General features: G+C 46.4%; 2 protein-coding genes across 4 annotated transcripts; one reads left to right on the top strand and one right to left on the bottom strand.

Annotated features, from left to right (window-relative positions):
* The first annotated feature begins 7,050 nt into the window (after window positions 1-7,050).
* Window positions 7,051-20,096, top strand: LOC101840410 (proteasome maturation protein). Its single transcript, XM_005083179.4, has 6 exons — window positions 7,051-7,176; window positions 9,231-9,328; window positions 12,558-12,618; window positions 13,198-13,299; window positions 16,620-16,713; window positions 19,939-20,096. The coding sequence occupies exons 1-6, from the start codon at window positions 7,174-7,176 to the stop codon at window positions 20,004-20,006; spliced, it is 426 nt and encodes a 141-aa protein (XP_005083236.1). The 5' UTR covers window positions 7,051-7,173; the 3' UTR covers window positions 20,007-20,096.
* A 5,108-nt stretch (window positions 20,097-25,204) lies between these two features.
* Slc46a3 (solute carrier family 46 member 3) lies at window positions 25,205-40,242 on the bottom strand. Of its 3 annotated transcripts, none has more exons than XM_040751384.1 (6): window positions 40,085-40,242; window positions 39,236-39,448; window positions 32,233-33,103; window positions 30,434-30,517; window positions 26,914-27,070; window positions 25,205-25,939 (listed from the first exon to the last, which is right to left on the bottom strand). In XM_040751384.1, the coding sequence occupies exons 2-6, from the start codon at window positions 39,422-39,424 to the stop codon at window positions 25,858-25,860; spliced, it is 1,383 nt and encodes a 460-aa protein (XP_040607318.1). In that variant the 5' UTR covers window positions 39,425-39,448; window positions 40,085-40,242; the 3' UTR covers window positions 25,205-25,857. The 3 variants fall into 3 exon arrangements, with proteins under 3 accessions (XP_040607318.1, XP_040607320.1, XP_040607321.1); XM_040751386.1 differs by lacking the exon at window positions 40,085-40,242 and adding an exon at window positions 39,860-40,078; XM_040751387.1 differs by lacking the exon at window positions 40,085-40,242 and having other exon boundaries at window positions 39,316-39,450.
* Window positions 40,243-70,793: the final 30,551 nt, after the last annotated feature.

Below are 70,793 nucleotides of genomic sequence, written 5' to 3' on the forward strand. Positions count from 1 at the left end.
AATCTCACCCCATGTATGCAGCTGTAGGTGCATAAATACTGTCACAGTGGTGTGGCACAGACAGGAAACGTGAACCTTTCAAAGTTTGTAAAGCAAAATACTGATATGTTTGGTTTTACCCAACTTCATAGCATTTATCACTGAGGGGGCTGCGGATATAGCTCAGGTTCAGGGCCTGTTTAGCATGCTTCAGATCATGGGTTCAAATCCAGGACAAAACCCAAATCCACACAAAAACTATCTCTGACTTAATGGTAACAAAGACCAGTCAATAAACACAGGCTATAAATAAGTAACAAGGGGAACAAGATACCAGCCTATAATGGGAAAATATACTCTATGACAATAATAATTTTAAAGAATAAAAATGAAGTCACAATGACACAATTCAATATTGAACAAATGAACAAAAATGTAAAGATTTAATGAGATCAACTGACACAAACATGGAGACACAGACCTAAGTCAGTGGAAGCATGAAGTTGCTTTAAGTTTAGTTAACATTTTGAGATTAAAAAACAACTGTTTAGCTGGAACCTCTAGTTCACTCCTGCTTGATCTAGAAAGCCCCGTTCCTCTCTCTCCAAACCTCACCCTCTCAGAAAATCTCCAGCAAAGAAAAGGCACCAAAAAGCTCAATTCTACATTCTTGGTGGCCGTGGCAGCTCCTCCCTTGAAGTTGCCGGTAGCCCAGGATCCTGCCTAAAGCTGTCAGCTTTTGACCATACTTGGGCAGATGCAGCTAGTGGAGGACACGTCATCACTCCTTATCGACAGGGTATATAATAAGCTCCCTGCTTTAGTTCAGACACATGACTTCTCCTGCCTCTATCTCTGGGGCTGGAGAACTCACCCAGGAGTTGTTTTGTTCAAATATACCTGTTCTTTTACTTTTTCTATTCAGCTTGATCTAGTGTACTGCATCAGCAGAGAAACCTATTATTGTGTTACAGAGAAAACCCATTAAAAACAATAAAAAAACTATAGAATCCACATAGAGGATTCTAAATGACTGCTGAACAATTTTTAAAGGTTCAAAATCACTAGCACCAGGGAAATGCACATTTAAACTACTTGAGAGTTTATCCCACCTAAGTTAGAACAGCTAAGCTCAGAAAAACAAATGATAGGCAGGGTATGGTGGTGCACCCGTTTAAAGTCAGCACTCAGGAGGCAGAGGTAGATAGATCTGTGTGGGTCTGAGGTTAACCTGGTCTCCATATTGAGTTCCAGGACAACCAGGGCTACATGGTGAGTCCCTGTCTCAAACAAACAAACAAACAAGCAAATGATGGCAAGGATGTGGGAATGCAGTAGGTGAGTGCAAACTGGTGCAGCCACTGTGGAAATCAGTGTGGTGATGCCTCAAAAATCTAGGAATAAGGGTTGGAGAGATGGCTTGGTGGTTAAGAGCATTTGTTCTTGCCGGGTGGTGGTGGCGCATGCCTTTAATCCCAGCACTCGGGAGGCAGAGGCAGGCGGATCTCTGTGAGTTCGAGGCCAGGCTGGACCGATAGCCTCCAAAACAATACAGAGAAACCCTGTCTCGTAAAAACAACAACAACAACAAAAAAGAGCATTTGTTCTTGTAGATGTTCCAGGTTCAATTCCCAGAACCCACATGGTAGCTTACAACCATCTGTAACTCCAGTTCCAGGGGTCCAGAGCCCTCTTCTGGCCTCTGTGGGTATCAGGCACACACATGGTATACAGACATACATGTGAGTAAAACGCTCATAAATATAAAATGAAATAAATAGATCTAAAGACGAAATGAAAAGCCCTTCATCTAGAAATAGAACTACCAAAATATCCAGCCATACCACTACTGGAGAATCACCCAAAGGACTCTGTACCTTACAGAGATACTTCTCACCCTAGGCAGTTGCTGCAGTAGCTAGGAAATGCAACCAGTCTACATGTCTGTCAACTGATGAATGGATAACGAAAACAAGATACACATGCACAATGGAACTTTATCTAGCTGAAAAGAAAAATGATGTCATGAAATCTGCATTTTAAATATATGGAGCTAAAAAATATTATGCTGAGTGAGATAACCCAGGCCCAGAAACTCAGTGGATCCTAGTTTTGAATTTTCAGATTTATGTATTTAACTTAGAATAGTGGTAGTAGAATCACAGAAGCCAGAAAGAAAAGCACCATTGGTGTAGGGGATGCCTAAAAGAGGAGGGAGGGTAGAACACAGGGAATATGAAAACAGAGAAGAGATACTGAGGTAGAAATGTTTGGGTAGTATGAGGTATGAGGGTGGGGGAGACAAGAGGATGGCGTTGGGGTTAACCAAAACAAAGGCTGTATGAAAAAAAAAACATATGGAAACCTATTATCTTGTAGGTCAATTAAAAAGTATAAATCTTAAAAAACGAACAAACCAGAGTTTGGGGATATCCTGTATGGCTGGATAAGGCTGTTCTTAGAAACCATGGGCCATTAAAAAAAAAAAACAAAAACCCACTGCCAGGTACAGGTATAGGATACCTTTTCTGCATTGTTCAAAAAGGAGGCTCCAGATTTACCCCACAAATAATACATGTCCTTGTCATTCCTCTTGGTTGTCCCCCGAAACAAGACAATGAGAGCCTGTTGCTTGAAGACACCACACATTCCGGTGAGTAACCAAACTGAAGGCTTCCTTCCTGCAGGCTAGCTTTCACAGTGCTGGATGTATTGTGCAGGCTGCTCTCCAGGCCCCCAATCGCTGTTTGAGATAGATGCTGACATTGTCTGTCTCATGGTAGAGGTGAGGAAGCAGACATGTTAAATAACCCCAAGAACCCTGCCTGAGTTCACAGCTGAGTTACAAAAGCCACAATGTATTGCTTCCCAAATACAACATGACAAAACTGTCCTGTGTTCTGCCACCATGTAATAGGAAAGACTTAAGGAAATACTGAGTTGATAGGCAAAGGATAAGTGCTGGCTCATTTGGTAGTAAGGTTGTAAAAGACAAGTATTAGACCTGCAAACAATGAATTGAAAAAAGAGTTATGTCCAGCCAAGGTCAGGAAGTAAGGTATGAGGACACTATGGCATGAAGGATCTGGAGGTAAGAGTTTATGCAGGTCCTTGTGGGCTAGCATGGGCATGATACAAGCCATGGCTTATCAAGCTGCCGTAAGACCAGGCACCTCCCCCTGTATTCAGGGTGGGCAAGGCACTACAGCATGAGGAATAGGTTCCCAAGAGCCAGCCTGCCATGCTTTGCTGATGCTTATGGGAGGTCTGCTCCTTTCTGAGCAAATACAGGGGTTGGGGGTGGGGAGTAGGTCAGAGGGGAGGAAAGGGAGGGAGTTGTAGAAGAGGAGAAAGGGCAGGTTTCAATTAGGATGTAAAACAAATTAATAAAAAATAAAAAAAAGCATCAAAAGCCATAGAGGCCTGGGGGAAGGGGAAGAAGCACAGACAAGAACAGAGTGTAACCATATACTATGAAACCTAGTACTTTGTGTGCTAACTCAAATTTATTAAGAATGAAAGACAGGGCTGGAGAGATGGCTCAGAGGTTAAGAGCTGGCTACTCTTCTAGAGGACCTGAGTTCAATTCCCAGCAACTACCTGGTGGCTCACAACCATCTAGAATGAGATCTGGTGCCCTCTTCTGGCCTGCAGGCAGAACAGTATACATAATAAACAAATACCTATATATATGGAATGGAAGACAGGGAATTGAAAAATATATTAGCCACAGCCATGGCTGTACAGTTTCTGAAATTGTGGAATAATTTGGGTGACAAGTATACTGTACCTCTGTCCTTATTTATCCTATGGTGGTCTCTTCCCAATACTCAGGTTTACTTTGAGTTGTGAGTGTGAGGTTTTCATTAATATCTTTTCCTTCCCAATCAATCCAATCTAGTAAAACAATGCTTAAAACTGCAACTTTCAAGTAATTTTAACAGTTTTGAAAATTTTGTGTTCTATTGTTTGGCCTGCAGTACCTGTAGTGGTCAAAAGAGGGCATCAGATTCCCCTGGAACTGGATTTACAGATGTTTGTGAGCCACCATGTGGGTGCTAAAAAGTGAACACAGATCTTTGGGAAGAGTAGCCAGTGCTCTTAACTTCAGAGTCACTCTGCCAAAGACCTGCTTTTCAGGGGTTCAGGTCCCAAAGAGGATGTGTGGAGTCAGTGGGTGGGGGCTGAGGAGAAGGAACAGAGGGACACAATCTGAGGGTGAATCAGATGGCTGCCAGCAGCCTTTAATTGAAAAAATTCTCCACCTTTATTGCACATAGAATTAAATGGGAGAAAGGGGGCATGCAAACTGGGGTGTGACTTGAGATCAGGGATCCTGGAAGCTAGCTTTGACCTTCACAGTAGACACCAATCACAAGTTCCTCTTGCTAGAGACAAGAATGGCAGCTTTACAAGCAGGAACTTTCCTCAAGTCCCTGGGGAATGGAGACCCTTATCCAAATGCCTGACCTTGGGAAAGGACTTCTTCTGGGGAGCAGACACCATACTACAGTTTCCTAGTCTTACTATATGGGTCTTTTCTCCTCATGCACTCCCAAAAGGGCAGGCCCTGACGTCATACTCCTTTCTGTTATTCCATACCATTTTGGTTTCTCTGTATTTATTAACTGAACTCTTGTCCTTAATGGCCCCAGGCTCTGGATCTGAATTGTAGGACCAGGTGTGTCTAGTAAATCTCTAACTTTCCTGTTCTTTGTGTAATTAGGAAGACACTATAGGACTCCTGGTTCTACAGTGGTGGGGACTTATTTCCAAACAAATATTTTGTTTAGAGTGGCTACCATTGTACACATTTTTACCCTTTACCAAAGCCTTCACAAAATTTCCCAGAGGGAACGGCATTGAGAATCATTAGAAACGAAGGTAAAAAGGTGTTGCAGACGTGTGGTCTGCAATGTTGAAATGCTGAACGACATCAAGCAGCAACGGTCGCCATGTGGTTCATGACATCATTCATTTCTCCCGCCCTGGAACTGTAGCTTAAGAAAAAATTGAGGGCACCATGAGCCATGACTGCAACCCCAGATTCAGGCGACAGAGACAGCAGGACTAAGAGTGCACACTCATGCTCAGATACATAGTGAGCTTGTGGGCAGCTGAAACCCTGTTTCAAAAACATAGTCATTTAATGTTTGTCGACCACACACACTGAGTGATATAAATTCAGTCTTGGTATTTGCTGAGCATTTTTTAAAATTTTAGTACTGGACAATGAAGCTACAAGGATAAAAGGAATTTCCTAATACATAAGATGCTAGAATTTTCCTGGGGGCACAGACATGTAAATATAGATCTTTTTTAAAAAAAAGGTTTATTATGTATACAGTATTCTGCCAGCATGTATTCCTACATGCCAGAAGAAGACACCAGATCTCTGTATAGATGGTTGTGAGTCCCCATACAGTTGCTGGGAATTGAACTCAATACCTCTGGAAGAGCATCCAGTGTTCTTAATCTCTGAGCCATCTCTCCAGTTCCCTGAACAGATGTCTAAAATGCAGTGTAGAGAATACTTAACAAATAGTTCATAGGATTAAAGCAACATTGGCATTATGGTGGTCAGCCTGTTTAAAATTGATTTTTAATCATGCATGTGTCTGTGTACATGAGTGCAGTGCCTGCCAAGGCCAGAAGAGGGCATGAAATCCCGGGGAACTGGTATTACAGGTGGCTGTAAGCCACTGACCTGGGTGATGGGAATCGAACCTGGGTCTTCTGTAAGTACAAGTGCTCTTAACTACAAGGCCTACAATGGTTAATCTTGGTTGCCAACTTGAGAGGGTTTAATCAACTAACAGTGGCTCTCAACCCCACTGGGGAAGTCACATATCAGATACCTACACTACAATTCATAACAGTAGCAAAAATGCAGTTATGAAGAAGTAACAAACTAATTTTATGATGGGGAGGGTCACCACAACACGAGGAACTGTATTAAAGGGTCGACACATTAGGAAGGTTGAGAACCACTGACCAGGAGACATAGCTGGGCGTATCTGTGAGGTCAAAGCCACAGTTTTAATTAAAAATTATGTACCCCGAATTGGGGAGCCACCATCTCACGGGCTCCAGTCCCAGACGAAAGACCAAGGTGAAAGCAAGAGGAGCGACGGCGTTCCTCTCTCTGTGCTCCTGCCTGCAGAACCAAAGTGACCAGCTGTCTCATTGTTTCCCAAAAGAGGCCTACTCGAGCCTTGTCCTCCACGCTGTACTGTACTCTCAAGATGTGAGCCCAGGGGAATGGAAGGATGACTCAGTGGTTAAGAGCACCTGCTGCTCTCACAGAGGGCTGGCTTCCGTTTCCAGCACCCCCAGGGTGACTCACAACCATCTAACCAGATCCAGGAGATTCCCAGACTTGTGTTGGCAAATACTTCTAACCCTCGTAAAGGAGTGTGGGTACCGGGCACACATGCAGTCAAACAAAACACATTTCAAGAAATTACTAAGTTTAATGGAAAGATTTAGGGAAATGACTCACGTGCAGCATCACTGACTTAAATTGCTACACACTTACACCCATTTTATTGAAAATAGGATTTAGTCCCCGGGAGCCCCCAAATCTTTGTCATCTTCTCTGTGCGGCCACACTGACTAAATATCTCTTTTCTGCCTTCCGCTTTCAGTTGGCTTATTGAGGGTAGATGGCTGGACCCGACTTGGGACAAAGGTTATGACCTCCCTCAAATTCGATAACACCCACACCGCCCAATCCCGGGAGTCCGCCTTCCGCTGTAGTTCAGTGACCAAGCCAGCTCGCTCCTTCCTTTGGGTTCTACACACACCATGTCTTGGATCTTTGACTTACAAAGATGTAAAAGCCTCTTGTACGAGTTTTGCTTCGTCAGCAGAACTTTATGCAAATCACGCCCTAGACGGCCTGGCAAGGCCTGTGGGAAGTCTAAGCATCTGCACACTCCTATCTGAAACTGTCCACGCGAGTCCAGGCCCGCTGCACACCCTGGCGGCGCCCTTAGCCCTCGCTCCCCCGGGATCGCAAGCGTGGGAGCCCAGGCACAGAGAGACTCCCTACCTCTCCCACGCCCTCTTTCCTTCCTGGCCGGACGGACGCACTTCCGGCGGATACGGGTGGGTCGGTCCCGGAAACGGAAGTGAGCAGCTTGGCCGGCCGACTAGAGCGGGCTGAGAGGCTTTCGCAGAGCGGTTTCCAAGATGGTGAGTTGAACGCGAACGACCGTAATCGCGGCGGGTGTCCGTGGCGCGGGCACGTCCACGGCTGCGCGGTCCCGGCGGGTATCTGGTTCGAGGATGCGCCTGGCGGCGCGCTCCCGAAGGGTGTCCGGCGTGGGCATGACGCCGGCTGCGCGCTCTCGGGTAGTGCTGGTTCCCGCAGGACCGCGCGCTTCGGTTCCCGGGGCAACCCAGGCCTGCGTGTCCCCTCCCGGGGACGCTCGGACACCTCTGAAAGCCGAGCCTTGTGTGGGTGTTGGGATACCGCCACTCTCCCGCTCCCTCGGGTGACTGGAGCCTGCAACCCCCAAGCTGTGGCCACGACCGCGGCTTGCATTTATGCAACTCAGCCTCGTTTACAAACATCTCTCTCCCTGCGCCATGTGTTGCTCAGTAACCCTGAGGTTGCTCCCGGTTTGTCTGCATTGGTTAGTGCTGGCATTCCCTCTCTCCCCCTTCTGGCCTCTCTTCCTTTCCCACTTTCTGTTTCTCTTTGAGCAGAACTCCTGAGTCACCATGGCACGGACCTGATACAAGCACTCCTTGCAGCCCGTCTGCCCACATCCAGAAAGCTTGTGTTGGCAAATACCGCAACCATTGTAAAGGAGTATGAGAATGGTTTTAGGTCTTTGTGGACTTTGATCTCACACTGGACTAGAACGTTAAGGAGCCCTGATATTATACAGAAGGACATTGGAGTGCACAAAGAAACTTTCCTTTGTCACTTTTCAGTAAAGCAGCCCACAGGAAGAGAATGTAGGGTGGTGATGTCAGTTAGCACGGGGAAAGCTATAGTCCTATGGGGCTAGTTCTGAAAGTCACAGAGTAGGTGACAGTCTATGCCAGATTGTAGATTCTCTTCCTGACCCACCATGGCATCCTGTGAGAAGGAATAGGAAAAGTGTAGGCTCTTGATTTGCGGACTCAGGAACCTGAACTTTATTTCTCAGATGTTAACAAAACATAGAAGGGGTCTTTAGAAGCTTTGGTTGTGAGGTTGTGTTTTTTAGGGAACCCTTGCCTGCATAATTGGGAAGTTGGTAAGGCTCAAGCAAGACCCAGGGGGTGCTTATGACAGACAGACAGACACACACACACCTACAAGCTGCCAAGTAAAATACACAGATGAACTAAATTTATCAAAAAAGCTGCTTTCTTGGAATAGGTAGTTCTAGACCAGTATTAAATACTAGACTACCCACGGGCTTGCATTTTTCTGTACCTGAGGAGATGGGGTGTTACATCTAGGGTGACAGTATCAGTTCCAGAGGCTGCTTTTAACTTTTTACAGGGGGGTCAGTCTCTGTCTCTCTGTCTCTCTCTTTTTCAAGACAGGGTTTTTCTGTGTAGCTTTGGAGTCTGTAGACCAGGCTGGCCTTGAACTCACAAGATCTGCCTGCCTCTGCCTCCTGAGTGCTGGGATTAAAGGCATGTGCCACCACTGTCCAGCTTTTTATGGCATTTCAATTAGTTGCATTTATTTTTACTTATAGTAACCAACTCTTCCCCCCTTTTCTTAGTTCCTATGACCTCATTTTCCTAGGTGTTATGACTTAATTCCATGTCTTTTATTTTTCATAGATTGGTGTTCCATCCTCATCCTCAGCCTTTTCGTTGTGTTAAATCTTGCATTTCTTTGCATAAAACCTAAGGGAGGTCTCTTTCCAGTGAAGTGAATCTTATTGATCTTACCATAAACCTTCCAAGACTTGTCAATTTTAGGGCAAATTTATATATATATATATATATATATATATATATGTCCATCTTTGAATTTTGCCACTTCATTAATATGTTAGTCGGTCTCAGACTGGTTGTAGTTTGCTTTTATATATCTTCTTTTTTTTTTAATAAAATGCTTTCTCTGCAGACACATTCAGAAGTCAAGAGGCATCCAGTCCTTCTTCCCCAGTGTGGTATCACTCACTAAACTTTGTGTGCTGGCTGCCACAGTACTTGGGCTCTGTAGATCAGGGCTCCTTGAGGGCACAGCCCCTGTCTTCTGTCTCCTTAACTGCCTTGCTGACTTTGTGTTGTAGAATGCCAGAGGCCTTGGGTCGCAGCTGAAGGACAGTATTCCAGTGACAGAGCTCTCAGCGAGCGGGCCCTTCGAGAGTCAGGACCTTCTCCGGAAAGGGTATGTGGGGAGTTGTGGCTGTGCCTTGCTCTAATGTGGCTTCTTTTCAAGGTCCTCTTTTTGAAAGGCTGTAAATGTGCGTTGGATTTGGTCTCTAGTGAGTTATGCACTCAGATGGAGCGTGGCAAGGAAGAGGACCACATGTTCCCTGCATTGGGATAAGCGTCTCAGCAGAGTAAGAGCGGGGCGGCCTCCTAGTGCATGCACCTTGTAAGGTGATTGGAGGACTCTGTGGGGTTTTCTGGTGAGGGGGCTAGCACTGGGTCTGAACCTAAGATGTCACATACTCAGAGGCGAGCCGGCTACCACTGAGATAAGTAGCCCTAGGCCTTGGTTTAGTGGGATTCTTAACTGCTCATAACTCAGAGAGCCATTGACTTCCTTGCACTACTAACTGCTGGAATAATTAACTTTTCTTTGGGAGACACTAGAGTGTAGCAGTTAGGATGATCAACACTGGACCTGGCAAGTATGACTTGAGTTTGGATCCCCAGCGCCCATGTGGAAGCAAGATTAGCCTGGCCACTTGGTGATGTCTTGTCCACTGAGAGACTCTGCCTCAGAATATAAGGTGGAGAGCAACAAAGGAAACACTGAATGCCAACTTCTGGCCTGCATGTACACTACCTGTGTGCACGTGCAGACACATGCACACACAAGTTTCTCTTAAGAACGTATGGTGTACACCAAGGAAACAAGCCTCCTATACACAGCAGGCCTGATGCACATAAAACTCCCGAGACTGGCAGTATGCACAGAAGCTGCATGGGCCATGCTGAGACAAGTAGACAAACCCCACCCCTAACCCGGAAGCTATCTCCAGTTGATAACCTCTCAAAAGGAAAAAGGAGTTTTCTTCAGTGGAGTAGGAGTGTGCATGCAAACCACACTTAAGGGCAGGCCTCATGCCCAGCCATAGCCAGAAAGTACAAAACAGACTCATAACTTCGGAGGGATTTTGTTTGTTTGCCTCTTAGTACTTTGGGCTTCCCCCCTCCCTCCCTTACAGGCCTTTTGTTCATATGTTATGGTTTCTGGTTTTTATGGGATTTCTGTGTGTGCAGATGTGTGTGTGTCTGAGTATGCAGATGTGTGAGTCTGTGTGTGCAGATGTGTGTGTCTGTGTGTGCAGGTGTGTGTGTTACGTTTTTTCTGTGGCTCCTTTTTTTCTGTTTGTTTTTCTGTCCAATTCTGGTTTGTTTGTTTTAATGTATTTATTATTATTAAGTTACCTGTTTGTTTCCTTATATTTTTCCTTGTGAGCCTAGCCTTTACCGGCTGAGCCATCTCTCCAGCCCTGCCTGTTTGTTTTCTAATGAGAACAAAAGAAGAGGTGTGGATTTGGGTGGGCTTGGAGGAGTTAGGGATGGGGAAATGGTGATCAGAATATATCGTATGAAATAAGTCTATAGTCAGCAAAAGATAAGAAAGGAGGGGAGAGAGAGGAAGGATGCTGTGCTGTGCTGCCTAGCTTTGGTTCCAGCTCTGCTGTCCCCGGAAGAATGTCTGGTGACAGGTTATTTAATGCTGTCTCTGTTCTCGTGTATGACAGGACTTGCAGGCATCTCTTACTGTGAGGAGTAAGGGGTTATCTCTGAGAACACCTAAGTGGTACCCGCTGTTATTGAGCACTAAGCGTTGGCTGCTGCTGTTGCTCTCTTCCAGCTCCCTGGCTTGCCTGCTTCTACAATTTCCTCTGTGTTTAGACTCGTTTCCAGTAGTCTGCCCTTGGCACATCGCTTTTCTGCTCGGTCATACAAGCTCAGTACGGCTTTCAATAAATACCCATAAGTTCTAAAGAGTTTACATCTTAATGTGAGTGCTGACGATTCCTGCAGTGAAATGCCCTTCCAATGCTGGGTCTGGGCACATACTTAATCCTCTTTGGATTTGCAGTAAAAGACACAGGGCACCTCTTGAATTGAAGGTGTGATTTGATTTGTAGTAAAATTAATAGGAGAGGGCTGGAGAGATGGCTCAGCAGTTGCAAGTGCTTGTTCTTACAGAGGGCAACTTCCAGCACCTCATGGAGGCTCATATCCACCTGTAACTCCATTTCCAAGAGAACAGGTGCCCTCTTCTGGCCTCTGTGGGAACCAGGCACGCACAAGGCTCACATACAAACAAACGTGCAGGCAAACACTCACAGACAAAATGAAAATAAGTAAAGAAAATTAATAGGCTAGCCGCCAACCAAGGCCTGGTGAGTTTTCTTCCGCATGAAATGTCATTTCTTTTCTTCCCAGTCTACCAGTAAGACTGCATTCGAAGGGCTGTTTTCATGGTCCTTCTCTCTGATGACTTTCTGTCCACAGACAGTACCTGGCAAGCGGCTGTTGCAGGGTCTCAAGGGTTCCTTCCAGTCCCCAGCCCCTGGCTTAGACAGTACTTACATGACAGTGACTGTTGGCCTGCTTCTAGCTGTGGTCCCTTAAGCATGTGGTTTGACAAATCTTTAGAAAAGGAACTATATATTGAAGAGCCTTAGCTATTCTGTCCTAAGAAAAGTATCCCATTGGAGTGGCAGTGATAATAAACACATGCTTAGTAGTTCTTTTAAAACAATTTTAAAATCTTTATTAGAAGATTGCCATGAGAACCCATGAAAGGCATTAAGATAAAAATGAAACTCAGTGGAAATAGTTCAATGGTAAAAATGTGTACTACTGTTTATGTTTTTTGAGATGGGGTGTCTCTGTAACTTTGGAGGTTGTCCTAGAACTCACTCAGTAGACCAGGCTGGCCTTGAACTCTCAGAGATCGCCTGCCTCTGCCTGCTGAGTGCTGGGATTAAAGGCATGTACCACCAACACCTGGACAGTTCTTTATTATAGTCTGAGGACATGAGTTAGCATCCATTTCTGGAAAGCCCCCACTAGTAATTGAAATCTTGAGTACCACTGTCTGTAACAGATGCTTTTTAGTTTTTCAAGACAGGGTTTCTCTGTGTATGCCTGGCTTTACTGGAACTCACTCTGTAGACCAGGCTGGCCTTGAACTCAAAGACATCTGCCTGCATTTGCAATAAAAACAAGGTTCTCACCTCCAGAAAACTCTCCTGCACACTACTGTTATCTAATGACAGTCTTGGGGTGTTGGTAGGGATCGTGCCCCAGGCCTCATGCTTGCTAATGCTCACCTGGTACTCTACAGTTACATGTGCAACTTTGACCTGTGATTGAGAGGCACGTGTGATCTCCTGGTAAATGTTTTGGATTTCCTCCTTTAGGTTTTCTTGTGTGAAAAATGAACTGTTGCCCAGTCACCCTCTTGAATTATCAGAAAAAAATGTGAGTATGTTGCCTTTGTCTTTCGTTTATCCTCTGCTAGAAAAACAGAAGTAGGTGTGGGCAATTTTTTGAGTTGATGTTAGAAGACCTTTGGGAACCATTGCTGGGTGTGGAGTGGAGACAGGCAGATCCCTGGTGCCCACTGGCTGAACTAGATGAATCTGGGCTCCAGCCGGGTTCAGTGAGAGACCATGTCTTAAACAAGATGGGAGCCGGGCGGTGGTGGCGCACGCCTTTAATCCCAGCACTCGGGAGGCAGAGGCAGGCGGATCTCTGTGAGTTCGAGGCCGGGCTGTACCGATAGCCTCCAAAACAATACAGAGAAACCCTGTCTCGTAAAAATCAAAAAAACAAAAACAAAAACAAAAAAAAAAACAAGATGGGAGACCTGGTGTTGACCTCTGGCCCCATTGTGCAGACACGTACATGAACACACATGTACACCACACATGCACACACCACACACATTGATGTACAGTTGTTAGCACGGCCTTGGCGATGCCAGTGTCGCACTTGTTAAGGACAGCACTGGTGTGTTTTTAACAAGCCCTTGGGATAGACTTGCTCTGTCCTCTCTAGTTCCAGCTTAACCAGGACAAGATGAACTTCTCCACCCTGAGGAACATCCAGGGTCTGTTTGCTCCCCTGAAGTTACAGATGGAGTTCAAGGCTGTGCAGCAGGTGGGTCTGCTCTATCCCAACGTGTGCCACCGTTTTTATGGTGGCTGTTTAGACGTTACGTCCCTTGTTCCCTCTGCTCTGCTTGCCTCTGTGGAGTGACCCTGCTTCCTACTTCATAGAGGAAAGGTTGTTGAAGGAGGGTGGCTTCGTGTTAGAGACACAGTGTCTAAAAATGTGGCTGTCTGCCTTTGTGTCTCTCTGCCCTCAGTGAGTTACTATGGATATACGGCTGGGTGAATGTACTGCTTAAGGAGTAGTTGTGTGCAGATGTCCTTCGGCCTGGGAGAACTGTCCCCTGCCCGTGTTCGGGGTTCATTTCATCACACTGCTTCTGGGAACCACTCTCTGTTGTCAGCAGCACTCTCTGTAGCAGACACCTTTATTCTCTCTTCTTGCTTTGGCTCATCAATGGCAGTTACATATATTCAAATCCTGTCCTAAAAATTGTATCAATCCCCAGTTAATTAATTAGTTTTGAGATAGGGTCTCACTCTGTAACTCTTAACTGGCCTGGAACTTGCTTTGTAGACCTCGCTGGCCTTGAACTCCCAGAGATCTGCCTGCCTGTGCTTGCTGTGTGCTGTGGTTAGAGGAATGTGCCCCCAGCTTCACCCAGGTGTCTTCTCTCTTGTCGGCTTCTGTAGGTTCATCTGCTGGAAGCCCCTGTTTCCTTCATCCTATGCAAAGCTCTTTCCTTTTCCCCGTGATTTCAAGACCGCAAACCCGTGTCCCCTTCTTCTCTGAAACCCGTTTGCAGTTGTGTGGTTCCTTTGGTCTGTTAACTGAAATGGTAGCTTTGTTAGTGCCCTTCTTGGCTCTTGCCTCACTGTTTCCTGCCTGTCTCTTTGTCATTCGTATGCTGTTGACTTACAGTAGTTCTCCTGACCTGTGATCCTATAGGCTTTTCTGGTTGGAAGGCCCACAGGCTCCTGGGATTTCACATGGGTCATGTAGAATAACTCATTATTGCTCACGTCTTTGTGGGTGACAGACATTGGAACATTAGCCTCGGTTGCCTCACTCGGTGCCTTGTTCCTCAGATGTCTTTACTAGAGCTGCCTGACTGTTGTACTACAGGGATTCTCCCCCTGCTCCTCTCAGCCCTCTGCCCTGCACTAGAGTGCCGGTAAAACAGACCTCACTGTATACGCTCTTCCGGATAAAACCCAGCTGCCTGATGCATTGGCTTCTTGCTGCCTACTTTAGGCTTCCATGCATTTATTTCCTGCTACCGTGGATTCCTTTCTCTAGCCTAGATAAACTTGAGTCTTGTGCTCAGTGCTATGAATGACTATATAGGCTTGTGGTTCTGCAAGCTACTTTAAGTACTTTGCAAGAAAAAGGCTCAAAAATGGCTTTAAATGTGAATGACTTGAGTCAGTGTGGGCTGTACCAACTAATATAAAAAGAGTAACATTCTGAAGCATATCTGTTGTTTAAGGTTCATTTAGTCTTGTTTTATGTGTGTGTGTTTGCATATGTGTCTGTACACCTCGTGTGAAGTCGTCACAGGGCAGATTCCCTGGGAACTGAGTTACAAGCTGTCCTTAGCCTCCGTACAGGTGCTGGGAACCTGATTTCCCTGGAGGAGCAGCCAATGCTCTTCCTTCACTGCTGAGCCATCTCTCAGTTCTTTGGTGTGGCATGGAAGAGCATAGCGCCCTGTATTTCCTGTCTGCTTTGTTAAGTTACATATTGCTAGCAGAGTGGATGGCCTGAGTTTTTAATACCATTTTGTCGAAGAGCTTTGCTAGGTGTCTGACCCCTGTTTCCCTGCCCCGTTCCTTGTATTTTGCAAGCCCCACTTTTCGTGCTCTTTCACGGTTGTCCCTGACTTAACTGCCTCCCAGACCCTTTGCCCCCTTCTCCATTCATAGGCTCCTGTTTCTAGTTCTGTTTCTTCTCTTTCTTCTCTCCTCTCCATGCTTCCTCTTTTTTGGTTTTGAATGACAACTGGAGAAATTTTTTCACATTGTAAAGACCAAATAACACTGGGGCTGTTGGCAATTGAGAACAGTATCTTCTCTGAGTGGAGAGGGTGGGTCTCCCTATAACCACCTCTGGGTTTTCAGTTCATTCGTTGCTGACCACTTCAGACTCTTGGTAAAGTATAAATGATCTGCAGCAGGACTGAAAGCTGAGGCTGGCCACGTTTTGCTGAGCACTGACTGCGGCACTGGTTGCTGCGTGCAGACTGCAGCACACCCTGTCTGCCCACTCTTTGAGACGGCGACTGGCGCAGAGCTGTGTGTGGGTCGTGGTAGTCAGAATGTGAATCCAGGTGCTTCTGCCTGCACAGCCTGTGCTTTCGATTGCTTACCAGTCTGCACCTGCCCTCAGTGCATGGCAGAGAGGTCACAGTGGCTGAAGTGACACTCACTTAAAAGCCTCATTAAGTGAGTTTGGTTTGTATTGCTGGTTACCACTGCATATGAAAAGTTTACATTTCACCTTTATTTTAAGCAGTGCAGATGACATAGAAATGGGGTGCCTGTTGCTTGGTAGAGTGATGCTTACTCGCCTGGGATTGCTCATGAACCTGGTCTCTCAGTGCTGGAGTTAGGTGTGCTCTTAGGCTCTGGGAGTTTGCTTTTCATCACGTGTAACAAGTCTTTCTCTGTCCTGCCAGCCAGCTCCCAAATAACCACACAGAGACTTGTTAATTATGAAAGCTCGACCTTCACTTAGCTTGTTTCTAACTAGCTCTTCTAACTTAAATTAACCCATTTCTATTCATCTATGTGCTGCCATGTGGTTCATAACTTTTACCTCTCCTATGTGTGCTGCTGTCTCTGCGTCAGTTAGCGCCTCCTCCTTTCTTCCTCCTGGAGCTCTCTGTCGGGAAGTTCTGCCCATACCTCCTGCCTAGCTATTGGCCATCTTATAACAATACATCTTCACAGTGTACAAATATCCCTGTGTGCTATAGTTTTTCTGAACAGAAACAATGCCCCAAAACACAGGTAGACATGGTGAGTTATTTAGTGGTAGTAAACACAGATGTGGTGAGTTAGTTAGTGATAGTAAACATAGGTAGACATGGTGAGTTAGTGGTAGTAAACACAGATAGACATGGTGAGTTAGTTAGTGGTTAGGCAGACATGGCAGGTTATTAAGTTAGTAAGTTGCTGTTCCAATGCCAACACACTTTAAAACTTGGTCTGCTTCTAAAGTGTAAAAAAAATTTTTCCAATAGCTAGATTGCAGTTTTACTTAGTTTTGTCCAGTTTTCAAATAGCAAGTAGAGGAGCATGGGATTATGGTACACAGTCTGGTTTCCCTTTGATTTTTCTAAAGCTACTGTTTTCTTTTTCCCCCAGGCCCAGCGTCTTCCATTCCTTCCAAGCTCAAACCTGTCCCTGGATATTTTGAGGGGCAATGATGAGTCCATTGGTTTTGAGGATATTCTTAATGGTGAGTGACACTAACACTTATGAAACCCTGTGCTGTTAAAGGTGATAGCAGCCAACAGTCATTGTCCCCAGGGACACCAAGACTGGCTGGAGTCATTTGTGTTTATTCACAGCCCTGAGGTAAGATTTAATGGTAATGACTCAGGTGACTTATTGTTTTGAGATTATGCATTTCAGTCACTTAGCATTCACTTGTTCCTTGTCCTGAGTAAGGCTGATGTCGGTGCTGTCCCGGGCCCTCCATCAGTGCATCTGTGGGACTGGTTTTCAGATAACAGAAGGAGTTGGATAAAAACGTCATTTACAACTTAAAACACCCCGTCTGGTGATCTGTGTGCTGAGGTGGGAAGTGAGGGGGATGGAGGAGCCTGCCATTGTTCACCAAGTTCTCCTAGGAATGATGCTGTGACTGAGTAAGAGCCGTGCACACAGCATCCTATGCTCCTTCCAGACCCGCCCTGTGCGTGGGCTCTTCCTGGTCCACCCCAGCAGTGCAGGGGATGGGGAAACCAGCAAAACCACACTGTGTTTGTTTTGCTGATACCTGGTGGTGGACACAGCAGAAGTCCAGTGAGTCACTGTTCCCTGGGGGGACTTTATGAATGCTGGAAAACCTAGTGTTCCAAAGCACACTCAGACTCCTGAGACTACAGTTTGGTCCATTTATTCTTAGCTTTAAATAAAAGTTACTAAGTTATAAAAATGACTCATAAAAATCTTCTGTAAAAAAAGAGAAGGGAGTTTTGAGCATTAATTTGGTCAATATTAAGGCACTGGGCAAAACAGTGAGTTTTTGCTCTGAATATAAAACAGTGAACCTTGGTTTCAGACAGAGGAGCCGGAGCCGCATGTTAAGCTAAAGCAGGAAATGATGGCCTATGATGAATTTTGGGAATTTAAGTAATACTGGATTGGGAAGGACAAGTACCTCTAGGATATAATGCATAAGTTGATCCCTCGGTTAAAATCAGAGGGAAGGCTGAGGTCCGAGAAACAGTAGTTTGGGGTCTGACAGTTAAGGCTTGTGAGGGATTGGGTAGGTGCCCGAGAGCAAGTCAGCCTGCTGTGGGTTTCTGGATGATTGAAGAGCCTGGAGACTTCCACAGCAGATGTCTAGATGTCAGCACTCTGTTAGTCCCTGAGCTGCACCTCTGCAGTGAAGAAAGGGTCGGATGATGCTTGTATATTTGGTGTTTGGTTCCAGAAGGGACTCCATATCCAGGGCTCCTCAGTCTTCAGTCAGGTGTTAGGGCTGCTTATTGTGGGACACTTGAAGCTCTGAGGTGTGGTTGTCAGGTCAGAGCAGTGTTGTGTTCCATGTGTGGAGCACAGAGGCCATTGCCGGCCTGGAGGTTGGTGTAGACGAGGTGTGCAGTCGCTAGTGGTGCTTGTTTCAAGGCTCTTAGAGTGATGGGAGCCAAGAGGGCACAACATGGAGTAAGGTGAGGTTGAAAAGCCAGCCCGGCCAGATTAAGCAGCAGACATTGGATGCTTACCTAGAATGCACTCAAAGCCAGGTAGTCCTCTTGGGCAGAGCTCTGACGTGACATCATTTTGTGTCTCAGAAGGACATGAAATGAGCTTGTGCACGTCTTTTTTTGTGTTCATTGTTTGCATCTCTGTGAGGTAGAAGTTAGCTGCAGTCCCGTGAGGGAGCTCGTGTCCGCCATGGCAAGACTGCATGGTGCGCTTGGGGTGGCATTCCTCGGTTGGGAACTGTGTGTGCTTAGACAGGGTAGCTGATTGCATAGCCCTTCTCTGATGTCATTCTTGTTCATCAGTGAATGACCTCCCGTACACTCACCGCTTGTCTGCACCTGCCCAGACTGCAACTTGGTCTCCTCAGGGAGTGCTGGCTAACTTGGTTCTGCACATTTTATGAGAGCACTAGGAAAGTTAAAACTGGGCTTTTTGAGGTACCCTCACCTCCTTATATATGGTGCGTGAGCTTCGGTTCCAGCAGAGGCTTCTCCTGTCTTCTGGAAGCTCAGGGCACATCTCCTAACTTGCAGGCTAATGCCTTGCTGCTGGGTGCTTCCTGTTTTGGTGAGAGTGATGATGTATTCTTAGAGAGTCAGAGCTTAAAGAGTTACTAGTGGCATACTCTGTGTTTAAAACCTGAAACAGCACTCGAGCAGATACTCCATGCACCAGATTCTCCACGCACCAGCAAGCCTCCTATGCTCCCGTACCCTGAGTTTCTTGTCATCCACACTGTGCTGGTTTGGTGTGCTGGACTCGGTCAGAGTTGAGAGGGCAGAGCTTTCCATGGAGCCCCTGTTGATGGGACTTGTCTTACCACAGTCTCTACTTCAGGGGTGGGGTTTAGCATGTTCTTGCTTTGGAATTCTGATTTCTGTTTGTGTGTCTTCGATGGGGCAGAAGATAGAAAAGATAAAATGTTTTTTGCAGAGTCTAGAGAAAGGCTCATAAGAGCACTGGCTGCTTCCTCTTCCAGAGGACCCAAGTTCAATTCCCAGCACCTTCATGGGTGTCAGCTCCTGTGGAACTGGAGTTACAGACAGTTCCACAGGATCTGACACCCTCAAATGACATTCATACAGGCATAATACCAATGCTCATGAGTAAAAATAAATCATTAAAAACCAGAAAAATGGCCAGGTGGTGGCGGCGCATGCCTTTAATCCTAGCATTCCAGAAACAGAGGCAGGAGAATCTCTGAGTTCAAGGCCAACCTGGTCTACAGAACTAGTTCCAGGACAGCCAGGAGTACACAGAGAAATCCTATCTGGAAAAAAGATTTTTTTTAACACACATTGGTGTTTTGCTTGCATGCATATGTCTGTGTGAGGAGGGTGCTTGGTAGCACAGACAGGTGTGAGCGTCCATGTAGGTGTGTTGGGAATTGAACCTGGGTTCTCTGCAAGGGCAGCTAATACTCTTAACTGCTGAGCCATCTCTCCAACCCCCTGTTCGTTTTCTTTAAGTCACCTATATTGTGATATGCTTTGTATGCTGTTGGATGCATCTGTTTTTAGGTGGGCAATTCTGTCCTTTACAGATATGTGTAGATACAGAGTGGTTTTACTGCCCACCCCAAGTTCGCTTGGCCCCTGTGCAGTCATTTCTCTGCTCCAGCCTCAGATAGGCTGCTTATTGTCACATTGGGTTGGTTCTAGCTGTCACAGATTCTGATAGGATGAGCCCTGAACTTACCCTCTGTGCCAGAAGAGTCCATTACAGTGTCTGATTTTGTTTCTTTCAGATCCATCACAAAGTGAGCTGATGGGCGAGCCACACTTGATGGTGGAGTACAAGCTGGGCTTGCTGTGATGCAGGGTGCCGCTGTGCGGACACAGAAGTGAATCGTGATTGCCTTTGCTACAGTCTGATGTACACGACATTAAAGAACTGACAACATCACTTGGTCATTTGGAAGTGTTTGGGTCTTTAGTTTTGGATTGTTGAGTCAGTTGAAAACCTAGAGGTGGTTTCTGATCTCTGAGGTTACAGCAAAGCCCAGGTTCCTGGGTTCTGAAAATTTTTCCCCTAAATGTTACAAACTCCACTGCTTTCTCCTCTTCTGTAAACTTAGTTTTAGATAACTATCATTAAGGATTTTTTTTTATAGGTTCTTTTGTTGTTTTGAGACAGTCTTTTTCTGTTACCGAACTCAGGCTGTCCTGGAACTCTGTAGACTAGGCTGGCCTCAAGCTCCCAGAGATCCTCCTGCCTCTGCCTCCCGAGGGCTGGGATTAAAGTGCTGGTTTGTCATTGATATTTGAGCCTGTGGAATCCCCAGGTGCCTCCTTCATGACCACATTCATGATGGGGTTTGGTGGCAGTACCTAGGCCTGAGTGCAAAGACCCGGCTGTGCTCTGTAGGATAGCACTTGCATCTTACAGTTATAACTAAGTATTCTTTCATGTTGAAAAGTGTAAAAGTTGGAGATTTTCGTCTTTTTTATGTGAGAAATTAGTTACAGCAACCAAGGCGTGTAGATTGAACTCTTGTGTTTCATAGATTTAGTTTATATTTTAGATTACCAAGCAATGTTCTGTTGAAGAAGAGTGTGTCACTTATTTTTAAGTTAACCTCACAATATAGAAATGTTTTAAGTTATTAGAATTATTGTTATTAATACATCATTATTATTATTCCTATTATATATACATCCATGAATAGTTCCATGCTACTTTATTTTAAATACATTTTCAGCATGATGGTTCTTAAAAATATTGCTCATGGACCTGGTCTATATAATCTAGTGGTGGCCCACACCTTTAATCACAGCACTGGGGAGACAGAGGCAGGCAAATCTCTTGTGTTTTAGGCCAGCCAGAGGTATACAGTAAGACCCTGTGTAAAAACAAAACAAAACAAAAACTCCCAAACTAAAGTTTTCAGAACATTATTAGCAAATGGATCATTTTTTACTAGTTCTGAGTGTTGTGATCACTGACTTTAGGAATACGATATCTGCAGATAGCTTGGGTTTCAACTTTTAGTCTGGACTGCTGCTGGCGTTGATGGGTGGAGCAGGGAATGCGGCGGGACATCTGCAGTGCATAGGACGTTAGTCCTCTGGTCAAATGACATGAGGAATTTCTTGTTTATTGTTTTATTTTTTGAGACAGGCTTTCTCGTGTAGCTCTGGCTGTCCTGGAACTCACTCTGTAGACTAGGCTGGCCTGGAACTCAGATACACCTGCTTTTGCCTCCAGAGTGCTGGGATTAAGGGTGTGCACCACCACCGCCTGGCTCACCCCGCACTATGAGACTCATCATTTATATTAAAGTGGTAGCCTCAGTGTTCTGAGAAAGCCGCTAATGAATAGTCTAAAGCCGAGAAGCAGAGCGCTGGTGCTTCCTAATCTAGAGCCCACGGTGCTTGTTTGCAGTTGGGAAATCATTTGGGTTCCTGGAAGCTTGCATATCCCTCTGCAGTTTTCCCCTTAGACGCTCTAATGGTGTTGGAGAATGGTTTAATGTTCTCCTTGCCACTGTTTGGCTCCTAAGTTACCAATCTTCACGTTCAAGGCCCTTTACAGGAATGTTCCTGATCTGCTGAAAAGGGGCTCTGTGTGCTCACTTAGAACCCCCAACTCCGCTGGGCGGTGGTGGCGCATGCCTTTAATCCCAGCACTCGGGAGGCAGAGGCAGGCGGATCTCTGTGAGTTCGAGGCCAGGCTGGACCGATAGCCTCCAAAACAATTCAGAGAAACCCTGTCTCGTAAAAAAAAAAAAAAAAAAAAAAAACCAACACCAAGGGATTCTCCAGCAGACACTGGCAGGCTGTTCTGTAACTCCACTGTTTTGAATGTCTACAAGGGTCAGAGCCAGGTAAGCGCTGTGACCTACAACACTGCCCCTGAGTCAGGCATCGATCACAAGGACTCCTTGGTTATACATGGTTTCCTATGCCCCTCTCGGGTTCAGTGATTTGCAAGCGTAGCTCGCAACACTGCCATTTGCTAAGAAGAATATCCTAAAGGACAGATGAACAGCCAGGTGGCAGAGGCTGAGAGCATCAATCGCTCTGAGGGATTTCCATGGGAGCTCATTAACTCTCAGGCCCTCTCCCTTCGGGAATTGAGGCTGGAGGAGGGAGGACTCCAGGCTTTGATCACGGTATTAGTATGTGATTAAGATTCCTAACACTAGAGATAAGGGAGGAGCATACAAAATAAGGGTGCAGAAAACCTGTCTTGAGAAAAACAAAACCCAAAATAAGGTGCAACAAAGAATTGCCAGAAGAGGGCGCTGGATCTCGTGCACCGAGTTACAGATGATCGTGAGCATAAGGTTCTGGGAATTGAACCCAGGTACTCTTAACTGCTGAGCCATCTCTTCGGCCTGTTTTCTGAGACATGGTTTCTCTGGTTATCCAGAACTTGCTCCGTAGACCAGGCTGGCCTCAAATTCACCTGCTTCTGCCTCCCCTGCTCCTTGTGAGATTTGTATTATTTACTTATTAACCTACGTTTTAAGAGGTAGATTTGATCATGACATTTGATACAGTCCTCAATGTACTTACTCCTATTCAGTCCTTCACACCCTTGTTTTGCCCTCTCCTTCCCCTGCCTACCCTCAAATAATTCATCTTTTTCAAGTGTAAGTCTAAAGTCTACAAATGGGAAAAAACATGTGTTTTTCTCCCCATTGTCCTCTCATGTTTCCCAGCTCTTAACACCCCCACTCCAACTCTTCTGCTTTCAAAGATAACTTCATTTCTGAGTATACTCCTCCATCCCATCAACTTCTGTATCTAACCCCAGCATCATATTTAATGGCCTCTTGAGGCATGTTGGAGGGAGCTGTATTTCCTGGCTAGCAGCTGAGCCCCTCAAAACACTATTCAGCCAAGAAGCTGTCTATTGATCCTTAGCTATATTAAGATCATCCTGGGCGTGGGGGGCAGCGCTGGTCAGTGGCACATCAGTCAAGAGCATTGACTGCTCTTCTAGAGGGCCTGGGTTCAATTCCCAGCTCCCACATGACAGCCCACAACGGTCGGTAACTCCAATCCTGGGGATTTGACATGTCCCACAGACAAACATGCAGGCAAAAACACCAATGCACATAAAATAGAAATAAGTTTTAAGAAATAAAGATGGGCTGGGTGGTGGTGGCATAAGCCTTTAATTCCAATGCTAGGGAGGCAGAGGCAGGTGGATCTCTGAGTTCGAGGCCAGCCTGGTCTACAAAGCTATACAGAGAACCCCTGTCTGGAAAAACCAACCAACAAACAAAAAGATGAGAGTTGTGATTTAAAAGACAAAAAGATCGTCGTTTCTAGTCTAGAAAACAGGTAGTCACTGTAGACTTCTCAGTTGAGGACAGATCAAATAGTGTGGATGCATTTTTACCCATTTGCAGTGTTGGGATTAAGTACATGGTCTTGCACCCAGTAGACAAGTGCCATGCCCCTGATCAGCACACCCCATCCCCAGTGATGTGGTTTTCATAGGCTTTTCACACCGTTTGTTCGTTGTGCAGTTCGTGCTTTTGGACATGAGCATGTACACCCCTGGCAGTGACGACGCTTCTTAGTGTTTATCTTGGTGTCTGCCTGTACATACTGCTACTGTAGCCCGACTACCGTCCATTCAAATGTCTCTGAGACTTCCCTTTGTCATGTGTGGGAAATGAAGGTCCATTTTACAGGTTACTGAGAATACAATACCTTGATAGAGAACATAGAAAACATGACATCTGCATCTTTAGGCATAACTTCAAAATATGGTAAAGGACCAGGGTGAATGAGAGGTGTTGGAGACGCAGGAGAGAAGGAGAGTCAAAGTTTTTTGTTTTTGTTGTTGTTTGGCTCTTGTTTTTGTTTGTTTGCTTGCTTTGTTTTGTTTTCTTTTGTGGGGATGAACTGCAGGGATGAGGAGAGGATGGGGGGGGGCTGGGAGGTTAGTGGAATTCTCTGCAAGGTGGAGACTCACTGGTCACCAGTCCTGGTTACTGGGAGAGCCCCAGACCAAACAGAGACCATGCTCAAAAAACCAGAGCGGGTGGGGACTGAGGAAGACCAGCTGCAGCTGTCTTGTGGCCTCCACAGGCACAAACACATACATGTACCTGCGCACACAGAAAAAATGAAAAAAAAATGGCAGGTATTGAATAACCCATGGAAACAAGATCAATCAACTAGACAGGTGCACAGCCCAACACTTTTCAATCTGTTTGCAGAGTTAGCTTAGTAACCATGGGGGTGGTTACTTCATAAAAGTCATTAAAGCTGTAACTTTAAACCCTTCTTACAAATAAAAGTAAAGAAATTATAGTCATCAAATTTAGTTCTACAACATTTACTGAGTGTGCAATGAACAAAGATTGTCCCTGTCCTCAGACCTGTAGGGGGAGACAACTTTTGCAGAGAACCTGGGTTCAGTTCTAGCATCCACATGATGGCTCACAAGTATCTGTAATTCCAGTTCCAGGGGGCACAGCGCCCTCTTCTGGACTATATGGGCCCTGCATGCATATGGCACATAGACATACCGTGCAGTACAACATTCATGCACACAAAAATAAATCTTTGGAAAATGCCAGTGAAAAATGCTAGATGGAATTCTTGTTTATACAAAGGGCCAAGGAAGCCCTTCGGAGATTGAGAGATAGATGACGAATGCCAAGCACCCCAGCTGCATAGGGAAAGCAGTGTTTTGGCTGGTACATGGCGATTTTAGTGAAACATGAGAGGAGGATGAATTGAGCAGTGTGTGTAAAGGAGACCTGGTGTTTAGTGGACGAGGGTGGATCCAAGCATGGGTGAAATGTGTCGTGACATGGAATGGGGCAGGGTCAGGCTGTGGTCACATGCTTGCCCGGTTATTTCCCTATGAGCAACAGTCACTGAAGGATTGTAGCCGGGAGAGAAAAGATCTGTGTTTTAGAAACATCCTTCTTGGCACAGTGTGGAGCCTGAGCAAGAGGAAGGATCAGAGGTGGGAAACCCAGCCAGGGTTTGCGGATCATGATAGCCTTCTGCCGATGCAGAGAGTGAGAGCTGTCTGCTCAGTTTTAGAATCTAGGACAGTTTTATTTATAATCTGAACTTGTACTCATTCCCCCATTACATACAAAAAACATCATCAAGCTTGCCACTGAGTAAAATAGTAGGAAAAGTGAAAAATACTTATTTTAAAAAGAGCTTCTCTATGAGGATTTCTGCATTCATCAATGGGGCCTTGATAGAGTCTTACAGAACAGTCAAGTATAGGGAAAATTTTAAGTGCCTGGAACATTATTTTCATACCAGTGATTATTCAGCATAAGAATTCTTCATTCTGTCATCAAATTCCCTGAGGGGTCAGAAGCCCATTGTGCAGACAGACAGACAGACTGAGGCTGGGACTCCTTGGTTTCCTTGAGAGACGGGAGCACGTCAGTGAGGTTACTGCTTCAAGTCTTATTGCGGTTTCCCAAGCCCTCCTCCGCTCTCCGCTTTGCTCCTCTGGTCCATGGAGAAGAGAGGAGGGCGCTGGGGCCTGTTCTTGCTGTACTGAAGAACACTGTGTGTTGGATGGCCGCAGAAACAGAGCCAGGCGCTGCCTCACAGCTCGCTCGGCTTAGGGAAAGGACCTGGTAACAGACCGCTAATGACATACTGATTGTGAGGTGCATGTTCTTCAGGAGCTGTGCGTATGACATGGGCATTACTGCTGCCTGGCGTCACTCTGATGCGTGCTCACTGGGCTCTTCTGGGACGAAGAGCGTGTAGCTTTCCTCTTCCCAGCCAATGCACTTGACACCCCTACAAAATCAAACAAGCATTTGCAAAGGGTTAAGAGATACATAAGTAACCAGGGTTCCGTTGCTTCCACCCATACACGGCTTTTAATAAATTATACAAGCTCTGTGTAATAGGCATATCCTGACATTTTGAACTTCACTGACTCATTATGTATAGTGTTCTAAGATTAATAAAATAAATGAGTTTTTTTCTCTCTTCTACACCTCCAAGATACTATTCTTAAGGGTGTCTGTAAAGCTGGGTGGTGTGGCGTGTTGGGGGAAGTCCTGTGCATTTGTCCATAAAGCACTGTCTGGCCAATAGGAAATCTAGATAGGTGGGACTAGGAGTCCAGGAGGACTCTGGGAAGGAGAAACACAGGAGAATTCAAGATGTAACCGCCATGGGGTAGGAAGCCTGGAACGTCTCCGGTAAGAGAAATACTTAGATTAACAATTATGGGGTAATTACTTAAGTCAGAGCTAGCCAGTAAGAAACAAGCAAGGCCAACAGCTTCATAATTAATATAGCCTCCTGTGTGTTTATTTGGGACTGATGCGGCTCTAGAACCAGGCTGGCGGGAAAGCTTCTCTCAAGGAAATAGCTTCTCTTAACAGTGGCGCATGCCTTTAATCCCAGCACTGGATTAAACTCTGAGTTTGAGGCCAGCCTGGTCTATAGAGTGAGTTCCAGGACAGGCTACAAAGCTACAGAAAAACCCTGTCTACAAACACACACACACACACACACACACACACACACACACACACACACACACACACGTGCCCATAAAAGGACTTTCATTCCTCTGTGACCCAAGGCCAGCCCCCGCCAGCTCTCAATGACCAATGACACTGTTTCATTATTGGCAGGTGTATTCCTGATCAAATGTTCTCTAGAAAAGCATCTTCTGAGGCAAATGGCAAGAATCTGTCATCCCACATGTAGAGTCAGAAGATTCATTTAACCTTCTGATGAGATGATGCAATACCTACCATAGGCCGATGGCTGGGAGGACGAGGAGGCCAGCAGACAGAAGAAAAATGAAGCCAGGGTACCAAGCAACAGTGGCAGAATAAATACCGTTGTAAACAGAGGTTGCAGCAACTCCACTGAGTGTCTCTAAGAAAGCTATGCAAGCGAACAGCGCACCTGGGGTGTGGAGAGAGAAAAAGAAAAAGGCCAACTCAAAAAACAACAGTCAAAGGTGAACCAAGAGAATTGAAAACAGCCACAGAGCTGGTCAGTGGTGATACATGCCCTTAATCCCAGCACTGGGGAGGCAGAGTTCAAGGCTAGCCTGATCTATAGAGTGAGTCCCAAGACAGCCAGGACTACACACAGAGAAACCTTGTCATGAACACCCCCCAAAAAAGAAAAAAAGCTGCCCCCCAACAAAAGAAAAGAAGAAAAGAAAGAAGGGAGGAAGAGAGAGAGAGAGAGAGAGAGAGAGAGAGAGAGAGAGAGCGCTTTGGGGCATGGCATGTGACCCTCCAATGATCCATCTTCTCACATCTTGAGAAGAGGTGGGGGTGCAATTCCGATGGCACATTCTTGTCTAGCACGCAAGAAGCCTGGGGTCTAGCACACCAACCAGGTGTGGTGGCCCACACTTGTAATCCCAACGTTCAGAAGGTGGAGGTAGGAGAATCAGAAATTCAAGGTCATTTCCAGCTTAAGAGCCTGTCTCAAACAATAACAACAACAGCAAAACCCCAGAAGTAACCAGCCCAGTTTGCAGATGAAGGATCTGAGGCAAGGGGCTCCCTGTGGACTTGATGGGAGAGATGTTGAAAACCCCAAATAGCTGAGCGCCGATGTCTGCAGGGAAAGCCGACAGAAGTACTTCCAGCCGACTCTTTTGGAAACTGCAATGCCTCCTCCCACAGCCTCAAGTCCAGCCAGCTGTTAGACAGGAAGCCAGCCGCGGATAGGAAATACTGTGTGGACACTTACGTGTCTCCTGACTGAGCTACAGCTCTGGCAAGCTCATGCCCACATCTGTTCTGCTTGCCCTGATGTCCTCAGCGCCCAGTTGTCCTAGCGCGTGGCAGCCATTTCACATGCATTTATCAAATGAGTGAATAAAGCTTTTGCTCAGGGCTCTATGCCCAACAAACACTCCATAGCATCTACTGCCCCCGTGATTTACGGTGAAGCAAGGAGCCAGTTTGACTGGCTTTCCTACCTGCTCAGTTACAATGTTTTATTTGTGTTTCTTGCTATACCCAGGAATAGTGCTACAGTACAAAAACCAGACTACTGTGTCTGGTCCATAGGGGATCCGGCCATTCTCTAAGATAAATAGGTTGGGTTGGGCACCATCTGTCTCACACAATATGCTGTTGTGGAACAGCGTCAGCCCATTGCTCAAGTTCTCTGGGCAATCCAATGTGTTAAGTAGTTGTAGAGATAAGCTGAATTAAATACACCTGAATGAGTGTACTTTCTAGACTCAAAAAAAAAAAAATCAAGCAACTCACAACTCAAGCCTGTTTTATTGTGCCCCTATGAGTTTGAATGACGCCAAAGCAGGCCAGCAAGTCCAAGACGTGAGATTGTTAAAAACACAGGGACTTCCAGAAACATCACCTAAATGCTATTTTCTCTCCCTTCTAGTTCTTCAAGCATGTGATCTCCCACTGAACTATGCCCAAGCCTCTGAACTGTCAGAGTTGAGCTGGCAGAGAGTGAGTGGCACCCGGTGACCTCTGTACTTTGTGGCCCTTCTCCCTTGATTACTCAAAAGTGCATCGTATTTTCATAAAGTAGCCATTTAGAAACAATAAAGAATGGGAATATATTGAGCTGTGAAAAATTTGCCCCTATCTAAAGTACTTCCGAGTTCAGAGGGAGGAACAAGGTCATTAATACTTTTATATTTATTTTATGTGTATGCGCGTTTGGCCTGCTGGTTATGTATACGCACCATGTGCGTGCCTGTGCTTATGGGGGCCAGAAGAGGATGCTGGATCCCTGGCTCCGGAGTTACAGAAGGTTGTGAGTCGCCATCCAGGTGCTGTTTCTCCATGGCACCTGTTCAGTTTTCCATTCCTAAGTGCTCTCTACATAACCATCAGGACAGACCTTCGCCCTTGACTTCAGCAGGGGTTTCTTTGATGGTACACCAACAGAATAGCGATAAAAGAAAAGTGATGTACATAAGGGGTTAGAGGTGGCTCAGTGGTTAAGAGCACTGGCTGCTCTTACAGAGGACCCAAGTTCAGCTCCCAGCACCTGAGAGCCTAGGGGTTATGTGTAAATTATATAGAAATACTATCTGGCTTAAAACTGTTTTAACTATTTTCATGAATTCTTCTGTGTGTAAAGTAATAGGTTTGACTGAAATTTTCACGCATATGCCACTGTAATTTGTTCAGAATGTTGGTGTCTGTGAGGGCCTCTGGAACATTCCCTGTCATACACAAAGGGGCAGCTGCATTTAGATGTTACGAATACAGCTAACCAGTGGCTAGGGATAAGTGTGATAAGTTTCTATACTGTGGAGGCTGGATGGAATCACAGAATTTCCAGACTTTTTAAGAGTTCCCTGTAGCAACTGGACAATGGTGAGAGAGCTGTCCCCAGCCTGCAACTCACCCCATCCGACTTCCCCTGTCTGCCTCAGAAGGGATCATTCATACCTGGGTGTGCAGACACCCAGATACTGTGTACAACTCCAAGGTCAGGACAGACCTGCCCATGAAGCCACCCCCTGGAACCCCCTTTGGTGGGAAGGGGCACATAGGGGCTGGGCATGGTCCATGGGAGAGAATCATCCAGGCACTCAGCAGACTTGAACCAGAGTGGCCCAGCTAGCCAGAATGCAGCTAGGAGGGATAGGAGTATTGTAGGTTCCCAGTGGGGAGAACACTTGACTTCTTCCAGCCGAGACAAGGTCAGAGAAGACCTCTAAACCTGGGCCCCTGTGGAGGCTCATAGAAGTGGCTCTGTTCCATCTTGAGATAAAGTCAGAGAAGTCAAGCCTATTATTGTTCCTTCAAGATTGAGCCACAGGATGCTAGGCCCAAGATGTGACTATTGTGTGTCTTGCCTTGACAACAAGATATCTGGCCTAAGGTGTAGCTAATGGATGTCTTACCTAAACAACAAGATATTTTGTTTAGGGTATGGTTACTTGGTGTTTTGGGTTTTGAGGTGGTAAGTATATTTGTTTGTTCCTTGTATCATGGTAAGGAAGTCTTTTACCATTCTCCCATTTGGATTAGGGTATATACACGAACTCAGAGCAATAAACTTGGGGCTGATCCATTATTCACTGGATGGCTTCCCTACTCTATCTCTAGTTTCTTGTTTGTATCTTTCCTCAATCCACACTCCTCCTTTCAAGCATGGGACCAGATAAATCTGTTGGACAGGTCCCTAATCAGGGCCCCTCTGCCTGAGTGTAAAGCTTAGTATTTCCTTCAAAAAAGAACCCTGAAGGGGTTCCGGGAGATTCTGAAGCTGGAAGCCCTGATTGTACATCTGTTATAGTCTTTCCAATAAACTCACCTTGTTCAGTCGAGTGGACCACCTTTGACAGCATGGACCTCAGGACAGAGAATGGCATCATGGTGAAAAAGAATGGTATCCTGACTGTGAAATGAACAGACAATCAGATAATCAAATCAAAGTAAGTCAGGAAGCTCACTTCTCTAAACATCTCTTCATATGAGCAGCCTGACTTGCTCTTGCTGAAGATCCAGCTACCCACAGTTTCTTCTAGTAAATGAATGGACTACTGACTCGCCATTTGAAGCTTGCTTTATTCTAGAATTCTGGTTTTGGTCCTATAAATAGCATTCATTTGCCTATTTTCCTAATGATGTAATAATTTATTTAGCAAGTTTGACTTCTAATTATTTTTCACCCATTTAAAAAATTATTTTCATTTTTGTTACTCTGTGTGTGTGTGTGTGTGTGTATGTGTGTGTGTGTGTGTGTGTGTGTGTGTGTGTGTGTGTGTGTATGTCCATGTATGTATGCCTATGGGAGCCAGAAGAGGGCGCTGGATCCCCTGAACCTGGAGTTAGGGTGGTTGTGAGCCAGGAAACTGAACTCTGCTCCTTTGGCAGTATCTGCTCTTAACTGCTGAGTTATCTTTCCAACTCCTTTTAAATGGTTTTTGTTCTTTGGACTTTACATTCTTGGTGCTCTTATTACCTTACTGTAAGGATTCCTTTATAGGTAAACTGGCTTTGTATTGTTTTGTTGGTTCATTTTTTGGCTGGAAACTTCATGAACATAATTGCCTCTGTTCTTAATTGCCTCAAACTCACAGAGATTCCTCTGCCTCTGCCTCCCAAATGCTGGGATTGAAGGCGTGTACCACCACCTCCAGCTTTAAGTTATGCTTTTTTCTTTTTTTTTTTTTTTTTTTTTTGGTTTTTACGAGACAGGGTTTCTCTGTATTGTTTTGGAGGTTGTCGGTCCAGCCTGGCCTCGAACTCACAGAGATCTACCTGCCTCTGCCTCCCGAGTGCTAGGATTAAAGGAAGTTATGCTTCTTAATTGAATCATTTTTAGTCATATCATAAAAGAATGGCATTTGCTTTTGCAAATAGTTTATTTACAGTATTTGCATACCTTGACTAAATGTGGTCTCTTGAAAAATCCCAGCAGAGGCAGGCGGATCTCTGTGAGTTCGAGGCCAGCCTGGTCTACAAAGTGAGTTCCAGGACAGCCTCCAAAGCCACAGAGAAACCCTGTCTCCAAAAACCAAAAAAAAAAAAAAAAAAAAAAAAAAAAAGAAAAGAAAAGAAAAAGGGATGTGGCTTCTACTGTCTAAAAGGCACAATGCAAAGTGCTTTCTAGTTCTCTAAGACTTGTTATAAAACCCTCGGAATGAAGCTTTTCTGTGCCCATCACACAAGGAGAGAATAAAGGATTCCAAGGAATGCACCCAGTGATATAGGAGGAAGTTGAGCCTAATTCTGATTCTCCAGACCGTTTCTCCACAAGTGGCAAAGACCTCCATGGTAGAAACAGCAGGCTTGGACCAAGATTCTACATTACAGTTCCATTATCTGTTCCAACGCAGCATTCTAAGGAACACTCATTTCAGTAAAAGCCACACTCAAGAACTGAATCACACCGAGAATGTCCCTCAACGTTTTTGGCAAATCCGCAGATTTGGAAAACCGTGATGATTCCATGTATGCATCATATTTTGGTAAGTCTGCCACTATAGTTATTGACTTCTGGAAAGCTAGCCATCTAAATGGACGCAGAGCGGGTTCACGGAGAGCTTTGTATTCAGCGTGATCCCCTTCTCCCACTTTATAGAGAAATTAAACACATTTGTAACTCACCTAAAAGCATCATCAGGGTGGTCCTGGTGAAAGCAACCAGTATCATTCCCACCATGGTGGTCAGAATACCAATGAAGACGATGTGAATGTCCTCCAAGCAATAGGAAAACAGCCATATGCCTAGGAAACTACTCAAGAAGGAGACGCTGCCCAAAGCTGTCCCATAGCCTATATAAACCTCATTCCAGCAGAGTGGAGAGGCCAGCTCATAAAGTGTGAAAATTGGAGAGATGCCGATTACCACAAAAAAATACATGACTATGGTAAAAATCAGCAGACAGAGCAAAGACCGCCGCTTACCGGAGCCATTTTTAAAAAGCATGTACGTCCGGTAAAACAGGTCCTTGAGGCTTTCACTACAGGACATAGTGACAACCTGAGATGAAGACTCCTTTATGGGATCCTTGAGGAAAAATGAAATGTAGGTCAGGTTGACTGTAAGAACTACGGCAATGATGAAATAGGACCACACAAAGCCCAGTTCTCGAATAAAATAGCCAGATGACAGGCCCGTTAGCCCAGTAACGACTCCGAGCATAAAATCCAGGATGGCTATTCGAATGACTTTCTGCTTGTAGTCTTTACACTGATCCACAATGTAGGCAAAGCAAGCGCCCCAAAACGTGGTGTAATTCCCAAAGAGGGCACCAAGGAAGGTGGATGCGATCAGAAACTGGAGAGGAAGGCCAAAGTTGGACAGCACACACAGCCAGACGTTGGTTCCTAGAGAGCCAAGAGACGACAGGACCATGGGGAGTTTCCGTCCATGGTTGTCACTGCTTGATAAAAGCATGAAGGTGGACAGCAGGCCAGGAATTAACCCACTCATTTCCACCTGCAGGTTGAAGAGAGATGCCTTTTTCTGAACCTCCTGCAAGGACAAAGAAGATGAAGTGTTTACAGATATGATGACCATAAAAAAGATTGTAGTGTACACTTTCTTGATATTGCGGCTGATGGTGAGTGGGAGGCCTTGGGTATGTGGGGGGACAGTACCAATTAAGTTTTCATACAGTTCCTACAGCATATGTCAGGCTATATACCCACACTTAGTCATGATACCTGCACACCTCTCATGGTAGAGACTCATGGCTATAAGAAGAAAAACGCATGCACTAGTGTGTCTGTTTATTCAAAGGACATGTGCACATCACAGACTCTGGGGCTAGCAAGGGAATGGTATTTTTCCCCCACCCCATGAATCATTTGCACTGAGAGGTCATTGTGACTCCTGTTCTACAGCCTGGGTGACGAGCCTTGCTGCGATGGGTTTTCCTGCAGAGGCTACAGGAGGGAAGCAAACAGTTCATATGCACTTGCTTGGTCGACTCTAGCCAAGCAGAGTTCTGCTCCCCTTTTAATCTCTGTGTCCACAGACAGACTAGTGAGAATGGATTCCTTCATTTACTAAAGAAGCAATGGGATAGATCCCGGGGGAGAGAGTCTTGTATTGCTCAAGATAGTTGCAGTCTGTGCAACGATGACACACAAGAGGGCATGTGTACACAAGAGCACACACTTGGGGAGCTGTGACAGTCATGGCAACCATTAGGTGAGAAGAACTTGGGGCTATTTAGAGAGGTCTGTGAGCCTGGAGATATGGTTCAGTGGCTAGGAGCACTGGTTGCTCTTGCAGGGGACCCAGGTTTGGGTCCCATCACCCATGTGGTGACTCATAACTGTCAGTTACTCCAGTTCTAGGGGATCTAACATCTTCTGGCCTCCAGAGGCACCAGGCATGCACGTGGTGCACATACATACAAGTTTGCAAAACAGCCATACACATAAACATAATTTAAAAGTTCTTTATAGACACACTGTGTTTGCCATGGTTCACTATTGTCCAATTCTTGCACAGGGCCTGTGGCATTTTTTTCAATGGTACACAACATGTGTTAAGAGCAAAAGACCCATGTTGTCAGACAGCGCATGCCTTTAGTTCCCACACTTGGGAGGCAGAGGCAGGCGGGGTTCTTGAGTCTACAGAGCAAGTTTCAGGACAGCCTAGGCTTCACCTTTGTCTTCTTACACTCATTGTCACTATCTCTGAGAACAGTACTGGGCACATGGAAGGCTCTTGGTGGGTACCAAATAAACACATGGCTGAAGAAGATAAAGCCTCTGCCACTTGCTGGCCACAGAAGATATTATCAAATTATTGCGTCTGTGACTGCTTCTTCTGACAGGAGGGAATAGAGCCTTACTTTGCAGGCTACTAGGAGGGTTACATTTGAGAGACATATGAGCTGCCTGGCACCAGCCCCGGGCTGCATTCAGTGATCAGCCCTGCCTGTTCATGCGCACATCTTTGCGTACTTAGAGAAGCCATCAGGTAAATATTTCCTGAGTAAATAAATACAAAGTCACCTTTTAACCATCTTCCCAAACAGGCTTTCCCAATGGGGTTCCTGCTTTATACTGGTCCACCCAAGTCTCTCTCCTGCCTGCTTCTACTTCCACCTCTGCAGTCTATGGTAAAACAGATTTTCTTTCTTTTTCTTTTTTTGTTTTTTCAAGACAGGGTTTCTCTATGGCTCTGGAGCCTGTCCTGGAACTCACTCTGTAGACCAGGCTGGCCTTGAACTCACAGAGATCCACTTGCCTCTGCCTCCCAAGTGCTGGGATTAAATAAGATTTTTAACAAGACAAACTCAAAGCACAGTTCCATCTGGAGTCATAATAGGGACATAAGACGTGAGCTGTGAGGCTGGAGAGATGGCTCAGTGGTTGAAACTCTGGCTGCTCTTTCAGAGGACCCAGATTAGGTTCCCAGCACCCACACGGTGACTCACAACCATCTGTAACTCCAGTCTCAGGGGATCTGATGCCCTCTTCCAGTTCCTGAGGGCACTGCACATATGTGGTACACAGACATACATGCAGGCAAAACAGTCATACATTTAAAAGAAAGACAGCAGGGCATTGGTGGTGCACGCCTTTAATTCCAGCACTCACAAAGCAGAGGCAGGCGGATCTCTGTGAGTTCGAGGCCAGCCTGGTCTACAGAGCTAGTTCCAGGCCAACCTCCAAAGCCACAGAGAAACCCTGTCTCAAAAACCTAAATAAATACATTAATTAAATAAATACAACTTTTTTAAAAACTCGTGTTACCAGTTTACTTCTTGAGAGGTAATCATGTAACAAGGAAATGGTATAGTTAGTGGCTAGAAAATTCCTTCTTCCTCAAAAGTCAACAAGCATGGTTAGAACCCTACTTCTTTACTTCTTAGCCAAAAGTACCGCCACCGTGTAAGGGTCCCCATGGAGATTAAGCCCATTGCCTGTGACAAGGCTCTAAGAACTTGGACCTTTGAAAAAGTAGATAAAAATAAAGTTTTGTTTTGAGACATGGTCTCGCTAGGTAGTCCAGGCTGGCCACTAACTGTAATCCTCCAGTCTTGGCAATATTACCTGTGGTGTGTGTGTGTGTGTGTGTGTGTGTGTGTGTGTGTGTGTGTGTGTGTGGTTTGAAAGAAATGGCCCCCATAGACTCACAGGGAGTTGCATTATTTTCCAATAATGTATGGCCTTGTTGGAGAAGTGTGTTACTGGGGGGGGCAGGCTTTGAGGTTTCAAAAGCCCAAGCCAGGCCTAGTGGTTCACTGTCTTGTCCTGATGACTGTTGATCCAGATGTAGAACTCTCAGCAACCTCTCCAGCACCATGTCAGCCTGCATGAGCCATGCTTCCCGCCATGATGATAATGGACTGAACTCTGAACTGTAAGCCACCTCCAGTTAAGTGTGTTCCTTCATAAGAGTTGCTGTGAGCCGGGTATTGGTGGTGCATGCCTTTAATCCTAGCACTCGGGAGGCAGAGGCTGGCGGATCTCTGTGAGCTCAAGGCCAGCCTGGTCTACAGAACGAGTGCCAGGACAACCTCCAAAACAATACAGAGAACCCTGTCTCGAAAAAAAAAAAACAAAAAAACAACAACAACAACAAAAAAAGAGTTGCTGTGATCATGGTGTTTCTTCACAGCAATAAAAGCCCAAGACATTGTAACATGAATTGCTGATCACGCTCTTTTGGGTGTCCTTACAGGTACGTAGATCTCTCCCTACAACGTGTGTGTGTGTGTGTGTGTGTGCACGCGCGCGCGCGCGTGTTAATAAAAAACATTGGAAAATAAGACTTCCATTAAAATATAAACTTTCAAATATGAAACATAGGTGAGAGAGTGTAGTTTATTCTTCAATTAATTTTTAATTTGTTGGGACAAGGTATCCTTATGTAGCCTGAATGGTCTTGAACTTGTAACCCTTCTGCTTCTCTCTCCCAAGTGCTGGGATTACAGACATTCACTACAATAAGCACTCTCTCATTACTATATCCTCAACCCTTGAATTTTTGAGACAAGATGTCTCACTATGTTTCCTAGGTTGGCTTTGAACTCATGCTCTTCCTGCCTCTGGCCCCTAGATGTTAGAATTACAGGCCATGTATTACCATTCTGCTTAGTTAAGCCTCTTCTTCTCTCCACACCCTGAAATGTAAACTAGTATCTTACTTGCTAGCACACAGGGTGTACCTGTTATTGGGATGTGTCACAATCTGTTTCAGTGGTCAGTTTGACACAAACTAGGGTCAGCTTGGAGGAGGGAACCTTAACTGAGTGACTGTCTCCATCAGATTGGCCTGTGACCAGGTCTGTGGGGCATTTTTCCTGATTGTTAGTTGGAGTAGGGCCCAGCCCACTGTGGGTGGTACTGTGCCTGGGCAGCCAGTCTTGGTTGTGTAAGGAAAGGTGTGTGCCTCCAGCTTCCTGCCTTGGCATCTCTCCATGATGGTCTCTGACCTATAAGCCAGATAAGACCTCTCCTCTTCCAAGTTGCTTTTTGGTCAGTGGTTTTTCTGTTTGTTTGTTTATTTGTTTGCTTTGTTGGTTGGTTTTGTTTTTTTTGAGATACGGTTTCTCTGTGTAGCCCTGACTGTTCTGAAACTCTGCAGACCAAGTTGGCCTTGAACTCACTGAGATCCAGCTGTCTCTGCCTGCCTAGTGCTGGGATTAAAAGAGTGTGCCACCACCACCTGGCGTTGGTCAGTGTTTTGTCACAGCATCAGAGACACAGACTTGGACAAGAAGGCCCACTAAATATGGCTGTCATGATGCACAATGTCCTTTTACATAAAATGGACAGTTGGGGCCAGGCGGTAAGAAAGAAAATTTGTTTTTCTAGTTCTCTCCAGGGCTAGCTCCTTATTTTTAGAGTGACCAAGACACACAGCCCTAGCTCCCCCTCATTTGGAAATTGAGGGGCCAGGCTCACACAACAGAGTGGGCTACTAGAGCTGGAAACACCGAGCAGGGGACAAGGCTCTCAGACTCAGAGGGAAGAGGCTGTTCTCTGAGAAGCCGTACAAGGGCAGCATCCAGAAACGGCCAGAAGGAAGGAATCCAGGCAAAAGTGATGCTGTCAGCCCCCCTTCTTGTCTGGTCCTGTCCCAGCTATGGGCAGCAGGGTAGGGCTAGGTGTGGGCGGTTCCACTTCCCTACTCCTAGGGAAAGCACCTAAGATCTTGGGGCACCAACTTTGGGGGACAAACCTGGAATAAGGACGGTCTCCTGAATATTGGTCCAGTTGAAAACAAAACAAAAAAAGGAAAAGAATCAAACAGAAAGTTTGGCTAAAATCTAAATGAGATCACATTGCTATAGGCAGTGTGTATGGGGGTGGGGGTGGGGGGGGTAAGGTGTAGGTCAGAAACCAGGTCTGGAGGGGCTAACACTGTCCTTTTTCCCCTAGGCTCCTCCCACTACCACAAGGGGCTTGCTCCTATCACCTGGGGAGGGGTGAAGGAAATCCCTGACTCACATACAGAAATGGTGAGTCCCTGGGACCTTCTCACTCCAACTTAGACATCATAGTCATGTGATCTTATACTCAATTTCTTCCATCCATCTATATATCCTGCCTTCCCCTTTATCATTGCTGCTGTTGTTGTTACTTTGAAACAAGGTAGCCCAGGCTGGCCTTGAACTCACAACCCTCCTTCCCCAGCCTGAGGCCTGAGCAGACTCTGTGGAGGGCCGTAAACCATTCTGTGAGGCCCATGTCCTTCTCTTTGTGACTGTGCAGGCCCTATGGCTGGTCAGAAATGCTCTCTTCCAAGAAAATTCTCCCACAGCATGAGGAAGTAAGGACAGGCCTGGTCAAGCAGCTGGACCTGGTCCCATCCAGCTTCTACCTGATACCTTGGAGCAGCTGGGTCTCTTTCAGGCCTTCCTTGGGACCTTCTGCCATGTTCCTACTTCAGACTCATTTGCCTGCACAGAGAGACCCTCAGACCAGGGAAGGCAGCCCAGGACCAGGGCAGTTCGGTCCCCTCGACCTCCTCTCATCTGTGACTGTGAAAGCAGTTCCTTTGTGTTTCCACAAAATTTCCCTAACAAGAGCAGTTCTGAGCTGGCTAATGTGGCACTGTAGGAAAATATCTGATGTCATCCCCTCCACGCTGGACTTGGGCATTGCAGACTTTTGATCAAGACTGCCTCAGGCAGAAACAGAATGATGGATGGCATAGCTCCTGTCAGAAACATGCAGAACAGAGGGAAGCCCCATAATGCATTTTCAGGTTCTGTGAGCCAAAGTGAGCATCCCCAGTCCAGAAGTGGGCACATGACTCAGCACTTATCTCCTGTCACTACCTCCTGACCTCAGCAAACGCTGCCCCACCCCATGGGTGACAAAGGCCCTGGTCCAGTTTTTCAGACATTTGTTTTTGTTTCAAGAGACCAAAGAGTGATGGGGTTGTAGTGAGATTTTTCCTACGGAGAAGAGTTGGTCCCACACAGGGAGGGATTTTACAAAAAGTGTAATTAAAGGTGCTAGGAGGAACCATGAACTGAAATGGGAACTGAGAGAAGACCGCTTGATTTTTGTGTGTGTGTGTGGGGGGGCGGGGTGGTAGGGTAGGAGGTTGTCACACCCTGGAGAGCCTCAGGTTTGGAACCTGTTTCCATTCCCTTGTTGACTACAGGTTGGCAGGCTTTTCATTTCTTACCTCCCGGAATGCAAAGATCGGGTCGCTTTTGTTTTGGTGACATTCAGAGACATTGCCACCGGAATCAAAGGTGTAGTTACCGTTTTCTTCCCAGATCCTCCGGTACACATACTGCGCTGTTAGCGGGACGGTCAGGGTCATAGCAAAAGCGTTTAGGAGAATGGCGGGCTCGATGAATGAAATCTTCATATTGCTCAGGTGGGCAGATGGAGTCTGTTTGTTAGAGGGAGGAGGGGGAACAGAGGAAAGAACTCATCAGTCGATTCCTTATCCCAGAGGCTAAATTGTCAAAGATGGGGAAATTGGAACAATGTGTCACAAACATGAGTAAGCAAAGAGAGAGTTCCAGATTTCTGAAAGAGTGCCCTTGCCGGGAGAGGGTCCCCGATTCCTCTCCAAGGAGCGGACTAATGTCTCTCAGCACTAAGTTCTCCCCGGCTCTGCTTAGTCAATGCTCACAGTGCTGAGCCGAGCTGCACTGGCTGGTTCCCACAAGGTAAACAATGAAGTTCTTGGGCGACCCAGAGGTTACGCAACTGTTATTATTCGCCTGCGGGTTAAGGGCCTTGTAAAAAGAAGCTCCCAATCGGAAGAGGAGTTTCTGTTTTCGCTTTTTAAACTCACCCCTCGGTTACAGAATTCCTGCCTAGCTAGGCGCAGGCAGGACCGTTTCCAGGACTGTGTTCTCAGTCACCCGCGGGGGGTGCAGCGTCCCCTGGCTTTCCAGCTCGGCTCCCTATCCGGGGACAGCGGAGGAAGGGACAGCGAGGTGGAGTTGGACGGCAACGGGGGACGTCCTTGGGACGGGACACTGGAGCCCTGTTTGAAGGCAAAGCGAGATAAGCGCACCTCCCGGTCGCTAGTGGCCCCGGACTCAGTCCTGGCTGCTCCCCACGCTGCCGCAGTCTCCTTCTTCGGGCCCTGGTTGTGACTCGAGCGCCAAGCATCATCACCCGAGCGGAGAGATAGCAATCTTCGGCCGGAGCTGTCACCCTTCCCTTGCTCGTTTGCGATTGGGTCCTGCGACCCGCAACCCCGCAAGGATTGGTCTAGAGTAGTGTCACTCTCTTGCGCCCGCCTCCGGAGGCCCGGCCAACTCTTCCCCCAACAACTGCGGGGCAGGTTGGGTGGCCACGCAGGTTCGCGCCGGTTCTGCCAAGTGTTTCTGGGTAAGACCTGGGTTTCACTGAAGCGCCGCTGAGCCGTATGCGGATCGCCTCGGCAGTTGGATCGAGAGTTCGAGAACAGCCGGGACAATACACATAAATATATATAGTATATAAAATATATAATATATTAAAATAAAGCAACAAAACATGGTTGCAAACGTCACACGCTAGGGTTGCTAGGGCAGCAATAGCATACGGGTGGACCCAGCGAGTGTCTGCCAAAGCAGTGCAAGAGAGTGACAAGACAAGACATAGGAAGGACACAGGAAAGAGTTCCTAGTGGGGAGGTTTTGGCCTTGGGAAATTTTAAACAAATATTTATTGCATTTTTATGTAAATATTTATTTTGTTTTATGTGTATGTGCACCCTGTGTACTAGATCCCCCGGAACTGTGAGCTGCCGTGTGGGTGCTGGGGGCTGAACCCAGGTCCTGTGGAAGAGCAGCCGGTGCTCTTAATTAGTGAGCCATCTCTGCAGTCACCCCTCCCCCACTGGAGGGGATTTAAAAATCTCTCCGAATGCCCATTCTTCCTCCATCAAGAGGTTATATAGTAAGTCTCACAAAACACACACAGCAACCCAGGAGACAGTGGGAAAGTAGCCAATGGCCTTCAATACACACAAGCTGGAACACTCCTGGAGCCGATAGGGTATTATTTCCTGAGGAAGAGAAGCAAAGACAACCAGAAGTTCCGTGGTTTGGGGACCTGTGGGGGTAGGGGGGAGGATGACCTTTGGTTGTGTCAGGAAGTGGGGACAACCCTGTGATTGAGGGAGGTGATCTTATCTAGAAGTCTAGGTCAGGCGTGAGCCAAAGCCATAACCGATGAAGGATTAGCAGTCAGGAACATGGGTTATTTTATAGTCTAGGCAGGACACGCGTCCAGGGCGTTGAACCTGGGTCCTCTGTAACACCAGAACAATGCTCCTAACTGCTGAGCCGTCTCGTCTCTCCAGCTCCAGACGTGATGGATTAAGTGGTAGATCTGGGACACCTTCAGGGTGGGAAGGGCCACTGAAAAGAGCTGACTCAGTAGCAAAGTTTGTGCTGGGCCGGAGAGGTGGCAATCTGCCGGCCCCAGGAAAACACGTCAAGGAAGTGACTAGTGACTTTTGTCAGTTTCACAGCACCGTTAGGTCTTCACATGCCTAAACTAGCTTCTATTTGCTGCTAGACTACTTTCTACATAGTTTGGTTGATTTATAACCTCTGGTTAACCGTCTTAACTCCAAGGAATGGCATGTGCAATTCAGAAGCTTGTCTTTTCAGGTAGAAATCAAAGAGGCCAAGACCTACTACCCTAGGACAGCAACCATCTCTCAAGCAGCATGTCCTCCTTGATCGACATCACGCCCACCGTTTTCACTCAAGGACTTGGAGCCATCATCTGAAAGCTGCTGTCGCCAAGGGGCGGAGGGGAGGGGACCTGATGGAGCTGGTACCAGTTCTAAAAGGTTTCCCCAGAGCGGATAGAAGCCGCAACTCACATGCCATTGGGCTAGAACAGGTCACAGGTCTTGTTCAAATTGCGGCGCTATGGAACACGAACCAAGAAGATTCATTAACCATGGAGTTTATTAAAGGGGAGGGAGAGAGCAAGGGGGCAGAGAGGGGGGGGGAGAGCCAGGGGGCAGAGAGAGAGAGAGAGAAACAGCGAAAGCAAGCAGAAGTGGGCGGGGTCTGTCTTTTAAAGGGGTCCTTTGCACCAGGGCAGTGGTGGCACATGCCTTTAATCCCAGCACTAGGGAGGCGGATCTCTGTGAGTTCGAGGCCAGGCTGGACCGACAGCCTCCAAAACAATACAGAGAAACCCTGTCTCGTTAAAAAAAGAAAAAAGAAAAAAAAGAGAAAAAGACACACATCTTAAGGTGACAAACTACCATCCACTCTCTGTGACGTTCTGCTATGCCCCATTTTTCTCCATGAAGAAGAAAGCTAGGCCTTCAGGTGGCCCTGGAGAGTACAGTGACCATGGTTACAGAGGCACTCCCCTTTTCTTCCAAATTCTATTCAGTACTTGAGTTCACATTTTTAAGGAGCCTTCATGGACTGTTGATTGTTCTCTGCTGCTGTCCTGGGCACACTGGTGAACCCGAAGTCAGAATGCCACAGTTAAACAGCACAGGACTTTTCCTTTATTTGGTAAGAGAAGATGAGAGCAGTTGAAAGGGGAAGCTGCAAGGTCACCAGAGAGTCTTCAGCCCCACGCTGTGGCTATTCCACTCAGTCTGGGGCTTCCTTCCTCCGGAGTCAGAAGGGGAAAATAAGGGCTGGGTATCCAAGAAGCAATACTGCCTGCTTATCAGGTCCCTGGTAGTGTTTTCTAAAATGTGAATCAAGCTACGTGTGGTCAGCCAGGAGGATCACTAGTTCAAGGCCAGCCTGCGCTTCAGCTTTGTCTCAAAACAATTTAAAAACAAACAAATAAATGCATGCATGAACACGTAAAGTGGATCAACAGGTGTAATCGTCTGGGCAGGAACTTAAGGGTAATTTTGAAATTCTACCTTTTTAATTCACTGACTGTAGGAATTTTAATGTAAGTGAGTGTATTAATAATCGTCAACAAGTAGTGTCATTTGATGTCAGTGTACATATTTGTATTTCTCCTTCCCATCATATTGAGTCTTTCCATGACTATTTTAATATGTCAGACTCATGAGAAGAGACATGGACTAAAGGGTTGACAAGGTGGCTCAGTGGATGAAGGATCTTGCCGTCAAGCCTAATGATCTGAGTTCAAACCCTGGAACCTAAATGGTGGAAGGAGAGAATTGACTCCTATAACTTGTCCTCTAAACTACATGCAGGTGCTGTGGCATGCCTGCACCCCAACCTACCAACCCAAAAGAAAGAAATTACATGCAAATGAATGATTTAATAGCAACAAAAAGTGTCCTGAATATACAAATGCTATGTCTATGTTAAGAATTGAAGGGACGGTGTCATGCCATGATGTTCGGGAGAAGTTCTCAATGTAGGGGGTGTGGAGTCCTCCTCTGATGCATGAATGGCCACACTAAGGTCAGAAGAGCCCGTGCTGTGTGAGCATTGGTCCTCAGCCTGCGGGTCACCTAAGACCATCCTGCGTGTCAGATATTCACATTATGATTCATAAGAGTAATAAAGTTACAGTTACAAAGTAGCAATAAAAATAGTGTTATGGTTGAGAGTCACCACAACGTGAGGAGCTGTGTTGCGGCGCTGGGAAGGTTGAGAAGCACTGTTGTAAAGGGGAACAGCAAACAAGCCGTGGAGACTCCTAGCTTTTGTTCTCAAAAAGAATGTGGCTTTTCATTTCTGACTAAATTGACTAAGGTGTGATGAGGACGCCTCAGTTACACCGAGCCTTACATAGACACAGAGCTGATGAGAGTGTGATGGGCTTCTCTCCTGCGCGCAGACTGGAGACAGGACATGTAAGAAGATCATATGACTCCGTCAATGATTTGCCTAAGGAGACATGAGTTATCTAGTTTAGTTAAGAAATTTGTAACTTCTCTGCTTTGACCTCTATTGCCTAGGAACTGATAAACAGATTCTGTTTAGACTCCAGGACCAGACCCCACCTTCTTGCTGCTCTGGGGGTGCCCTTTCCACTTTCTTCTGAGAGCTTGCTTCTTACACTAAGCGGTTTCACCCCACTCCCACAGTGTTGCCTGTGACTCGGATATCTGGAACATGCTGACCACACCCCACTCCTCAAAACTGCCCTCTTCTCCTTTTTAATCACCACGTGCAGGGTGAAAAGTTTGTATTTTGTACATAGTTTCATCTGTGCCTGTTTTCTGTGTGTGGATGCCTTGGCTTTGGGGCATTTATGTGCAATGGCTCTTCTTTGGCTTGACTAAGGTGGACAGTTTCTCTCTGTCCACTGGAATGTGACATTTGATGGCTGATGGAGAAGAGGCAGCCAGCTACATAAAGGACCAGGGCACTCCCTGGGCAATCAGAAATCATGACTTCCCACCAATAAGGATATTAGTTATTGCTTCTACAGGACTTGCATGGCCCTACAGAAGCTTCCTGTCAGAAGTTCAGTCACCACCCTGAAGTGGAAATGCAGGCATTGGTGGCGCAGGTGGTAGGCTGGGCCAGCCTAGTATGGGGGAGGGGGACTGCAGAGGAGTGTCCGGGAGGAGCACACACACACACACACACACACACACACACACACACACACACACGTCAGGAGCACCTTGTGGCCCCAACTGAAAGAGAAACGAGACTAGATTAGCATCTAGGAACCAGAGGTGTCCTACTTTGAGAGTGTTGATTCTTGAGAACCGCATGCCTAAGAGATGGATGTCCTGTTCTCTGTTCCCACTTCCCCAGAGCTGAGGGAGGCTAGAAGCTGAGATCAGCAGCCTGACTTCTCAGTAAGCAGGACTGTGTCTTTGGACCTAGTAAGTCCCACCCTCCTGGGCGGGGGTAGAGAAGTGGGGGGGTGTTTCTACCTCTCAAGGATGGGAGCCCTCAGAGAATGACTGAGACAGGAGAGAAGTTCTGATTGGTTTATGTGTACAGTGAATTCCCTGTGATCTACTGCCACCACAGCAGGGTAAACAGACAGGAGGCCCCCAGAAGAGGCTCTGCCTCATGGTGGGTTTTCCACAGTGTTTGGGTCTGAATCTAAGTCTTTCTCATCAGTTACATGTAGCACTGTTTGGGGTACTTACAGAGAACAGCGTGTCCACTGTTCCAAGAAAGTATTTTGTCCCTGAAGGCCGTGGATCTCTGTGAGTTCGAGACAAGTCTGGTCTACAAGAGCTAGTTCCAGGACAGCCTCCAAAGCCACAGAGAAACCCTGCCTTGAAAAAACAAAACCAAAAAAAAAAAAAAGAGGAAAGGTTAGCAGACTGAGCTAAAGTCACGTGGGGGGGGGTGCTTAGAGGACTCAATTCTGTCTCCAGCTCCCTGTCCCAGACTGCCACTGAGGCCCATCACTGCAGTTTCTTATCTGGAAATGTCTATTGTTTTGTTTTGTTTATTCTGGTTTTTTGAGATAGGGTTTCTCTGTAGCCTTGGAGCTTGTCCTGGAACTTGCTCTGTAGACCAGGTTGGCCTCAAACTCCTCCTGTTTCTGCCTCCTAAGTGCTGGCATTAAGGACCAGTGCCACCACACCCAGCTTCTTATACAGTCCAGGACCACCTATACTGTCCACAGTGAACAGAGCCCTCCCATATCAATCATCGAGCAAGAAGATGCCCCATAAGTTTGCCTATAGGCCAGCCTGATTGGAAGCATTTTCCCAATTAAGGTTCCCTCTTTCCAAATGATTCTAGCTCCTGAAACGAACCAACTAAGTAACCAGCGCAGGCTCCATCTCCACATACATTCATCACACATGCCTTTGGAGACCATTTCTAGCAGATGAACTTCCAGGTGACACATTCTAACCCAACACGTGTCTTAGGTGTTAGCCTAATGTCGTCTTAGAGAAACTGACTCTGCTATTTTCCTGGCATAAACGTGACCTGTTCATTTTTCTTCGGCACATCACATTCTACATATTTGATTTGTTTGTTTGCCTCTCTTGGTCACTGTAGCTGAAGGAGAATGTATGTTTCAAGAACACAGCAGCATGGCTGACTGGAGTGTGATTGCATTCATATCTACAATTGGCCGCTGCAAATCTCCATCAAATGAATGAAGTGAGGGGATTTTGTTTCACACCCACAAATGACACAGTTATATATATACTAAATAGGCCCCTGGGGACTATCTGATATGTTAATTTTTCTGTCGTCTTGATTTTTCTGAGACACTGGGTTTATGACAGCTTTCCTTGCTTTATTGAAACAAGGAGGGACCAGAACTGTATTTCACATATGGTTGATGTGAGATGTCCTTCTGTATATATGTTTCTCTTATTGGTTGATGAATAAAACACTTATTGGCCAGTAGCCAGGCAGGAAGTATAGGTGGGGCTACCAGACAAGGAAAATTCTGGGGAGAGAATGTAGAGAGAAGACACCATGTAGCTACCGAGAAGATAGGATATTGGGGATTCTCCGGTAAGATAAGACAATGTAGAAATAAATAGATTAGTAGTTGTGGGTTGATAATTAAGAGAGAGCTAGCCAGTAAGAAAACTTAGCCATCAGCCAAACAGTTTATAATTAATATACAGCCTCTGTGTATTTATTTGGGACTGGAGGTGGCAGGATTAGGTGAAACAGAAACTCTTTCAACATACGGTATATTCATAATAAGAGAGTATTCAGTTATAAACTGGTCTAAACTGTGAAGCCGTGAGCTCTGCAGTTCTAACTGAAACTTCATTCTTACCCAGGAAAGAGGAAAACTGCTCGGCCTCATTCATAACCAAACACATACTAGAACAATTAACAAACTTGTCATTTTTTACCTTACTAGGACAATTAACAAACTTGACATCTTTTATCTTCCTAATGGGCAAGTGCTTTATTTTTTTCTACTCCCTCTCTCCCCTGAGATAGAGTTTTCCAGTAGCTATGGAGCCAGTCCTGGAACTCACTCTATAGACCAGGCTGGTCTCGAACTCAAAGATCCACCTCCCTCTGCCTCCTGGGTGCTGGCATTAAGTGTGCGCCACCACCGTCCGGCAAGTATTTTATTTTATTTGGTTTTTTTGTTTGTTTGTTTTTTTGAGGCAGGTTTTCTCTATGTAGCTTTGGAGCCTATCTTGGCACTTGCTCTGTAGAGCAGGCTGGCTTCCAACTCACAGAGATCCGCCTGCCTCTGCCTTCCAAGTGCTGGGATTAAAGGCGTGAACCACCAAAGCCCAGTCAGTATTTTATTTTTTAAGATAAAATTCATTTGGCTAGGTTGAAGTGAAATAAATACACTTTTGTACATCACTAGTAAAAAACCTCGGTTTAGGGGCTGGAGAGATGGCTCAGTGGTCAAGAGCACTGACTGTGCTTCCAGAAGACCCAGGTTGGGTTTCCAGTACCCATAGGGTGGCTTATGACTGTGATTGCAGTTCCTGGGGATCTGACACCCTCTTGTGACCTTTTTTGTACACATGTTGTACACAGATAGCACTCAAAGACACATGTATACAAATATACCACATTTTTAAAAATAACATAAACATTTTTAAAAATTTTAAAAACCTTTCAATTAGAAAATATTTTCTAGAAAAACAATGTAACAAGCTTCACTGAAATTATTATGCCCCGTCTACCTGGCAAGTCCTGATGAGAAAATGATATGAGTTTATAGACGCACAAAAGCTAATTGGACTGATGTTATATATCATGAAGTGGGTTACTTTGAAAATGCCTAAATGCAATCAAGTATGTAATTAAGAAAATATATACATGCCTATAGTGGTAGAATAGTATAAGCATATAGTTTAATGTTTAGAAAGGCCACTTTATTTTCACAAAGTATTTAATTACAAGTACAAAATTCCATGTTATGATATTAAGTGGAGAAAAACAGTCAGCTAAAAGCACACACTATATTCCTGATTTGTTAGAATAAGCATACACGTGAACACATGGAAACTTCCATAAAGTTGGCACTGGAGAGCTGGCTCAGCAGTTAAGAGCACTGGCTGCTCTTGCAGAGAACCTGAGTTTGATTCCTAGCATCCATAAGGAGACTCACAACCATCTGTAACTCCAGTTCCAGTAGATCCAAATGCTTTCTTCTGGTTCCATAGATACCAGGCACAAATGTTCACACACACATACATACATACATACATACATACATACATACATACATACTTGCAGGTTCTTACACATACACATAAAATTAAAAAAAAGAAAGAAATCTTAAAAATAGAGAAGTTCATAGAGTCATATAAAAATGTTCATAGCTGGCGGGCGGTGGTGGTGCACGCCTTTAATCCCAGCACTCGGGAGGCAGAGGCAGGCGGATCTCTGTGAGTTCGAGGCCAGGCTGGACTGACAGCCTCCAAAACAATACAGAGAAACCCTGTCTCATAAAAACCAAAAAAAAAAAAAAAAAGTTAATAGCAATGGTCTCTGAGTAGATGGCTAATTTTTTAGTTTTCCTATTAAATGCCATAGACAACGTAATGTTCTGTGTCATGTATATTTACATGTAGTCAGAAAAAAGTTTAATGAAAGACATGACCTAGGAGATGGCTCAGTGATTGAGAGAGGCCCCAGGTTTGGTTCAGAGCACCCAGGGGATCCGATGCCCTCTTCTGGACTCTGCAGGCACCAGACAGACATGCTTATGGTGGACAAACATCCCTGCAGGCAAAACACACTTACCCATAAGATAAAACAAAAGTTTAATGAAGAAGAAATGGGCATAAACAATAAACAGCTACATGCAATGCATTCATAGTCATTAAAAGGCTTTACAAACAAAACGAACTAACAAACAAAAAAGCCAAACCCGGACCAATGTGGGAAATCCACAGCTACAGCTTTAAGGTTGCGTCAGCATCTCTATCACGGAGAGCTGGAGCTAAGTCAGGATGGATGCTAATTTATGACCAGCAACTGGGAGTCCCTTATCTAGAAAACTCTATTAAGAGATTGGAAAATACACCAGGAGGAGGAACTAGGGTGATCTTTTAGACTGTTGGATCAATATGTTTAAAGCCAGGCACACTGAAACTCTAGTCGAGTGGTTCTCAACCTTCCTAATGCTTTGACCCTTTAGTACTTTTCCTCATGTTGTGATGACCCCCAACCATAATTATTTTTGTTGCTATTTCATATCTGTAATTTTGCTGTTGTTATGAACTGTAATGTAAACATCTGTGTTTTCCGATGGTCTTGGGCAACCCCTGTGAAAGGGTCATTTGACCCCAAAGGGTCATTATCCACAGGTTGAGAGTTGTTATTCTAGTCTAATCCCTAGACTTTGCCTGTAAGATGACTTTAGTTGGTGTCACTCAGCCAGTCTTCTGTACTGACATCAGGAAACCAGCTGTAGGGTGCTTGTGAGGACCCAGGCTCCCCCTGCCACCACCCCCTTTATTTTCCTAACTGGGCATTTTAGGCGTATATCAGGTTATGGTAAAGTTGAAGGTGGGTCAGGGGTGGTGGCAAATGGTTTTAATCCCAGCCCACAGAAGACAGGCAGAGGCAGTCTGATCTCTGTGGATTCCAGGCCAGCGTGGTCTACACAGTGAGCTCCAGGCTAGTGTGTTCTACAAAGTGAGTGTTAGCATTCAGACATATCTGGCAGAGTGCATCACCCTTGCACACACACTCATTAGGCGGGCAGTGCCCTGGCCTGCTGTGTGATCTCTGTGCACATGCTCTGTTGTCCCCCCTTAAAAGGGTGGTGCCCTGCCTGCTGTCTCTTTCTCCTTCCTCTTCTTCGCCCATCTCTCTCTAGCTCTCTGCCTCTCTGCCTCTTTCTCTCTCTCTTTCTGTCTCTTTCTCCCTCTTCCCACGAGGCTGCTTCTTCCCTACCTTGAGGCTCCTTGGACCCAACTGGCGAAGGTCCCTCTGGTAACAGTGAATTCCAAAGTTCAAGGTGATTACAAAGAAGAGTTGGGTTGAAAGTCCTCTGGTCTTTCTATTCTCGCAGCTACTTTCATCACCATCATTACTCAGGTTTTACAGCGTGTACTCCCCCAGAGTTAAGGAAATAGGGCAGCCATGTCACCCCAGTTCTTACAAGGACAGCCCCACCCTTGGGTGCTTCCAAATGACCTATTCATAGTTTACCATATGCTATCTCCCTTTCATGTTGATAAGAGATAGGCTCATAACATCAATCATGCATGTATATAAAATGCCCAGACGGCAGCCCCACCCACTCCCAGGTGCCTGGAGTCAGTCTAAATCCTGGAGCAGCAGTGGAGGCTCCCTGTTGTTCTTCACCGGTAGCCCAGGAGCAGTTGCTGGAAGATGAGGTTCCCGATGACCCTGCATCGGGGCTGCGGCCTGCTGCTGGCCCTGTGCGCACTGTGCCTCGGAGTGACTCACATCTGTTACCTGTATGGTGATGACCTGAAGCTCCTGTCCTGGCAGGTGCATGTCCCCAAGCTGCTTTCAAGGGCCACCAACACACAGCCCTCCCGGGAGCTCCAGCCTAACCTGACTTTGGTGCAAGCATTAGCTGCTTGTCCCGAGGAGTCCCCCATGCTTCTTGCCTCCATGCTGATTGGGCCTGGAGCTTTGGACAAGGCAGAACCGGGAGATAAAGATGGGCAGTTAACATACCCCCAAGGACCGCGGCCTCTCCTTACAAGGTGGTCGTCATCAGTCCATTCCACAACAGAGAGGAACATCTCAAATACTGGCTGTATTTCTCACATCCAGTTTTGCAGTGCCAGAGGCTTGACTTGGAGTCTATGTCATCAACCAGGCTGGAGACACCATGGACAATCACACTAAGCTCCTCAATGTAGGCTTTTGGGAGTCCTTAAAGGAATATGACTATCAAATGTGTTCGGTGATGTGGACCTCATTCCCAGGATGACCGCAATGCTTGGAGTTACAGGTGCTTCTACCAGCCACAGCACACTTCTGTGGTAATGGACAAGTGTGGGTTCAGGCTGAATAGATTGAGCTTTCATCATGTTATGGCTTGACTTTGTGTTGATCCAAATTGGAGCAGCTGTTTACTGCCACATCATAACAATTTGTTTTTCTGACCATGATATATCAACTTGAATTTCCTTTGTATTTCATTGTGGTATTTTAAATATGGGTAGAGGACTGAGGATTTCTTAGGGGAAAAATGAACACAAGCTGTGTTGTCTACAAAGAAGCCTCTGATAGGTTAGGTTTTATGAGAAGCAAAATCCCCTTCTGGTCCTTGATGAGGGCAAGAACACTCCTGGTGACTATTCTCCTCAGCAGACTCTGGAGCAGGACCTAGGGGACAGCGTTTGCGTACTGGACAGAATCCATGCCCCCCCCTCCATAGGTGGGCAGGGTGGAAGGACCCTGGGCTTCCTGGAACTGACTCCTAGGGGCCCTAGGCTGTGGGGTTGAAATCACGCAATCAGTTTGTTTACCACCCTTCAGTGGCTCCCTGGCTGAAGGAAGGCCCTGTTCTTCTGTCAGGGTCCAGCTTTTCTCCCTCCTTCCTCCCTTCTCCTTTTTCATTCCTTCACTGTGTTCCCTAAAACCTGCCAGTGAGGTTCTTTGGTTAGAGGTCTAGAAAGTTCTGCTGAACCCTCACCCCATTCCTCCTGAGAATTCTGGTATCCCCTCTCCTCAGGCTTCCCCCCACAGTCCTGTCATTCACAAACTCACCTCTGAGCAGGAATAGCCTGGGAGGAATAGCCAGAGGTGCATAGCCCATGAAACCCCAGGGGACTTGTCTGGACCGAGGTCCTGAAAGTCAGCTGTGTAATCCCAGAGCTCTGTTATTCCCTTGTGGCAGCCGAGACCCCAACCACTCTCCTGTGAGGGCCAGCCCCAAGTACAAGACTGCACTGGTGTGCTAATGACCGGCACTGATCCTACGTTTTGGATTTTGTTTTGTTGTTGTTCTTATGGGTTAGAAACCATCTGGCAGGACAGTGGTGGCACACACCTTTAATCCCAGCACTCAGGAGGCAGAGGCAGGCGGATCTCTGAGTTCGAGGCCAGCCTGGTCTACAGAGCGAGTTTCAGGACAGGAAGGGATACACAGAGAAACCCTGTCTCGAAAAACAAACAAAACAAAACAAAACAAAACAAAACAAAAAGAATGAAAGAAAGAAACTGTCTTAATGACTTTGTGTGCCCATCCCACATGAGGGATGCTCTCTCAGCCTGGACTCTTGGGGGAGGGCCTAGGCCCTGCCCTGGATGACAAAATGACAGACTCTGGATATCCCCCATCAAGGGCCTCACCCTCCCTGGGGATCAGAGTGGGGGGGTGGGGGAGGAGTGGAGGGAGAGGGAGCTGGGATTGACATGTGAAGCAAGCTAGTTTCTAATTTAAATAAAAAAATTAAAAAGTGAATAAAAAGATACAGAAAAAAAAGAAAGAAAGAAAAGAAAGAAACCATCTTAAAACTGCCTGACTATGCAAGTATAGGTTTCTGTCAGTCCTCATGCCTTAAGGTCATTAAAAGAGACCGACTGCACTGAGAGGCTTTGGGGAATGCAGAAGTCCATCTTTCTGTCTCTAGATCCTGACTTTTCTTTTCAAGGAAAGGAGACAGATGAGACACCCTGAGTGGTGTAACCTTTGTTCCTAAAACCAAATTCTGCCTGTCTCTTGTTTGCTCCCCTTAGATCTCCTTCATGTTAAGCCTGGGCTCATTTATTTATTTATTTATTTATTTATTTATTTATTTATTTATTTATTTATTAAGAGTCAAGGGAAATTGTGTTGCCTATCTCTTCCTCCCAACTTGTTGATCTCCTAGAGATCTCAGGTTGTCCTCTGACCCGAGTGAGGCTCAAGGCAACACAAAGACTTGTTGGGCCTGGATGTTTGCCTGGCTGGGAGGTGCTGTGGTCAGCGTCCTCACTGAGTGTTTAAGGACTGAGGTTTCAGGCGCCCTGGAGTTATGACCGTGATAGCATATCCTGTGACTTCCTCTGCCTGTCACTTTGTTGACGACCTATGCGGAGGGGCCTTTGGGAAAGATCAGAGGCACAGGAGGGCAAAGGAAGTGCTGTTCTGGCTTTCAGCAAGGGAGGGGGCTGGGTGGGGCTGGGAGACATGTGTATCTGACTCTGCTGTTCAGAACAGACAATTGTATTTTTGCTTTTGAAATGTAATAATATAATGTGAAGAAGTGAACCTACCTTTGTTTAAAAAAATACAAATAAAAATACTCATAAAAACACCGTCAGCATTGAACACGTACAGGCTTTTTTTTTTTTTAATACAAGCACACAGCTTATGTGTTCTGCCGGGTGTTATAAGTCAAATAGGATGATTGAAGGTGTTCGGGAGGGCTGCAGGCTGTGCTGTAACAAATACCACACCATTTCAGAAAAGAGGCTAGAACAAGTTGGTTTTTGGTATCAGGCCCTGTGGACTTCAAGGGAATCTCTACTTAGCATACACCTAAGTCAGACTCTGTTGGTGATCTCTTCTTCACTGTTTATTTTTCCAATATCTATGTCTTTGACTTGTGCTGCTGCCCTGTACCCCAGCCACTGTCCCCTTCTGGCCCGCTCTGCATCCACCCATTGCTCCTTCCTCAGATGCATTCTCTCTGCAGATGTATTCACTTGGGCGCGCTGCTGCTCTTTTTATATTTCTCATTTATTTATTTACTTATTTACTATGTTGTGGGGCACTAGCCACGGCACATCAGATGTGGAAGCCAGAGGACAACTTTATTTACTATGTTGTGGGGCACTAGCCACGGCACATCAAATGTGGAAGCCAGAGGACAACTTTCAGGAGTTGGTTCTCTCCTGCCATCATGGGGGTCTCAGGGATGGAACTCAGGTCGTTGGGCTTGGCAGCAAGGCCCTTTACCCTCTGAGCGATCTCACTAGTCCTTGTTTCTTCTTTTTATTCCCCAAAGACATGTGAATAGATTTCCAGTTTCAACTTGGCTAAAGAAAAAACTCAGTACACTTGTTAATGATGGCAGGGCAGGTTTTATTACAGGGGCCACAGCAATGACTGTGAGGACTGAGAGAGAGAGAGAAAGAGAAGAGAGAGAGAGAGAGAGAGAGAGAGAGAGAGAGAGAGAGAGAGAGAGAGAGAGAGAGAGGTTGGATGGGAGAGAGAGAATGGGTTCAGCCCCATCTTCCAGGTGATGGGAACTTAGTCCCCATAGTCATGAGTTAATGTCACCTGGAGCTGGCGCCTCTGGCAGATAGTTAGGGTTAGATGAGGTTCTAAGAGCTGGGCAGAAAAGGGGCCTAGGCTAGCATGCTTTCTCTGTACCATCATGTGATGGCTTCAGCCTTGTTAGCATGTAACCAGCAGTTTGCACCAGATTCCAGCACCATTCTCTTGAGCTTCCCAGGTGTGTGTGTGTGTGTGTGTGTGTGTGTGTGTGTGTGTGTGTGAGAGAGAGAGAGAGAGAGAGAGAGAGACAGAGAGAGAGAGAGAGACAGAGAGAGAGACAGAGAGAGACAGAGAGACAGGGAGACAGAGAGACAGAGATTGAGATCGATCTCCTGGTCTCTCTCCTGTCCCTCCTCCTCCATTGTAGTGGATTCTTTAGCTTTAAGACAACGCCCGGCTGCCCTAACCCTTTACACCTGGTGTTACCTTTCAGTCTGGCACTGTGGTAGTTCACTCTTTGCAGTGTTGTCAGAAGACAGCCTGCCTCAAATGTAAAGCAGGCTGTTTCTGTCAGGCTTCTCCGCCGAGAAGGAAACTTCAAGGAATGGTGGCGGAAGGCACAGGCAGGCATCCAGGCAGAACACTCACAAGAATAAATCTTTAAAAAGAAAAAAAAAAACCCAGCCATGGGATAAAGCATTAGGTCACCTAGTGTCATTCTTGGAATTTCATATCACAAAATCTGAGGCTTGTACTAATTTTTTTAGAGACATTCAAGTTTAGAAACACTACAGAAAGCCAGCATGCCTGGTAAACAGTTACTTATTTCTCGGGAAAGGTGGGTTAAATAACTCCTACCAGGAAAATGTGGAGGGAGAGGTGAGAAGTGGGGGATCTTGGTAAATGTCAGGAATTCCCAATAGCTATTGCCTTTGATAATAAAAGGAAGAAAGGGTAACTTTATTGCCTATGGACTAGTCTATGCTAAGTAGTCCAGGCGTGTCTTAATCCATATCCACGCTGGTTTCTTGGGGCTCTGCTCCCAAAAAGGTGTTGTTCCCTAAGCCATGGATGTAAGAGTAAGAACTGACAATGCCAGCAGGCATGGGCTCTCAGTCAAGAGGAGGGTGACTTTTTCCTATGATTTCTCTTCCAAATTCAGCTGCTTATTAGAGAGAAGGAGGTATAATTAACACTTCTACCAAGCCAGTGTGCACGGGGAAACTGGACCCGGAACCATTGCAGGTATTTATTGGGGATTATTACCAGGGGTGACTCAGGGTTCAGTTACTAAAATGACCCTCCCTGTGATATTCCTCACAGCTAAAGGAAGTTGATGAGGCAGATTATTTGAATGTCAACCTCCTTAAAACTCTTGCAATTCCAGAAAGGCACCCATCTCTGTTACTCCTCTTCAATTTCCCACCAGTTTAAACAATATTTTATTTTTAACTTTGTGCCTCTGTGGTGGGAGGGGGGAGGGGAGCGTGCTCATGAGTGCGGGTGCCTGTGGAGGTCAGAAGAGGACACTGGGTTCTTCGGAGCTGAGTTCCAGGTGCTTGTGAGCTGCCCAGTGTGGGTGCTGGATCCTAACTCGGTCCTCTGGGAGAGCAGTGTGTAACACCAACTGCTAGGCTGTCTCTCCAGCCCCGACAACATGTTGATTCTATTTCCTTCTTACCCAAGCTTCGGAAAAATTGTGTGTGTGTGTGTGTGTGTGTGTGTGTGTGTGTGTGTGTGTGTGTGTGTCTTAGTTAAGTTTTTATTGCTGTGAAGAGATACCACTCAATGGCAACTCTTTTTGTTTTTTGATTTTTTTCGAGACAGGGTTTCTCTGTATTGTTTTGGAGGCTGTCCTGGAACTCGCTCTGTAGACCAGGCTGGCCTCGAACTCACAGAGATCAGCCTGCCTCTGCCTCCTGAGTGCTGGGATTAAAGGTGAGTGCCACCAGCGCCCGGCGACAATGGCAACTCTTATAAAGAAAACATATAATTGGAGGTGGCTCACTTACAGTTTCAGACATTCAGTCCATTATTATCATCAAGGGGAGCATGGCCGTGTGCAGGCAGACACAGTGCTGAAGCTGAGAGCTGCATCTTTCAAGCAACAAGAAGTCAACTGTTATACTGAGGGAAGCTTGAGACAAAGAGACCTCAAAGACCACCCCCACAATGGCACACTTCCTCCAACAAGGCCACACCTCCTAATAGTGCCACTCCCTTTGGGAGCCATTTTCTTTTAAACCAACACAGTGTCTGTGTGTTTGTGTGTGAGAATACAAATGTATGTATATGAACATGCATGTGGAGTCAGGTGACAGTGTCAGGTGTTTTCCTCAGGAATATTTGACCACCTGCTTTGGGACAAGGTCTCTCACTGGTCTGGAGCTCACTGTTAGGCTAGGCTGCCTGGTCAGTTAGTCCCAGAGAGTCATCTGTCTTCACCTTCTCAATGCTGGGATGCAGGTGCACCCCCCCACCCCCGCCCCCGTGTTTTTCTGGGAATCAAATGGTCCTCATGTTTCCCAGGGAAGCACTTTATTGGCTGAATTACCCTCCCAGTCCTTCCTCAAGCTTTTGGATGTGCATTCTCACCTTTCAATAGTCACAATTCAGAACATGACCTCATACCACACCCTTCAAAACAAACAAACAAGCAAAAAAAAAAACCCTATAACTAGCTGATTGATTCCCACGGAGTTAAACTTGTCACCAGATTGGAGGTCTGACAGTAGCTTGTGACGTGTGGCATTTCCTCCCAAAATATAACTTAGAATCTAGAAAACACTGCCAGTGGAGTATTCTGTTCTGCATTACCCACAAAATAAAAATATGCACTTATCTTCTGGGGGGGTGGGTTTCGAGACAGGGCTTCTCTGTGGCTTTGGAGGCTGTCCTGGAACTCACTATGTAGGCTAGGCTGGCCTCGAACTCACAGACATCCACCTGCCTCTACCTCCCAAGTGCTGGGATCAGAGGCGTGTGCCACTACTACCCGGCACACTTATCTTACTCTAGAAAAATCTGCCTTGGCAGAGCAGAATGGGGCAGTTATTGCTAGTTAACTGAAAGAACAGGTGGACGGTGGTGATGCATGCCAGCACCGGGAGGCAGAGACAGGTGGCTCTCTGTGAGTTCAAGGCTAGCCTGGTCTACAGAGCAAGTTCAGGTCAGCCAGGACTGTTACACAGAGAAACCCTGTCTCGAAAAACCAACAAAAACAAGCAAAACAAAACAACCCCCCCCAAAAACAACAATTAGAACAATTTGCCAACAAACTGCGCAGCCTGGAAGCCTTGGAGGAGGCTTTGGCAGACAGGCTGCTCCCTCTGTCCCTGCTTTATTCCCACCACACACACATTTCACTTTGTTGTCGTAGCTCTCACTTTGTTTGTGTGGTCAGGAAGGCCTTCATCTCTAATCCTGGGGGTCTGGTCGTTAGTGGTCTAAGCCGACCTTTCTCTCCTTTCGGTTAATTAGCAATGGGTGGGTGCTGTAATGCTTGCTGAGGATGCGTGCGGAGATGTCTGCCTGGGTGCTCTGCACTAAGGAGAGGAGTAGAGCACACTTTCTGTATATAGACGCTGGAAGTCACGTGACTGTAGACTAGGGAATTTTTACAACCATCTTATGATGTGGGGGGCGGGGTGTGCACGGACGGGGGACAGAAGGCAAGAAGGAAGATAGGAAGAATTCAGATTCCAAGATGAACTGGGCCACAGCAGGACATGCTGTTCTCTGGGTATTTTTCTTGTTTTGTAAACCATATCAGGAACAAGTGGTTCACAGCTTATACTTGGCAAGCTTTTGTAGAAGTTTGTGTAGGTATGTTTCTGCTGGCTCTTGTTTCCACTATCTTTTTTTTTATCAAGATGCCACTGATGCATTATATTATGCAAGGGACATTGTCATGCAAAATAATGTCTGGGTGCCCTGGGCTGGAGGTACTTCCCCTACACAGGATTCCCTTCCGTCAGACCCTGTGGGCTCTGCTGGCCAAGGACAGCTTCAAGCCGATACCTGGTTGAAGGCTCCAGAAGGCAGTCTGCCCTGCAACTCTCCTCCAGCCAGTGAGTGTGGGGGTCAGCCCTTGAGTGGCAGCTCTTCTGCTTCTTCACTTAAAAACAGAAGTTTTCTATTTTATGTGTATGACCACTTGCCTGCATGTATGTCTGCGCACCGCACACATGCAATGCCTGCAGAGGCCAGAAGAGGGAGCTGGATCCCCTGCAACTGGAGTTACAGATGGTTGTGAGCGGTCATGAGGGTGCTGGGAACTAAACTGAGGTCCTCTGCCAGAACAGCCATTACTCTTAGCCAGTGAGCCACTTCTCTAGCCACGACCCTCTGCTTTTTCATTTTTATTTCTCTGCAGTTGAACCCAGAGCCTCATGTATGCTTGGCAGGCGTTCTACCAGTGAGCTATATTCCCCAGCCTCTAAGGTAATGCTTTTTACATTGTGTCCAGCCATGCTCTGTTCTCATGGAGAAGAAGATATGGCGTGAGACAGGGCACTCGTTCCTGCTCAGTCCCTGACACAGGGGTTACTACCCCTTCCCGCCAGCCTGCTGTGAGCCTTATCCCATTCCACCTGCTGTAAGCTGCTTGCCCTTAGTTATTAATGATACCGCTGACTGTTTGCTGGTAACCGGCGATGGAACTGACAACACACGCACGGTTCACCCATTCCTTCCTAAGCACCAACCACTTTCTTGGGTCTCGGCCCGTGAATAGACCCCAAACTCTACTCCGTGGGAGGTAGACTTGAGGCTTGCTCTTCCCTGTGTGCTTGACTGCTTCTGCAAATGTGCCTGTTTTGTAACTGATAGACAGCCGTGTTCTCTATGGATGGAAACTCTGGTTCCTTCCGTTATACAGTGAGGCTCTGTTCCCAAGGATGTCCAGATAATGTGATGGAATTAAGGGACATGAAGAAGGGTAAGAGGAGGGAAAAAGGAAGGTGCATGCCTGTGTGTTGTGATGGAGTAACAGGCGCTGAAGTCTCCAGAAGTTCCCTGCAATAAATTGAACAGGGACACGTGGAGAATTGCATGTTCATTAATGGGGAGACACGGAGGGGCCTGGAGGCATGTCATGCTTCCCCATGTGGCCCGTCTCTGAGAGAATGGAAAAGAGGAGAACAGGTGAAGTCGTCAGTGACCTTTTATGGGTCATTAACGGGGTAATCCTTCCCCTGAGCCCATATAACATACAGACTTTTCCAGGCGTACTCCCTTGGCTGAATGAAGCCAGCTGTTGAATATTAGTCCATTAGGGTTTGAATGACTCCATCCAGGAGGGGTGGCTCAGGGGGGTTCCAGAAGTGGAAACTTGCAAGATTCTAGAAGGCCCCTCCCTTGCTTTAGAGAGAAGAAAACTGTGTGTCGAGGAAACCTTGCTGAACAGCAAGAGGAGGGATTTTCCGTGGTGGAGTTGCCTGCAAACTGACTAGAGCTCTGGAGCTGTGGCTTCCTTGAGTCCGCAGTCTTCCCTATGCTGTTGTCTGTGTCATGTTACTCTCCGGAGTTTCTTCTCGGGCTGTTCCAGTGCTGGGGGAAGGACTCTGCTTTGTCCTTCACAAAGGAAAGCTTCCTGCTTGCTTTCTGGAGTGGCTTGTGCAACCCAGCCTTGCACAATGTGGTCCCGTGGGCTTCCCTCACAGTGCAGAATCACAGTTTGTGGGTAAGAATGCCAAGTCTGCACCCTGCAAACAGATCACAGAGTGCCAGCTGCACCGGGCTGGAAGCCCTTATTGCAGGACTTTGTCTGGGGCGATGCCTATTTGCCAAAGATGGACACCAACAGTAAACCAAAGTGCAACCTCATCGAAGTCCAACTTGGCGAACTCAGTGAGTTCATGGAGGTTTTTCAAGAGACAGGCATGAACGAAGAAGGGTTATTTACAGAAGTGTGGGTGACACCCCAAACAGCTATGCCACCACAAAGGCCTGTCCCAGTTAGTCTTCAACCTCCTGTGTAATCTAGATCTCCCCTAGATCACTTACAGATGAGTGTGACCTGACCTTCCGTTCCTCCACCTCCAGTGAATGCCAGTCTCTCCTTGGCCATCACCATAGACCTGGTTAGCACTGTAATATTCTGCTGTAGTTGCCATGGCTACTGGGGGCAAAGTCCACCATGGCAACTTGTTATGGAAAAAGAGAAATACAGCAGGCCTTTTATTAAAGTTGTACTTATATCCACTGCAGTGTGGCAACTGTAAAGGTGGTTTTAGCCAGTTAAGGTGATTTGGAGCTACCAGTGGGAAACCAGCATTCTGAGTCCAACCTGGTTCTCAGGTTGCCTCTATTTAGAAGAAGATTTGTTTCCAACCTTTAAAAAAAAAAAGAAAAAAAAGTCTTCAATGGAACCATCTATAGGGTTCATTCATAAAACTGTTTTTTGTGTGTGTGTGGGTGGGTGGAGACTGGAGGGGGAGTGTCTTTCTTTTTTTGGGTTTTGGTTTTGGCGTTTTCATCCTGACTGTCCTGGAACTCACTCTGTAGACCAGGCTGGCCTTGAACTCACAGAGACCCACCTACCTCTGCCTGCGATTAAAGTTGTACACCACCACCATATAGCCAGAATGCTGGGTTTTTTTGTTTGTTTGTTTGTTTGTTTGTTTGTTTGTTTGTTTCAAGACAGGGTTTCTCTGTATTGTTTTGGAGGCTGTCCTAGAACTCTCTCTGTAGGCTAGGCTGGCCTCGAACTCACAGAGATCTGCCTGCCTCTGCCTCCTGAGTGCTGGGATTAAAGGCGTGTGCCATCAATGCCTGGCCAGAATGCTGTTTTATGAAGATCACAGAGATCTTAAAGACTTGATATGAGATGATTCTTTCCCCATCACTTCCTCATACTCCTCCCAACTCACCCTGCTCTCTCGCTGTCCCAAGCCTCGTGGAGCCTGTGACTGAGCAGCCTTGGCCCTGGCTGCTCCGCTCCCACCCAGGCCTATCTAGGAAATCAATGTCCCAAGTGGAGGGAGGTGCTTCACCCCAAACAATCACTTCCCCAGGGGTGACTCATCCACACACTGGGCCTGGCCGGCACAGCGAACACTCCTCAGGCAGGCTGTTGGAAGGTGGAAGTCTGAGGCCAGGATGTCAGCAGGACAGGTCTCAGGAGGCCTCTCCCCCTGGCAAGCCTTCCCACTGCATCCTCACAGAGCCTCTCCCCAGCCCCCTGCTGGCTCTCTTTCCTCTCACAAGGCCCACAGTCAGGTTGGAAGAGAGCCCATCCTCACGGCTTCAGTCGACCGAAATCACCTTCCTCAAGGTCCTGTCTCCAGTACAGCCGTGTTCTTACATCCTCAGGGCCTGTGGAATAAGGGGCTCAGTTTAGTGAGTAAAGCCAGGCAGCCTGTAAGGCCCAACTCAGCTGCCTGAGGCAGGAGGATGGTGAGTTCAAAGCTAGGTTTGGCTGTACAGCGAGACCTGATCTCAGAAAAACCAAACAAGATAAAACAAAAACCCAGAGTGACCAGAGTAGAGGGTGATGAAGAGGGGAGGGTGAGGCTTGGCTCATTCTTAGTTGGGGGTTCAGTGCCTCAGATTCGACAGAAACACCAGTGATAGGCCGTGTAACCATTTCTCTTGTTCTTGGGCTGAATTGAACTCCCTATCCAAGTTCCCAGGGCTTCAAATACCTGTTCTTTTCTCTCTGCATGTCAGAATTCAGGGCCTTACCTGTCATCTCAGAAATGAAAATCATGTGAATTGAGAATTCAAAAAATAGAAAATCTCTTCCTCTGAGGTCCCCATAGAGCAGACAAAGGGGTGAGTTGAGTCTGGACTGTGGTTGTAATGGTTACAGGAAGATGTGGCCTTAGGGAGGTTGCCGGACACCCTGGAAGAGATCTGAGGAGGTAGCTTTGCTTCCAAAGTGAAATCTTGATCCCGTGACCAAAGGTGATCCCAGCCCTGGGAGACTTTTCACATCTCTATATGGTGTCTTGTGTTCTGACAGTGAGATGTTCCTTTTGGAGAAGACACATGGGGGAGAGGCTGGAGCCAAGGCCTTACCAGGTCCCTCACCCATCCTGAAGTGGATAGTACATCAGGAAGTGACCGTGAATTACAGACGCGCCTTTAGTTCATTGGAAACAGCCATGGAGTGTGCATGAAGAATGTAATTGTCACATTCATGCAGAAAAAGTCACCCCTTCCTCAGCTGTTGTCCCTGTTAGCAGTGGGCTATTGTTCCCAGGTCCTATAGCCTCAACAAAAGTGTATTTATGTCTGTCCTGTTTCCTCTAGGAGTCCCATATGCGCCCTATAGAGGAAAAAAAAAATCCTGTTGAGCCAAGCACGTGACTGAGGTAAAGAGGACAGGAAGTGCTCAAAGATTCGGAAGGAAACTTCCTGAAAATCAGACCGGAGGAAAGAAAGCCTGGAGGTTTAGCTGGTGAATCTGTCTCCGGCCCTCTGACGGCCCCTAGTGGAGTGTGTGTCCTCCCTCTACCGTGGGAGCGCTATCCACAGTAAAGTAGAGGGTGAAGTAATGGAGGGTTGCTAGGTTTTATAGAAGGCCACAGGGAGTCTGGGTATGAATTTGGGTCAGTTGTGAAGCCAGAGCGCTTCAGACTGTCTCTGGGTACCACTACAATTTCTCTGCACTTGGTCAAGTGTCAAGGCTGTGGAACATGGGAAGTTTCTAGAAGATTTTTCGGGGGAAGGGGACAGAGTAGAGCTAGAATGTCTGAAATCAACTTGAAACCTGGCTGCCAAATAAAGTGTAACCCCACCTACCCCCCCCCCCCCCCACACGAGCACACACATGTATATGTGGGTCACAAAGGGGCTTCCTTGGGATCTGAAGTTACAGGGCATTGTAAATTGGTGAACTTGGGTGTTGGTAATCAAACTCAGGTCCTCTGCAAGAGCAGCAGGTGCTCTCAACCACTTCTCCATCTCTCCAGCCATCTGATTATGAGATTTAAAGTAAGCCATAGTACATTGATGCTGTAGTCTATTTTGTCTAAGGAAACGTGAATTCACGACAGAACTGGGAACCAGTCTAGTGATAAATTTGAAGTTACCAATGTCTTAAGTTACTAATTTCTTTTTCTAATTTTCTAACTTTTATTTTATGTGCTTTGGGCTTCTGCCTGAGTGTATGTCTGTGTGAGGGTGTCAGGTCCCCTGGAACTGGAGTCACAGACAAGTTTAGTGAGCCATCATGTGGGTGCTAGGAATTGAACCTGGGTTCTTTGGAAGAGTGAACTGCCAGTGCTCTTGACCGCTAAGCCATCTCTCCAGCCCTGACCTTGGGATCTTTTAAAGCTGTCTTGGAATATGGATCACTGACATGTCAGCTCACTAGATTCGGATCTGTCCTGTGCATTACTTGGCCAACTGTGCAGATGCTCAGTCTCTATGAGTCCTAGCTCCCTTAAGATAAGTTAGACCCAGATTTTTCCATCTCCTGTCTAAAAAACAAAGATACATGGTTGGCAATTTATTCTTTGTGTGACATCCTTTCCATTTGATTTTAAAAAACCGTTTTCTGTGGTGTTGAATACATATAACACTGTTTATCTTTTATTTTTTTCTTCAAGACAAGGTTCCATGTAGCCCATGCTGGTCTTGAATTCAGATTTTAGTTGTGGATGACTTTGAATTCATGACCCTTCTCCCTCACCTCCTCAGTGCTGGGATTACAGGTGTACACAAGCCACAGTTTGCCACGCTCAACATTTCTAAGTATGTAGTTCACTGCTTTTAACCATTATGACCAACCGTCTCCAAAGCACTTCATCTTATGAATATCTGTACCCACTAAACAACCACTCCCCATCCCCTCTGCTCCCCGCCCAGGCACCCACCATTCTACTTGCTTTAAATGAAGTTGACTCCTTTAGGTCCTGTATCCATTTGCAGTGATTTGTCTTTTGTGAGAGCTTTATTTCAAACAGAATGATGTCCCGGCTCATCCATTTGTCATATCCTTTTCAAGGCTATGCCATATTCCACTGTATATACAAACTATATGCAATAATCAATCAATAGATATTTGGGGGTGCTTTTGCCTCTTGGCTATGATGAACATGAATAAGTAAATCTCGCTTTAAGACCTTGTTTTCAGACTCATCCAATGTATGTTCAGAATTCTGGATCATGTGGTGTCTTAATCCACAACATTCGGAGGGACTGCACACTTCTGCCTGTGGCCTCTGTGTTGTATCCCCAACAGCAACGTGCAAGGGTTTGAGATTTCTGCACATCAACACTTTTTACTTTTGAAAATATGAGAAGCTGACTAGGTTTCAACATTTCTGGACTTGTTCTGAAGGTCTGAGGAACATTCTGGAATGTTTGTAAGACTCAGACTCTTAACCCCACCTCAGACCAAGTAGGACCAAAGAGTGTAGCCTTTTGACAAGCATGGGTGTGTGCTGGTACCTGTAACCATGGGAAGGCCTCCTGCAACTGGGGTTGTGGCAGCCACAGGATGACATGAGAGAGAGGGAGGGAGAGAGAGAGAGAGAGAGAGAGAGAGAGAGAGAGAGAGAGAGAGAGAGAGAGAGAGAGAGAGAGAGAGAGAGAGAGAGAGAGAGAGAGAGAGAGAGAGAGGAAGAGAAGGAGGGAGAGAGGGAGGAGGAAGGGAGAGGGAAGGGAGGGAGTGAGAAGCAACAGGAGACTCAGAGCCACACTCTCAAGGACTATACAATCTTGAGGCACAATGGCAAACAAATCTGTTAATATATTTGTCATTTCAACCCTGAAGTCTTCCCAGCCGTGGACCTGTAAAAATTCAAGTCAAGATCTGGAAATGAGACATTTTTAACTAAGGAAATGCTCTTCAAAACTTAGATTTTCACCAGCGACCCTCCAGAAAAATGCCCTATTATCAGCTTCCTACAGACCTCTGGAGAGCCACCCTCAGGCATTATTACGGAAGCAATCCTCCCCAGGGCAACTTCCCTGGCTGTGCCGCCCTCCATGAAGGGTGAGTCATGTCTTTTGTCCTGTGCCTGGAATTTGGGGATGTTTATGAAAAGTTGTTGTAAATAGTAGTCATAATTCTTCTCTTCACAGATTTTTTTTTTATTTGAGAAATGAGTACCTCATCACGTACAAACGTCACATCACTTCCGGCCCCATTGTTGCCTGGGAATAGTCTCTCCACTGCATCACCAGAACAGTGTGTCATAGATACCCTCCGGAGAACACGTTTTGGGTAGCCGTCAAGTGTGGAAATGTTCACCCAGCTCATCTGTGTCTTCCCATGCTATTTTGGATTCATGGCAGAGGCTCTCACAGTAAGGGAAAGCATACAATCCATCTAATAGAAACTTTCTGTGATAGGAAGAATTTGTAAGGGAATAAGACCCAATGAAAAGAGTTGACCTATGTGTTTTTGTTTTTTGTTTTTTTTTCAAGAGAAGGTTTCTCTGTGGCTTTGGAGGCTGTCCTGGAACTCACTCTGTAGACCAGGCTGGCCTCGAACTCACAGAGACCCACCTGCCTCTGCCTCCTGAGTGCTTAGAATAAAGGCTTGCACTACCAACGCCCGGCTCTGAAATTTTTTTCTAAGGAAGTATAAACATCAATCACTTTGTAAAGATTTGAGGCAGGTGAGCTTGTCATTTGGGTATTGGCTAGGGTGGGGGCGTGACAGGGGACTTTTACCTTTTAACAAGATGGGAAGAAAAGCAGGCTGCAGGGCTTAGTACAGACTTTGCTAGGTAGGCAGCCTGGATTTCAGGGGAGTGACATCACGGCCTTTCTTGGTGCCCCTATCTTCCTGACCTACTTACAAAGCTCTTTCCCTCCCAGCGGGATCCTAATGAACGCACACCACACTGGAATGATGACCTGTGAGAAGCAAAGCATTGTTCAGTTCCCTTCTGGCCGCAGAGCAAAGGCAGGGAGCAGCCCGGGGCCCACTCCACCGGCAGATTGTTGGGCTCCACTGTGAATCGCAGACATCCAGCTCAAGTGTGCATGCTCCTTTCTCAGGGGGTCACAGAGCCACGGCAGGGGCTTGGGGCGAATGACTGTCACTCCATATAGGGCTTCCCCTGTGTAGAGAAGCCCAATGCCTGGACATCAGCCTTCCAGAGTGCCCCCAGGGGAAGATGCTAGAATGTTGCCTTTTTGACATCAGCTTCCTTTTCCTCCTGGTAGTCCTGGCTCTGTCTAGTGTTTTATTTTACCAAAAGCAGTAGTTAAAATCTATCAGGACTAGCAGGCCCTATTGGCCCAGCAGCTGCATACAGAATCAGTGAGCTAAAGATCAAATGTCATGACACCCTTTGTGGAGCGGGGCTGCATCAAATCACAGACAGCCAAGCTGAACACACCTTTCTGCAGGTCTTCTTCCTCCTCCCCTCCACCTCCTCCCCCTCCTCCCCCTCCTCCCCCTTCTCCTCCTTCTTCCTCTTCTTCTTTTGTTTTTTTTTTTTTTTTGAGACAGGGTTTCTCCGTCCCAGAACTCACTTTGTAGACTAGGCTGGCTTCTGCCTCTCGAGTGATGGGATTAAAGGCGTGTGCCACCACTGTCCAGCTACAGGACTACTTTTCAAAACAGATTTATTTATTTTTATGTGTCTGAGCGTCTGCCTACATGTATGTGTGTGTACCACTTGCATGTCTGGTGCATTCAGAAGCCAGAAGAGGGCATCGTGTTCTCCGAAACTGGAGTTATGGATGCATGTGAGTCACCATGTGGGTGCTGGAAATCAAACCCAAGTCCTCGGCAAAAGCAGCCAGTTCTCTCTGAACCACTGAACCATCCTTCCAGCTCTTCTCAGACCATTCTTTGCCATTAAATATTCATTAAGAATTACAGGGGTTTGGGGACTGGAGAGATGGCTCAGCCCTTAAGATCATCGACTGCTCACAACCATCCATAGAGTTCCATGGAATCCAACAGACACTCATGTAGTGCACATACCTGCATCAAGCCAAGGATTCATACCCAGAAAGTAAAATAATAAATAAATCTATAAAAATTAAAAGAAAAAAATCATGGGGGCTGTGAGCAAGACAATCTCAAGTATTTTCTCTGCCTACAACTCAAGTATGTCAACCCCGGGGCTTTGGGTCATCAGAGCTCAGTGTCAAGTTCTTAAATCAGTATGCTCATGTTTTCTTTGTCTCATCAGTATTCATCCGTCCGTAGCCACCAGGTCCCTGCAGTGCCTCCCTCAGGCTCACACACACTCGCTCTCACCCTTTTATAGTGTTTATTTGAGCAGGTAGCAATTCATTCATGAATGGGATAATTCCAGACCTTAGGAAGTTTGGGACCCCAAGCACAGGACTGGGGAGGGAAGGGGACATCTTTTCATAATGTGAACTTGAGAAAGACATCGTTTGACTTGTTACAAGAGAGAGGTGGCCTCATTTGGTCACTCCAGGGGACCTTGTTGTTGACAATGGACTTTGGCTGGCTTATCTAAGGCCTTAGGGTACTGGGGCTCCGTGCCTCCTGGCTGATACTTTTTCAACACGTGCCATTTTCTTGGGAAAATCTTCATGTCGGTTTTCAGTTGAAGTCACAGAGTCAAAGAGGACTGTTTTGTTTTTCTTTTTTTTTGGGGGGGGGTTGTGATCACGCACTTCTGTGCTGTGCTCTAATTTCCTTTCTCCAGTGACATTTACGGGATGTCCCAGTCATTAGGGTTGGACGTGAGTGAATTCTCTTTTTCTCGGCACAGTCTAAATTTGCATTTTATTGCCTTGTTTAAAGTTGTACACATCCTGTGACTTGCTTTTGCCCAAGAAATATGGGCAGAAGGTGACATGAGAGTCTATGCCCCATTCAGTTCCCATTCTACCAGTATCTGGGAAGTGACTCCCAAGAGCTGAAGTCTGTGGACGGTCAGACTTCCCCACGAGGTCCTTACAGCACACGTAACACAAGCTGGAAATAAACTTCACTGTGTGAAGTTTCTCCTCTCCCTCTCCCCCTCCCTCCCTGCCGCCATTGTGGTGTGTGCGCTTGTGTGTGTGTCCTAATGCATTCTGCTCCAACCTGTTCTGATCCTCTAGCATTTAGTTAGAACTGCCAGGGAATGGCCTCCAGGAAGAATTTTCATCGTCTAGCATGGGGTTAGGGAGGGTTTGAGGATGGCTGACTACTCAGCCAAGAACAGACAATAATTATTTTTATTTTTCTATTCAATGCTGTCAGGTTCCTTGGAAATGGAGTTACAGACAGGCGTGAGCTGCCGTGTGGGTACTGGGAATTGAACCTGGGTCCTCTGGAAGAGCAGTCAGTGCTCTTAACCACTGAGTCATCTCTCTAGCCCCAGACAATAATTCTTATGTGGCATAAGGCCTTCAAAAATATTTATTTACTGTACAATAAACAATGTACTCCCAGCTACTCTGGAGGTTAAAAAGAAGGAAGAGGCTAGCCTGGGCTACATGATGAGCCTGTATCTCAAAGTAAAAAAGTGACAAATTGGATTTGATGTGGAATTATTGTTTGTTTTAGCACTTTTTTGTTGTTTTTTCCAAGACAGGGTTTCTTTGAGTAGTCCTGGAACTCCCTCTGGAGAGCAGTCTATCCTGGAACTCACAGAGATCCGCCTGCCTCTGCCTCCCGAGTGCTGGGATTAAAGGCGTGCACCACCATCTGACTTGTTTCAGTCCTTCTTACAGGAGCAGATATGTATGGAGTCCAGCAAGCAATAAGAGTGCATAAAGGTAGAGAGAACAGTCAGCTAATGGCTGCCCTTCTCTTAAAGGAGGCGAGATTCAAGCACACTCAAGTGATTTTTGTGTGTGTTTGGTGTGTAGGAGTAACTGGGTGCTATATGATCTTGGGTAGGGGAGTACCAGGTGCTATATGATCTTGGATGGGGGAATATTAGGTACTCATTCATCATGAGTGTAGAGTACTAAGCACTATATCAATGGGTAGGGGAGCACTGGGCACTGCATCATCATGGGTGGGGAGCACTGGGCTCTGCATCATCATGGGTGGGGAGCACTGGGCTCTGCATCATCATGGGTGGGAAGCACTGGGCTCTGCATCATCATGGGTGGGGAGCACTGGGCTCTGCATCATCATGGGTGGGGAGCACTGGGCTCTGCATCGTCATGGGTGGGGAGCACTGGGCACTGTATCGTCATGGGTGGGGAGCACTGGGCTCTGCATCATCATGGGTGGGGAGCACTGGGCACTGCATCATCATGGGTGGGGAGCACTGGGCACTGCATCATCATGGGTGGGGAGCACTGGGCACTGCATCATCATGGGTGGGGAGCACTGGGCTCTGCATCATCATGGGTGGGGAGCACTGGGCTCTGCATCATCATGGGTGGGGAGCACTGGGCACTGTATCGTCATGGGTGGGGAGCATTGAGTACCGTATCAGCTTGCGTCTCTCATTGTCTCCAAAGTTTTCCTTGCTCAGGTGTTTGAGGGTAGGTAGCTTTTTCTTTCCTAGTTTCTCTTTCCTCTGATTTTGTGACCCGAATCCTCCCATTTACGGTCCACCTTTTTCTGGCACGTCATTGCTAGTGACATTACTAGTGGATGGTAACGACAAATCTTGTCATTTTGTGGGCATTCCTTGCCACAACTTCCTTTATTCTCACTGTTGCCTTAAATTATTGTTTTAGACTTGCAGAGTGGTACACACCTCTAACCCTTGGCACTCGAGAGGCAAAGACAGGCAGATCTCTGTGAGTTCGAGGCCAGCCTGGTCTACATATGAGTTCCAGGTCAGCCAGGGCTATACTGAGAAACCCTGTCAAATACAAAACAATGAAAAACCAAAGCCATCTAACACAAACTGATTAAAAAAAGAACCCACAAAAGCCAAATTGTTGGATTATTTGTATAGAATCTATAGGGGCAAGACTGAAAGTCATGGGGCTGCATGAGCCCCAGGGTTGTGAAGGTTTGGCCTCAGAGCAGAAGCTGCCGCCTCCAGGCCCCATTCTGGTTCTTGGCATTTGTTTGCTGTCCTGGGTGGCTTACTGAGCCTCTCAGCATGACATGGTCTCTGCTGCATGTCCTCTGGTGTGTGTGTTGTTGTGAGCAGGGAGGGGACACCCGCAGAGCACTTTGAAAAGAGCCTGGGAGCCCACAGGTGCCAGGAAGTATGGCATCCTATACAGTCCAGGAAGGAGGCCAGCGCAGAGCTTGGGGTACAGTCATTGTGGCCTTAGGCAAGTTAATGGCCTCTCTGAGCTGTTTCCTTTGTTTCCTCCTCTTTCAGATGGTGACAATAGTACTGACCTCACAGGACTGTTGCATGGTTAAAATGACACAGAACTCACAAAGGATTTAACACATAGCGTGTCGGGGCATATGAGATGCTTAACTCAGACCTCTGGAGTAATGTCATTTTTTAAATCCTCGGCATTTAAAGAAGCAGCCCTTACCTAAGTCTGAAAGATGAAATTCCTGGCCTTGTCCATTTTCTTTGATGGGCTGTTTCTTTGATCCAAGGATATGGTGTTTACCTTGGCCATCAACACAGTGACATTTGAGAGTTATTTTGCTAATATCATGTCATTTCTCAGAAATTCTCCAGAAAGCAAACTTCTTTAGGGACAAAATTAAGACTCCCATGAGTTCCCACAAATATCTCCATCTCCCCGATGATCACCTTCATGCCCATCCTGGCCAGAACTGCTGCTGTAGGCAGGGTGTACAGAAACTCCGTCTTCAGCTGCCTCCCAAAGTGACACCTTGAACTGTCTGGATTAACTCCACATGTTCTGTTTGGTCCGAGGTATACTTTGTAGTGAAACTTTGAAGGGATCTCATTGTGGGTTATGTCTTAGGGCCT

Source organism: Mesocricetus auratus, unplaced genomic scaffold, assembly GCF_017639785.1.
Source record: "Mesocricetus auratus isolate SY011 unplaced genomic scaffold, BCM_Maur_2.0 Super-Scaffold_100008, whole genome shotgun sequence".
Classification (NCBI taxonomy): Eukaryota; Metazoa; Chordata; class Mammalia; order Rodentia; family Cricetidae; genus Mesocricetus; species Mesocricetus auratus.

What these genes read in the sequence shown, in the direction of transcription:
- LOC101840410 (XM_005083179.4), top strand. An exon ending in TTGAATTATCAGAAAAAAAT is followed by an intron (nt 12,619 to 13,197) that starts GTGAGTATGTTG and finishes TGTCCTCTCTAG; the next exon opens with TTCCAGCTTAACCAGGACAA. An exon ending in TTTTGAGGATATTCTTAATG is followed by an intron (nt 16,714 to 19,938) that starts GTGAGTGACACT and finishes TGTTTCTTTCAG; the next exon opens with ATCCATCACAAAGTGAGCTG.
- Slc46a3 (XM_040751384.1), bottom strand. Translation starts at nt 39,424, where the DNA reads ATGAAGATTTCATTCATCGAGCCCGCCATTCTCCTAAACGCTTTTGCT. An exon ending in CACCCTGATGATGCTTTTAG is followed by an intron (nt 30,518 to 32,232) that starts GTGAGTTACAAA and finishes TTCATTTCACAG; the next exon opens with TCAGGATACCATTCTTTTTC. An exon ending in CTCCCAGCCATCGGCCTATG is followed by an intron (nt 25,940 to 26,913) that starts GTAGGTATTGCA and finishes TTGATTTTGTAG; the next exon opens with GGGTGTCAAGTGCATTGGCT.